This window comes from Cibotium barometz, chromosome 21, assembly GCF_041138505.1.
Source record: "Cibotium barometz isolate CiBa-2024 chromosome 21, ASM4113850v1, whole genome shotgun sequence".
Lineage (NCBI taxonomy): Eukaryota > Viridiplantae > Streptophyta > Polypodiopsida > Cyatheales > Cibotiaceae > Cibotium > Cibotium barometz.
The window spans coordinates 32,530,437-32,594,099 of NC_141066.1; the positions used below are offsets into that span (position 1 = coordinate 32,530,437).

The 63,663-nt window shown below is 41.5% G+C and overlaps 2 protein-coding genes across 3 annotated transcripts; both read right to left on the reverse strand.

Annotated features, from left to right (window-relative positions):
- Positions 1-235: 235 nt before the first annotated feature.
- LOC147627091 (putative hexosyltransferase MUCI70) lies at positions 236-16,384 on the reverse strand. The gene is made up of 9 exons (XM_086815662.1): positions 15,796-16,384; positions 15,389-15,664; positions 15,022-15,238; positions 14,809-14,918; positions 14,534-14,733; positions 4,481-4,584; positions 1,338-1,525; positions 1,016-1,215; positions 236-917 (listed from the first exon to the last, which is right to left on the reverse strand). Exons 1-9 carry the CDS (start codon positions 16,088-16,090, stop codon positions 699-701), a joined length of 1,809 nt encoding a protein of 602 aa, XP_086671788.1. The 5' UTR covers positions 16,091-16,384; the 3' UTR covers positions 236-698.
- A 32,131-nt stretch (positions 16,385-48,515) lies between these two features.
- Positions 48,516-52,942, reverse strand: LOC147627092 (uncharacterized). Of its 2 annotated transcripts, XM_086815664.1 has the most exons (7): positions 52,867-52,942; positions 52,339-52,463; positions 51,956-52,233; positions 51,564-51,851; positions 51,109-51,426; positions 49,984-50,116; positions 48,516-49,891 (listed from the first exon to the last, which is right to left on the reverse strand). In XM_086815664.1, the coding sequence occupies exons 3-7, from the start codon at positions 52,007-52,009 to the stop codon at positions 48,966-48,968; spliced, it is 1,719 nt and encodes a 572-aa protein (XP_086671790.1). In that variant the 5' UTR covers positions 52,010-52,233; positions 52,339-52,463; positions 52,867-52,942; the 3' UTR covers positions 48,516-48,965. The 2 variants fall into 2 exon arrangements, with proteins under 2 accessions (XP_086671790.1, XP_086671789.1); XM_086815663.1 differs by having other exon boundaries at positions 52,339-52,942.
- Between the last annotated feature and the right edge of the window lie 10,721 nt (positions 52,943-63,663).

A 63,663-nucleotide genomic window follows, 5' to 3' on the forward strand; every position in this document is an offset into this window, starting at 1 on the left:
TGACCTCTATAGGCTTAAGTTTTAACCTCCCTTCAACATGCCTAGCATATCTATTTGCATTCTTCTTTCATTTTGGCTACCTCAGCCAATGGCCTAGGCCTCTCAATTTCCTAATACACCTACCTAAAGGTCCTTAGGAATCCTGTGGGTACATTGGGTGACACAAGCCAGCACCTGCAATTCAAAGAAAGATATTGCATGCTCTCACTGAAAATTGAAATTGGAATCAATCAGATTGTGGTAAAACCAGTTTAGAAGTTAAAAGAATGAGACACATAAATCAATAACCTGAATCACAAGGGAGGAGGTAAAAAGAATACTGCACAATACACCAGATTCACCAGATTTAAGCTGGCCCTCACAGCTACTATACAGCCAATAGGCTCTCACATCTATGGCATGAGAAATCAATGCCTTATTTTGCTCCGTTGAGATGATAATGAATCAAAGCAACTCCTTCCACCCTGTCCATCACAAGCTTTACACAAATCTTCAGTGCTGGGATTGATAAAAAAGAACTATGCATCCTGCTCCTCGTTTCAAAGTTTCATCAAAATGTGCCATGGAGAGTAGCCGATCCGACTCTTGTTTACAGTCACTCCCGCACACTGAGCGTATCTTTGTTCAAGTGTGTCTGCTGACTGCTGTTGAACACTCGTCATCACAATTGTGTGAACTAGTACCAGAGCGTCTGATGTCTATTGTCCCAAATCCAATGACTGTGAGACGGTAGCTCCTCGCCTGTGCTTTCTAGGTCCTCCTTTCCTAGACAAAGGTATATGCCTGGTATGTTGCAAAGCTCTCTTATCCTTTGGAGAAGGGATCAGAACAGGAACATCCACATATGTCCCATTGGTCTGTCCAAGAAATGTATGTAGAAGAGATTTCTTCTGCTCCAATAACTCTTTATGATAAGCCTGTTCATATCAAAGGATACCTTAGTGTCTTTACAGAGGTGGACTCTAAACATGCGTAGTGTCAAACTTAAAGTGCTTCATTTTTCATCAACACTGACCTGTACCACAAAATTCCGTCGTTCACAATCGAGAAACATATTGAGTCTCCATGGTACCCTTTCTATCAATTTGTTGCGCACAATGGCAAAGCTCAGCTGATCCCTTGATGTGAACCGATCCACCTCATTAAACCAAAGGCATGTGAATAGATTTGTAATAGGAGTATGCTCTCGTATAATAACACAGCCCTCAGGGACATCTGATTGCAAGAACACAGCCAAAAAAGGCAGCACTTATACATAAGATTACATCATCAAAACAGGCAACAAAAGTGTACCAAAGGTAAAAGAAGTCACGATTAGAAGGGGTGATAGCACAAACCACTTCGAAATGGTGACTTCAACACATCATAATGTCCAATCCCTTCCTTCCGATAGAAATCCACTTGAGCATCAATTGAAGCGTTATCATACTTGCCAGCAGCCTTGTTTGCTTCTGCTTCTTCAAAAACATCTAAACGTTTATAATGTTGGGAGATTGCAAATGTTTGGTTCTGTCTCCAAAGAAACCTGCAGGAGAAGAACAATTAGCTTTCAGATCTATAATTGTACAGAGAGTAAAGAGTATGGAACTTTTCACCTCAACGTCAAGTTTGGTCTAGATAGTCAACCGATATACACAATCATTGTTGACTTTCCCTGGCCAGTTTCATCTCAAGTAGTGAAGTTGCATTGAGTTAATCGCAGAATATCGTAGAACTTACCTTTACACATCAGCTCTGCAAACATATCTCAACCCGGGTAGTCTTCCAAAAAACCCATATAATCTACAAACTGCCCCAAACAGCCCACGTAGTCTGAACAGAAAGACTAGAGGAAATGGAGCCTCTGCAGTAGTTATCCTGTACCCAGATATCTGTATCTTTGTAGAGCTTAAACAAATAGAGAAAAACCTTCACCTCATATCTATAAACACAGAAAGTCCGACTTTTCTCACCACTCTCAAAGTGATATACTGGAAAAGTCCCAGTTCTTGAAGATCTTGTAAGTTGTCTCTCTGTTTACCTTAGAAGCAAACATCGTTTGTCCACTCTTCGAAACCTCCTAGTACTCCATTTTGCTCAGGTGTATCTTGGTTGTCTATGCATACCATGCTCTCACAGAAATGCATCAAAATATACTCATCACCTCCATCTTATGTCAAGACCTTAATCTGCATGCTTCTTTGCTTCTCAACAAGTAGCTTGAACTCCAATTTTTGAAACACTTCAAACTTACCTTTCAAGAAGTAGACTTGGATCTTTCTATAGTCATCAATAAAAGACATAATAATGACATCCCCCAAGGATAATCCAGTAACCTTGAACTCGGGCACACCAGTAACAAGCTCATTCTTCAAGATAGATTTCAACCTTTTATAGTTGATATGTTCAGCCCTCTTATGCCAAATCTCTATAGCTTACACTTGATCTTGAGCATACATAGATGCATGTACCTCAGGGATCTGAGCATCCAACATGAACATCATTCCAACTCTAGTACCCTTTGCAATCAGGTTACCTGCATTACTTGAATCCTCAACAAAGCATCCAGCCTTGTTGAACTTTACCTGTAGTCCTTGTTCTAGTACCTTGCCAACTGGCAAGAGGTTCTTAGTGATTCCAGGGACATGCAACACTCCTCCCAACATTATAACTTGACATGAGGGCATCTTCACAAGTACTTAGCCTACACGTATGATATCATGTTGGATGTCATCTCCATTATAAACAGTAGTTAGTCCCTTTGTAGGCTCAAGTTAGAAAACCTTTCTTTATATAGGTACTCATATGGCTAGAGGCTCCTAAATCAATCCATCACCCATCTTCACACCATGGCATTGTACATCACATCGAGTGTGTAACAGCAAACAAACATTCAGTCTGGCCTTCTCCTTGCTGGGATGTGAAAAAATAATTTGATGCGGCAGCTTGCACTCCTCATTTCTACATTCCCTTGCCCAATAAACGCTGTACCTCACAGTCATTGCATTCCCCTTGTCTTTGTTCTGCCTTTGACCTCCACCTGTACCTCAGAATCCACTTTCTCAGACCACTTGATGTCCCTGCTTTTGACTAGGATGACCAGCATTTCAAGTTTGGAGCAGTTTTAACCTTGCTTGTATGTTGCTGTTTAATTCTACCAGCTCCTTTGCCTCCTTGGCTTCCTCTTCCTCTACCAAATCTCCCCTTGTTTGCCATGAATGCCTCCTCAAATGTCCTGTTGAAACTTGAATGAGGACCCATGACCCAACCTCATCTTTTCACGTAAAAGTAGAGAAATGAGTTCCTAAAATGCAGGATACGAATCCGTAATTGAGATAGATGCTTCAAAGCGCTTAGCCTGCCCAAACTTCCCAGACACTTTGTTCAGCCAGATTTAAATGATTTTTGACCTGGTTGACTGGTCAAACTTGACTACTGACCTGCACACTTCTGTCTGTGCATCCAAGTGCTATCCAGCAAATGTGGAGCTGAAAACAGTAAGCATTTATTAGGAAGTGCAAAAATTACCTAGCTGATAACTGCTGACAGTTTACTGCAGCAACATTTTAACTGGTCTGCAGATGGCCTTTTTGAAGTCCATATTGTCTTCTAGCTCCTCACAAAGTTTCATCCAATTTGGAGAAGGCTTGCTTGTCCAAACTGCTGCAGCCTGCCCTCAGGTGGTATAGCTAGTGAAGAGCAATGTCGACAAATGATTTGTTTCATTTGTTTTTTATATATGTGATAACAGGAGCAAGGAGAAGTGTGAAGGCTTTGATAAAATCAAGGAAGTGTAGGAGTTTGGATCCCTGAAGTGAAGATGACTACTGGTCCAACAAGATTTAAGCTTCCAATGCCATAGAGTAGTTAATTCAACTAGAATCTACCAAACACATGAGTTAGCATTTGAGATGAGCAAACAAGTAGTGAAGAGCAATAGAGAAGAAATTGCTCTTCTTCTTCGTCTTCTTCTTTTTCTTCTTCTTCTTCACTCCTCACACTTCTACAACAGAATAATGTTGTTTATTGTCCTATATACTCACTAATGCCTTACGTACTAGTCTGAATCCAATAACTCCATGGAGGGACCAAATAAGCTGTACGACCAAAGCCCGAACATGTTGTGTACAAACCAATACAACCTCCATGATGTGCTCTACTATCCTATATGCTTGGATCACTCAAATAAGCATGTATGCCCATGCTCATGCCTGTCTAAAAATGACATGCCAAAAATGGTCAATGCATGTCTAATATAGTGGCCATCTTTTGGTGAACTGTAGAATGCACAACCATGAGAGCTGACATCCCCTCATGTACCATGCTGATGCCAAAGTATAGTACTATCACCCTATCACAGTCAACCATGAGGCTCATGTCATCTGATCATGTGGAATGGTCCTCATTATCCATGCATACATCTTATCATCATGATAATTCAGCTCTCGTTTTAAAGCCCCCAATATAAAAGTATAGTATAATCTCAGACAATAACACGAACCTTTCCAGAACTTGATAAGGATCTACAACAAGTTTAAGCTTTCCGTCTATCCACAATGAGAACCTTGCATTTGGGAAGAGCCGATGAAGCAACAGCTTTGGAATCTATTTGTCAAAAAACAAAGACCACACTATAAGCACAGTGAAAAACCAAAAAAAAAACCCCAAAAAAAAAACAAAAACAAAAAACAAAAAAAACAAAACAAAAAAAACAAAACTGAAAATATTATTATTGATCTTAACCAGTCAGATCAGCACCAACATCAAACTAGTATATGCTTCAAACAAACTACTACGCCTTTGGCACGTAGTACATTGAATGAAATTATCCAAAGCTTACACTTGCCTATTGTAGCAAAATATACTTTCACTACCATGAACATAGTAGTATACTTCTAACCAATCGACAAACATGGAAGTACTTTTTTGAAAAGGAGAGTCTTTTCAAAAATATGACAGTTTACAGGGTATGATGTCTACAACACGAGTAAAGGTTAGATGTAGCCTTAATCATGCATAATTGTGTTAAATGTGCGAAGTTCAAACACACAAGAGAAGGAGGAGAGTGTCACGTGCATCCCGCACTTGGATGCCACGGAGACATATCTGTACAGAAGTTGCAGGACTTGGGATGGTGAACTGGTCCCATGTGAGCCCAGTCCGGGACGAGTCAGCCAGGGATCCATCTCAGTTGTCCGAGGTCAGGTGTGCATTGTCCTGCACAGGAGTCTAAGGTCAGGTGTGCACTGTCCTGCACATGGAACAGTGCCAGTCCGCGCTGTAAGTCTCCCTCTGGAATGATGTCAGTGATTCTGTGTATCTGGTATGGTACCGGATGCCAGATCACTGAGTAGTTAGCATTTAGAACAAGGGGCCAGCCCATAGGGCTACCCCAAGTCTTAGTGTGGGCATGGGATGGTGTGAAACCACCCCCATGAGGGCCAGGAAGGCCCTGGCTGAACCCACCAGCCATGGAGGGGCTGTAGGACAGCCCTAGGGGCAAGCTAAAGGAAGATTTCAGAAGATATAGCCTTTGTGTGGCTGTAGGGGCAGCCCATACAGGCTGCCCAGCCCTCAAGAGGTTTGCAAAACCATTGTCTAGCCAAACAGAAGCAGCCGCATGATGCCCAGCCAGTTAGGAAAAAAATGCAGCATTTTATGTGATTATTTTCAGCATTAAATGCTGGAAATTCAGTCGTGGGAGTATTTTATGCTGGCCGCCTAAATTAATGCTGGCCGACTGCTGTTGTAGGAGTAGTATAAAAGGGTGAGCCCACAATCCCATTAGTTCATCTCATTTCTCACCAAGAGCTCAAGCATAGAGAGGCTAGACAAGCCAAGAAGGCGCTACGCAAAGGGGTGAAGGACTGCAAGTCAAGGGCAGGGAATTTCCAGCCAAGAAAGGTCAAGGATTTCTGTATTTTCTTTCAGATTTACATCATTTTAATAAAGCAAATACACCATTCGTGGTGGGGGCCCTACAGAGGGTATTTGGGACCCAATACTCTCTCTCTCTCTCTCTCTCTCTCTCTCTCTCTCTCTCTATTTTCTGCACATCTTCATTCCATTTGTGCGTTAATTCCGTCACGAAAAGAGTGCTGATTTTTGAGCATTGAAGTTACCGATTCTTCTCCGAAGCTTCCGCATGTTACAGTGGTATCAGAGCCTACTTCAAGTGCAAAGATTCAGCAAAGAAACCAGAATTTTTTCTCGCTCATGTGGTTGGTTTTTAGACGCCGGTGGACTATCCCTTTCGGAGTGACTCCTCTCCCTCAAAGGACGGTTGGTTTTCAGCCTCCAGAGGTCTCCCACACACATAGTGGATGGTTAGATTGCGTTCCGGAAAGGAAGTGCATTTTCCTGCTATGGCGAGCTTTGACGACGAGAGAGACCAAGAACCATGGGACCAGAGTGCACCAACAGACAACCAAGTTGGATAAGCAGAAGGCGCAGATCTTGGCTCTGGAAGAGCGTACCCGTTCTCCAGCATCGCGTTTTCCATCTCTTCCTCCTCCTTCCGTATCCCAGATTCCAGATCCTCGACACAAGGACCCTTTTGCGGGGTCACATCCGCAGCCGAGCTCTTTGCTTGAGTTGCAGATGCGTGCATTGGAGATCCGACAACGAGAAGACGAAGCCATGCGACACGTGGAACACGAGCGTTACCTCAAAGCTTTGGATGCCAGATTGACACCAGCGGCGCCCTCGAATCATTTTCTCGAGAAAATGAACTTCAGTAAGTATAATGGTAAACTCGATCCCACAACTCTCTATTCATGGTTGCATCAGTTTGAAGCTTACTTTGCCCCAGTTAGAAAAACAGATACTGACAGAGTGATCGTAGCCAATTGGTACTTGGAAGGTGAGGCCATTCCTTGGTGGACTCAGTGGACTCATGCCCACACCAGAGTAGGTATGGCAGCTTATGTGTGGGACGAGTTTGTCCGCGACCTTAAGCAGCGGTTGTACCGCCCCACTACCTTGAGCAACTCGAAGACGAGTTCAGGGGAGCGCGTCAGAACGCGCAACCAGTCCTTCACTTTGCCAATAGAATTTCTACTTTATGTCTGCAATTAGGCTTATCTGATACGAACAAGAAAGGGCAGTTTTTGTATGGCCTTGACACGCAAATCCAATGGGAGGTGCGTATGTTTAGGCCAGCCACCTTTGAAGACACACTCTCGCTTGCGCAGAGTGCAGAAATGAAACATAATGGTGGCAAGCCCAAGACTTCCCAGCTGGCTTCTCCCAGGGCTACCGCCTCAGCAGGGGGGGGGGGGGGGGGGGGGGGGGGGGGGCAAAGGCCAGAACCAGACGGGATCTTCCCCAGGCCAAAACCAGACGGGATCTTCCCAAGACAGAGCCCAGGAGCCTCTGGCTCCAAGAACTCGAACAATGCGTCTAAGCTTACTCCAGACCAGAAAGCGGAGGCAGACAAGACAGGTGGCAAGTTGAGTGCTGAGGAGCTTTCTATCAAACACTCAATTGAATCCCAAACCCTACTAAAGGGTTTCTATCTTTCACTGTATTTGTTTAACAATGCAATTGAGATACGTACAATGCAGATCATTGTTCTTGACATATCTCCTTCCTTGCTTAAATGAACTTCATCTCCTTCCTTGGTTAAATGAGCTTCAGCATTGGAATTTGGGACCCATACTAAACAATAGTCAATCTCGCTCCTCTAAACAGGTCCTTGCCAAAATGACCTATCTACTAAGTGACTCTCAAAAACCTCGTTCTGCAATTGTTTGTAGCAAAACACTTGCCTTTGCTCCTCTGCTGAAGTGTAGTCCTACTATCTTGGACTTGATGACACCTGGATGCTCTTGTGATGCTTTGCTGACCTGTTCCTAGGCTGGGAACCAGATGAGGAATGAGCGAAGAGGAGGGGATTTATGTAAGTCGTACTCTGTCCCCCTCCGATGGTCAACCTGCTCGCCCAGCACACGACCCGCAAATTGTTGCTCGACCTGTCACCATTTGGCTCAAGCGTGATTAGGTGTGATGTAAGCACATCATTAATCTCCTTACTTGAAAACCCTAATTTTTTAGGGTTTCATAAGCTGAAATTTTATTTTTTGGGGATTTGGGCATTTAGCATCATCTCTGTAAGGGTAGACACTGGCTCATCATTAATAATGAGCTAAGACCCGTTGTTTCCATCATTATGGGTTCACATCTATTTATTGAAAAATTTGACGGGACAATTTTCACACCATGAAGTCCCTGGTGAACCTGTCAGAATACGCAGCGGAGATGATGACCAAATCTAGGAACACGAGCAAACACACTGCAGAAAAACAGCACAATAGAAGGAGAGAGAGAGAGGCGTGTAACTCTGCTCTATATACACAAGAAGATCCGCAAATACAAGATACTAAGTGGCAAGGGCTGTGGGGCCATTTTATACGGCCCCCAAACCGCAGTCGACCTGCTGTAGGACAGCCGACAGGGGTCCAATCTCCACGACCAGCATAATGCCCAGTCGGCCAGCCCTATATACTGTCGGCCAGCATCAAGAACGTGTCCAGGTGTCCACACACAGTCGGCCAGCACCAATAATCATTCAGATGTAGTCGGCCAAGAACTAGGACCTCCTACCACCTCAGGGCTGCCCCTCAAGCCACAGAAAAATGGAAAAAATAGGGGAAAAATACGGGGAGTGAGGAAAAATGACAAAACACCTACAATGGGCGGGCACACCCACAACAGAGGCCCGTTAAGGCCTCCAAACCTCCGCCCTGTGGAGGGTTCGAGAATCTTTCCTCCTGGTCCAAGACCATGGGCACAAGCTCCTCCCACGTGCTGAGCCTGCCACTGGTAATCAAGGACGAGTAAAATGCTAAGTACTGAGAGGGCACATGCGACAGCAACGTTATGGCCATGTCCTCCGATGATATCTCCTTCCTAGCCTGAAGAACTTCTTGCTGAAGCGCCTGCAGCTTGTTAATATGCTCCCGCATCGTCGACGACTTTGCAAGGTTCATAACCCGCATCTGTACTTCCAAGGAAATCCTCTTCATGGGTGATACCCTGTTATAAAGAGAAGCCAAATGCTGCCATATACCTTTGGCCAATGTCATATGCTTTACATGATTGATTACCTGCGGTGTGCAGTTGAGGAAGATAAATGAACAGACCTTGGCGTTGACACGATCCCACAACTGTGCATGTGCCTCCCGGTCCTTACGAATCGACGGTAACTCCCCTTCCTCTTCCTCCGGCTGTGGAACCCCAACAATGATGAAATCAACAAAGACTCCAGAACAGATTCCATCATAACCTTCCATATGCCGTAGTTGTTCCCGTCCAACTGACCGTCCACCGGGAACGTGGGGAGTGTAGGGATCTTCACATGCCTCTCAACCATCTCTAACAAATCTGCCATTGCGGGGATGTAATTGAAAAAGGGTGGGTGGGTGCGAACAGAGAAGAACTTAACCTACAAGTGGCTGTCCAGCAAATCAGCCCGCCTTCCTCTTGCTTCTCCTCTTCCCAAACAGTCCAAAACAGTCCACCAATCAACAACGCAACAGTCCCCCTCTTGCTCACACAACTCCCAAGAACTATCAAGAGCCCAGGGCTCTGTTACTTTGTCAGAATACGCAGCGGAGATGATGACCAAATCTGGGAGCAAACACAGTGCAGAAAAACAGCACAAGAGAAGGAGAGAGATAGAGGCGTGTAACTCTGCTCTATATACACAAGACGATCCGCAAATACAAGATACTAAGTGGCAAGGGCTGTGGGGTCATTTTATATGGCCCCCAAACAAGAGTTGGCCTGCTGTAGGACAATCGACAGGGGTCCAATCTCCACGACCAGCATAATGCCCAGTCGGCCAGCCCTATATACTGTCAACCAGCATCAAGAAGGTGTCCAGGTGTCCACACACAGTCGGCCAGCACCAATAATCACTCAAATGCAGTCGGCCAAGAACTAGGACCTCTTGCCACCTCAGGGCTGCCCCCCAAGCCACAAAAAAATGGGAAAAATGGGGGAAAAATATGGGGAGTGAGGAAAAATGAGAAAACACCTACAATGGGCGGGCACACCCACAACAGAGGCCCTGGTGTCTAGGTAAAGACAAGAGATGACTTCTAACAAAACCAGCTTGCAGCACTCAAAGCAAATAGGGAGAAAGATGTAGCCATAGCTGTACTTATCAAATCCATGCCAGATGACATCTACGGTAACACAAAGAAGAACAGAAGAAGCTCAAGAACAAGGCAGTAGGGGAGGACAGTTCCTTCTTCATCAAGAAGAACAATAAAGCAATAACGTATTTCCTTGTGTGGAAGGAACAACCATGCTGAGAAAGACTGTTACTCAAAAAAGCCGTGCAAACATTGTGGTAAAAACAACTACAATGGAAAGTATTGCTACCACAAAAAGGCAAATGCCAACATCATCGAGGACAAAGAACTTCTCACAGAGGAAGCAAATTACCATAATGATGAATGGGCTTTTTAAAGTCCCAGTGTGTGTGTGTGTGTTTGAGGTAAAAAATTGTGCGGAGACACAAATGGAGGACTATCTAGAGCTACCCAAGCCAACCTTGATGGTAACTTGCCTTACATGTCCTTGGACTAAAACCCACAAGGGGCACAATGCTCATCACTAACCCAAAACTGGCACCTAATTAGAGTTTGTATGTCCACACAACGCCCAAGTGCGGGTTGCACATGACGTCCCCTCCCATTTGACTTGTTGACAAGAATCAACCTTCTTTTGAGGACCATAAACAACTCTGGGCACTCTAGTCTCCATGGAAAAATACTCCACACCAAACTACTGCACACATGTTAAGGGCAAAACTGCATTATTTGCATCTTCTTGTAGAGGGTTAGCATCGGGTACATGCCATGCAACCTCTAGAATGCAACATAAAAGCATTCGCTTGCTTCTCACTGGTGCTGGAAAACTTCCTTTTCTTTGCACTGCACCTAACTGTGCAGAGCTTCATGCTACCCTTTGCTTTGAACTTTTGCTCCAAGAGATACGATTGCCACCACTGTTCCTTGTGGGCTTAATAGCTACCCTCAGCTCTGAGCTGCTTGGGAAGGAACCTTTGCTCTAATACCAATGTCAAATGTAGAAGCCTTAAACGTACATAGCCAAGTTAACTGCATTGCGCATGGAAACTCATTTTGTAACCTTTGAAACAATACGCAACCCTTTTTTTCAGGCTCAAGTTTTTGGATTTTTAAGGTCCTCAACAATGGGATTGAAAATAGCTTTGTCGATTGTTTATTTTGTAACTCATTTTTCTCTTCACTTTATGGGGTTGAAAATCGAGTCAATTGTATTCAAAAATTAATAATGATTGATCTATCTTGCAACAATGAAGCATGGTTAATGAATGTATTTAAGTTTTACTTGATACCTATCTATTCTCAAGGGAAAAAGGGCACATTTTAACATGTCCCATGGGCCATGGTGTCACTTGACTTTTTACCTGCTCTCAGTATAAAACTTTAATGAAACATTTCGTAAAGTTTTGAAACATGTTTGCAAAACTCCTAGCAACTATGGTTAACAATACAATTATTGTGGTGCAAACATTCACAGAAGAGAGGAGAGAGAGATACACTAGACACCCAATTGGGTCCCATAACCCACTGAAGGGCCCTCACCTTTTGGTATATCTGCTTTAATTCCATCCCTCACCTTTTGGTATATCTGCTTTAATTATGGAATTAAGATATGTACAATACAAATCCTTGTTCTTGACCTTAGAATATCTCCTTCCTTGATTAGATGAAATCTAGCTAGAATGATCAATGGCCAATCTTGCTGCTCCAAATGGCTCCTTGTCGGAACTGTTAGAAGTCATCTCCTGTCTTTATCAGACACCAGGGCCTCTATTGTGGGTGTGCCCGCCCTGTATAGGTGTTTTCTCATTTTTCCTCACTCCCCGTATTTTTTTCCCATTTTTCCATGGTGTGGGTGGCTGCCCTTTGCTGGCAGGATCATACTGAAGCTGGCTGACTGCACTCATAAGCATATGGAGCTGGCCGACCTGTTCTGTTGGGGTCATGGAGGTTTCTTTGGCTGGCCAACTGGAGGGACCCAATCGTGAGGCTGGCGGCGCACTTCTCCACTGGCCAACTGCATTTATGGGGCCATATAAAATGGCCCCATTGCCCCCACATCATTGTATCATCTTTTCATTGCGAGATCTTGTGTATAGAGAAGAGTTACACGCCTACCTCTCTCCTTCTCTTGTGCTGTCTATTTTCTGCACTCTACTTGCTCTTGTGATCTCAGATTTGGTTATCATCTCCACTGCGTATTTTGACATGGTATGAGAGCCCTAGGCTCTTGAAAGATCTTGGGAGTTTTCTGAGCAAGATGGGGATTGTTGCGTTGCTGATTGGTGGACTGTTAGGGACTGTTCGGGAAGAGAAGTAGCAAGAGGAAGGCGAGCTAAGTTGCTGGACAGCCACTTGCAGGTTTAAAGTTTTTTTTTCCCACCCACCCACCCTTTTCAGTTACATCCCTGCGATGGCAGATCTGTTAGAGCTGGCTGAGAAGCATGTGAAAATCCCAACCCTCCCCACATTCCCAGTGGACCGTCAGTTGGATGGAAACAATTACGGCATTTGGAGGGAATAGGGCAGGCCCCCTTCTAATGGTCGGCCTGCTCGACCAACCAACACCCTGCAAACTGCACCAGCCCAACCTGCCCATACTGTCCATATAAATTTTGGTGGTTCCCATGGGCTGCCTTTCTGTCCTAACTTGGGCTTCCTGCTTCCTACATGATCTAGACTAATGTCTAATGCCCGGGACTTGGCCTAATGAACTGCCAGACATCTATACAACCCTCAACTCGAAAATTGTGCAGGGTTCACGCACTGAGAACTACCTTGACCTATCCAAGCCTACCCTAATGGTGACTCGCTGGCATGCCCCTTGACTAGGGCTCACAAACGGGCACAATGCTCGTTAATAACTCAAAAACTGGCATACTTAGGGTTTGTATGTCCATGCAGAACCCAAGTGTGTGGCCACTAGAGTAGCCACTGAAAATTTAAGTAATTGTTTGCCTCTATATTCACCAAATAAGCTCACCTTTCAGTCCAAAAATGATTTATTAACTATAGTACCCCAATGGAAAGCTTAGGTTATTTCCCACAAACTTAACAAAAACCAAAGTGCAAGCTTGACTCCATGAGAGTCTACTCACAAAACTTCAAATCATCAACTCCACATCATCACAACATAGACTATGGGCTATATCATCCATCCCCACTCATGTTGTCAACACCCAAGAGTAGGTGCGTGTTCATGCATGAAGAGTAAATCTTCAGATAAACCATCACACTGGGTTTCTATCACTTCTCCAGAAATATCGGCCATGATAAAGGGTAGCACTAAACCTAGTTGAAAAAACGAACCTCTTTGCATAGAAAAGATTAATATAAACCATCTAACCGCAATTGGACAAAAGCTTCAAAAGCAATCTGCATGTTTGCTAGTACAGCACAAAAAGGAAAGTGCAGATTATTTCCCAAACTGAACAAAAACCAAAGTGTGATCTTGACTCCATGAGAGTCTACTCAAATCTCACAAAGGTTCAAAATCATGCATAGCATAGACTACATGCTATGGCATCCGTAGTCATGTCATTAATGCCCAATGGTAGGTGCAGGATCATGCATAAAGAAATAAACCATATCACTTCTACAGAGTTTCTTTAATTACCATAGTCTTTCATACACCCTAGCATCTCCTTATGTCCACCATTGGCACTAGATGTTTCCAAGGCAATTTCCAACAAGGCCAGTGATAACAGCACAGTTGAAGAATTGAGCAAGTCAAAACATTTATGTACTTGTGAACAAGTCTTCTTTATCTTCCTACACAAGCAAACAAGATCCCATTGACTAGTCACATCCAAAATGTCCATTCCCCGGGTATAGCAGATGCAACCTAGCACACCAGAATCGAATAGACCATATTGCATTCCAGCCGAAAGTATGGCATGATCACACCTTCCTTTTGTAAGTTATTCCTGGCACAAGCTAGTGCAGCAATAACAGTAGACTATTGTTCCATCAACAAATATCATTGCCCAAAGTTATCTTCAGCAAAATCCTTATTGATAGATGACTTTACATAGAGGTTTGAAGATGGACGAGACGGATGCCAAGAATGCATTTCACAAAGGAGACCTTCAGAAGTGAGTTTAAATGTACCTCTAAATCTTAACGGTGAGGAATATCATTGGAAGTTCTAGCTCATGTTATTCTGCAGGCACTTCTGGTGTCTAGATAGCTGCATTCTACCCCTCATTGGGATGCCTTTTTTTTTAATTTGAAAGAGGCCTAGATTGGCAGAATATGGAAGCTACCATGGATTCATTAACCTATTCTCCAACAATAATTGTGTATGGTTGAAAAGAAGCCCCTCTTTAGAATCTAAGAATCACCATAATACATTTGATACCGAAGTGCAACGCTATTAAGAAGCTCCCTTAAAATATAGTTAATGATTCCAATGAGCTAGGAAGTTCCTTCATCACAAGTAAACTCAAACATGTTACCTTCCCATTCCGACGAGCATCTGAATAGGGCATGTTATGTACGACCACCACTCTCCAGACACTCTTCTCCACGACATTTCTGTCAGAGTTGACCCTGGTCAAAGATTGTTGAGTTTCCTCATCCATAAACATGAAGAAACAAATGTTTTTCCTTGATTGTGGGCTGATGTTTATTGGTTGTTGCAACAAGTCGTAGTTACCTGCAAAGCACAATCAGCTCATATGGAAGAAAAAAGTCAGGGTACTCCACCCTCTATTCTAAAGTAGGCACCTACCAAAAATAGCTGATGCAACCACTATGCCTGTGCACTTATCCATGTCCACAAGGTCAGCTTCATTGATATCAAAACCTGTTCCAGTTCCTGGTTTCGTTCCTTTCACGAATCTGCCATTAGAAGAGGGGTCATCTCAAGAGGTGCAGCATTAAATGGTCTGTAGGAGCCAAAAAGAACTTCAACAACTCAAAAGAAAACTAGCGGCAAACCTACCCACAATGCACATTCATGTGCTCATGTATTTGGAAAGATTTGTTGCGTTCTTCTAAACTAGGATGGCCTCCAAAATCTGAGCCTTCAAACCCCTCACGTGAGAGAGAAGCAGGTAGCTCTACAACATAGGATAGATTTTTGATGATCAATGATGTGGAGCAGGTAGGAGGCATCTGCTCAATAGCTTCCTCAACCGGAATGTAGCAAACAGGGCATGCTGTAAACAATTCACTATAACATGAACATCAGCACTTGGCAAAAGAGCGCGACAAACAACATCTCATATGTCCTTGTCAGCTTCATAGAGTAGAAATGCAAAAGTAAAGCATTCATCACATTAGAAAATGAACTGGCGTTATGTACTCACGACGAGGCCCAGTTCGCTTCTTGTCAGCTGGGGGGGGAGGGAGGGTGAAGCCATGGCAAGGATGACCTGGCGGTAGTGGATGATCTGAGCTAAGCAGAGACCTCGGAAGATTGCTGTGGTCTTCAAAGCTTGGGGAGTGCATTTCAGGCATAGAACTGGCTTTTGATGCCAAACCTTCAGAAAGTAAACGTGCGGCCATGTTGGTCCCATGAATGCTTTTGACCTCAGAATCCAAACTTTGGATCGAGTTAATCACCTCCAATGCTGTTTCTTTATCTACGTGCAAAGTGATGTTCGTTAGCAGGCTTCACAAACTGCTGAGATTGAAGATCCAAAATCGACGCCAGCTCCCACCACACCCCCAAACATACACACACACACACACACACACAGAGAGTTGGGAGTACCTGCAGGAAATTTGAAGTGGACCGATACTCGACTTGCAATGTTGATGAGCATGACGAAGGAGAGGAGAGACATGAGCGCTGCCAAAAGCATCCCCACCCTCCTCCCGCTGACCGTTCGGGGGAGACGGGAGTAGCAGCCCAGCTCCGACGCCGTAGGGGCTTTGCCGTGCAGTTTCTTGAAGCCCGACGCTGATGGGGTTGGCTGCTGCCATTGCCCCGAGTGCCCATTCAAACCATTCAGGCCAGCAATGTTGCTGTTGCTGCTGGGGCGCGGAAGGAGGCCACCCGAGTTCATGGCCGCACTTCCCTCCGCAGGGGCAGGGGCAGGGGAGGCAATCGAGGTCAGGGATTGGAGGGGCGGGCACTACTTGCAGAATGCACAGAAGGAAGCGCTCTCAGCCAGATCCGCCAGCTACCTGGCGTGCAGCGAAGTGGTGGTGCGCCGTATTCCCGCTCTTCCACCAGCAATCTGGCGTGATGCAGAATGGCTCTCGCCGCCGCCAGCGCCACGGGAATCGGAACCAGGAAGACGTGATTTGTTTGGGTTGTGCGAGCCGAAAGCGCAAATGCAAGCGAGGAGCAAGAACATGTTGAAATTTGAGCGTACAAGGCCCCCCCATAAACTCTCTCAAGCAAAACATCATCATCATCATCATCATCATCATCATCATCATTCACACCAACCTTCCCATCAAAGACCTACATTGCTTTCTTACAATCAAGTCCCATATCATTAGTGACATATCATTAGTGACAATCAAATCCCATATCATTAGTGGCACACTGCCTTTTCCCACTTCCACCCATGGCGCAGAGCGCAGAACTGCGCCCAAAACGTGTCCGTCAACTATGCCATGGTGCGTCCCCACTCTGCCAAAATGGCCGCAGTTGGCAAACTGCTCACAAACCCTGCCTCGCCTAGCCGCATGGGAATGTGCTACTTTTTATTGCATTTAATACCAAACAATCATCCCTGGCCCACTTAACTGAGCCATGGAAAAATGGCACATAGAGATGCATTATACCACTATTGATCTTTCCACACATAGAGAAGATGGAACTACTTGATGGACAATGCGAAGAAAATGGAACTACTTGATGGCCATACATGGTAGGGTAAAGGGGCCAGTTTTCCAAAACTCTCTCATTTGTGGGCCAACAGAAGAATACTTTTTCAATATTAATTTGGGCATATTCCCATTATGTCAAGATTGAATTTGTTGATAATGGGCATTTTATCATAATTTGGAATATCTTGTGATAGCTAAAGATGTGAAAATGAGACAATAAATGCACTAGGTTGCCCGAAAGAATTTGTGAGTAAAAATTACGGTGCCACAATACTAGTCCCTTTACCCTATTGCATCTCCAACCCTGCAACTTTCTACCCATATCCCTCACACCAATAGCATGGGAATTTTGTATATGCATTGTGTAAACCCTATAAAGTCGTTTCATTAATGTTGTATTTTGCCTTCTAGTTTATTCAACAATAAACTAGGTTAAAAGTGGTTCTCCTTGAATTAAATCAAAATATATTCACTTAAGTGCTCTTGGCCTAAGCTTAAAGAAGCTGACATTTAATGTACTTTCCTTTAACAAAATTAAAATTTGATCTTTTTTTTATTTCAAGGGATTGATACGAGCCAATAGTCCCCTTTTGGTTATTTTTCAATTGATAAAACCAACTACTTTCAAGGATTATCTATATTTTATTTGGTTGGCAAAAATGTTATCAAGCACCACTTCTAATTTGCAAAGGATCGTCCATTTACTTCATCTTATGAGCATGTGGATTTGTGTTTCTTTCAAGCAAAGATAAGCATCTTAGTATAAAAGTGGCTCCAAATTTTGTGTGTAAGTAAAAAAGGTCTCCCTTAGCTATATTTCTTTACTTACATTTACGATGTTACTCACACCTATGAGGTGACAAATTCTTCAAAACATTTTAGTGACATTATCATATACACATCAATTTGCTTCATTTTGACAACTATACAACTTCACTCTCACATGGGAGAGCTAGGTATGTAAGTAGGTAGGTATGTATGTATGTCATTAAGTGCTTTTGATTGTACATAGCCATTTTTTGTTGTGTCCCTTTCATAAGAGTTTCTTCTTTTTATCTTTATCTCTTTAGAGTCCACATACAAAAGTAAAGAGAGGTTACTATTTACTCTTTCCATCATCCTACTTCTGTCAATGACTAGCTGAGGATGGGTTTGGTTTATCGTGTTGTGTAACCTTTCAAACATGCATGTGTACATAGTAACCTTTCAAACATGTATCTAAAATGTAAAAAAAGGTATATATGTGCAAATAGAAACCTTTTGAACAAGTATCTAAAAGTGATTGGTCTAAATGTAGATAATATAGTGAAAACATTAGACAAAAGGTGGAGTTGCATATGCAAACAAATTCTTTGTATGTACAAGCACATGGGATGTAATGGACTACAACATCACTCCCTCTTGCCACTTATTTCCCTTCTTTGAAGATACCTTAGCACCTTCATTTTTTAGTAGAAGGGCAAAGCAATCACTAGAAGGTAAAGCTTATGGCATCATTCTTTTTCCTTTATAACTTGTAAGGAATAGTTTAGAAGTCCAAATCCATTCTTTTAGCCTTATAATATGCCTTGTAGATTAAGTGCAACCACTACCACATAAAATTTTATTTTAGGCTTTCACCCAATGAGTAATTTATTGGGTCTTCTCCCATCCCTCTATCAATCACTCACTTCCTCTCACTTCTTAAATCAAAGGCCCAATTGCTATATAAACAAGTGAATCATAATGAATATAACTTTCTCAAGAGTTCATTGATGTATTATCATTTTTATCAAATCACAAATGGATGGGTTCTTCATAAAAAAAAAAAAGATTTTAAACTTGGTAAAATTTTATAAAAATTGCATGGAAGTGAATTATAAGAGATAAGGTCTAGGAAGCCACAACATGAACTCTATGCATTGCCTCTTACTCTAAGTGATTGGCCACTTTTTGGAACTTTTGCATAGTACACATGATCCGACTTCAATCTAACTAACATGTGCCTTGGTGATGGGAGTGGATGCACAATTTTGATGTCAAGTGTGAGAGAATGAACTTACACACCTTAAATGCACAATTTTGATGTCAAGGGTGAGAGAATGAACTTACACACCTTAAATGCTACTATGCAGCAATGATGTATGGATGGCCTTTTGTGATATGTGAGAGTACATGAAGTTGGAGGGAAACACTATCTATTAAGGCAAATGAATTGTATGAGGTACAAAAAAGCATGACTTAAATTGATTGGGAACTTAAATTCAAGGTGTTAAGTGATATAGTATTTCTTTCTATACCATCAATTTACTTAGCTTCAAGTTTTTGGATTAGTTATATGCAAAATTTGGAGCATAGTCTTTTTCTTTCTTCATAGTGTACACTTTGACACTGAATGAATGGGTGGTTCCAATAACCAAGACCTGCAAGATAGAATCACATGTGCATTTCTACGCAAGATCCAAGTCTTTGATGGTGATGGTGCACATATGTTCTCTTTTTCTCCCCAAATGCGCATATATATACAATTCAAAAGTTAATGGAGGAATATAAGAATGACTCCTCAAAAAATAATCATTTTTTATAGAATGTGGTAATGGTAAATATACTGCTAAAAGAGAAAAATAGGAAGGGGTTGTTGCCCTAGATACTTGTAAAAGCGTTTGGCTTTGTCTAACCTTTGTAGACCTAGACTTATGCCAAATTTTGTTCCAAATATAGAAGAAGGCGTCATCGATCTCATACAAAATGGTGGAAAGAGCATGTCTAAATGCCTCAATAGCCTTTTTACATCTAGCCCTCTATATCTACCATGTTGTCAAGCTCCCAAATAATCTCCCAAGTTGAAATTTTTGCCAAGTGATGTGCCTTCAATAATCTATACCAAGGTCATCGTACAAAATGTCACATAAATAGCACATCACACACAATATATTAGATTACCCTTGTAGAACATTTAGGATCATGAATTAGTGAGTCGTGTAACTACTCCCCAAGTAATAAAGTATGGTTGTCTCCTAATACGAGACATACTTATATTTGGACCAATATACATCCCCAAGTAATAAAGTATGGTTGTCTCCTAATACGAGACATACTTATATTTGGACCAATATACATCCCCCAAACACAGTGGTGAGTGGTCTCTAATGGTGTATTATGTCTAAGACAATTGGGGACTATACTCATCAATGATCTCTATTTGTTCACTTATCATCCACCACGAAATATCAACCAAAAGAAGTGTAGAACCTTATGGATTCTCCCAATAGTTCTACTTCAATATAAAGTAATATTTTGTTGCCCATCATGAAGGGCTAGACTACCTTTCCAAGCTCATGCTCATGTTTGTTGCTCGTTTGATACATGCATATGACCATTTGAAAAATTGGGCATTTCCCTACTTTTAATTTAGACTTTTTCATTTTTGGCATTTTAAAAGTAGATGCTCTATAAGAAAATTTATTTATCATCCGATATTAAAAACATCACTAGACTCACATAGTTTTTTGAAAGAAAACATTAGAGTGGAGAGTGGACATGGACAGCTTTTAGAGGAGTTTTAAGAGTGCAGAGTGGGCAGACAGCTTTTAGAGCGGAGCTTTAAGAGTAGATAGCTTTTAGAGTATGCATGTATTGATGCATGTTAATCCCATTTTGGATTAACAAATATGCTCCTTCATTTGAGGACATTAATAGGGTTATGCAAAGGCACTATAAAAGTTGTACATTATGAGATACTAGCTACCCAAGGCCTTAGTTAGTAAGTTTTGGGCGCCCAAGTGTGAATAAGAGCCAGTTGTATATAAGTCTCATAATGGAAAGACACAATCCCCCTTTGTGCTATAAGAGCTCTTGCTTTATCTTGTGTGTGTGTGTGTGTGTGTGTGTGAGAGAGAGAGAGAGAGAGAGAGAGAGAGAGAGAGAGTACTCTAGTGCATGTTCCTTTTCTATGCATGTATGTGTGGAAGAGTGAGAGGTGGTTGCCTTGCATACGTGGTGTAAGCAACTTCATGGGGTGACAGTGTGGGGGTGGTGTTCGGAGGAGTTGAGCTTTCAAAGTGAGCTTGGGGAGCCTCAAGGGACACGAGCTCGAAGCATTGGTAAGTACCCAACGATTGTTGTGTCTATTGCTTCTCCTATTGGTGTTTGTGTGGAGTTCCTTCGAGGGAGGTACGATAGCCCATAACATTTTTAGCGCCGCTACAAGGGAAACACCATTGTTTCTTCCATCCTCTCCCACTATGTAAGATTCATGATTGCCTTTGCATTTGGGAAGTGCATTGTGAAGAAAATGTATAGATAAGGTTTGAGTGGAAGAGAAGAATTGGGAGAAATCGTGTGTTTTGGAGTGTGTGTGAGTACTCGGTTTAGCTTAGAGGAAAGCTGCATTGTTTTTTTAAAAAAAATTGATGTTTTCATCACAAAACTTGCTACAATGAGTGAGCAGGTGTGATACTTTATTTTCTATTTTTTCTAAAAAATTCATAAAAATTACAAAAACAAGGAGCCAACAGTTGTGCTTATAACTTGTATTACATTCTTATCCATTAGCACAACCATTCTATAACATTTAGATAGGTAAATTACACTTCAAACTTCATTTTGTCGATGTAGAGACTTAACACGTGAAAGTGCAGAAAACGGTTCATGGTGTGAACCATTTCCTGTTGTTTCACGGCGTGAACTGCCTTCCGCCAATCAATGTCAAAAATTTTGGAATTACCTTGCCAAAATAGGGTACCTTATCCTCACACCTCTGACACAACGAATCTGGAGAAATCTTATCCATGAATTAGCAGTGAGATAATTCACGACATGAAACATTTCTTGTTTCACGATGTGAGAAACATTTCAGGTTTCACGGCGTGAACCATTCAGAACTTCACGACGTGAACCATTTCCTGTTTCACGGCGTGAACCCTTGCTTACTACTTCATGATGTGAATTGTCCTTTGCGGTTTCACGGCGTGAACTGTCAGTTATTACGGATCTAATTCACGAACTAAGGGCTGTCAAACTAAAGTTAGGGGAGTACCTTAATCGTACAATTGGAGTCTATCGGACTCAGATCAAGGCAACTTAGACCTGAAAATTTGAAGTGTCTACTTAACACGTGAAAGTGCAGTAAACAATTCACAACGTGAACGATTAACGCTTTCAACTAATTCACGATATGAACCATTTCAGGTTTCATGGCATGAACGACATACTACAGTTTCACGACCCAAAAACTCAGTTCGACAGAAACCTATGAAAATCTAATTTGAGTACTGATTTAGCCTGTCAAATCGCATTCTCATGCACTTGAGGTCCGGTAAACTCATTGGAGACGATCTTACTCCTGATGAGAGTGCATCCAATCACCTAGGATCTTCTTATCAAAAGAGTGTTGGTTCAAGCCACTCGGCAAGCACTCAATTTAGTGTTTTAACTCAGAGGAATTTGACCATCGTTGATACAAGTAGTGAAGAGTCCATGGAAGAAGGGCTACGACTCTCTGGTTTTAGAGAGGAATAAAAACCATATTCCCCTACAAGATCCAGTGGAATAAAAACCATATTCCCCTACAAGATCCAGTGGAATCTTTGATACATATAGGGGAATTTTTTGGTCTACACAACAGCACAGAAGACGACGTGTAATCTGTGGGCACGGGCCCTCGTCAACCAGCGTTGTCTAAGACCGGAACTACCAACCCAACCTTCGGGTTCTAGGTAGACTAACACTGTGAGGATCAGTGGAACAACCCAGGGTTAGAAGGGATAAGGAAAGTGTGGCTAGGATAGGTCAAGTCTTTTTCCCTACATCGGAGGAAATAGAAATAGACTTGAAGAGGGTTGATGCGGAGCGACAATTGCGATTATTGAGCTTAAGAAAATAAGAGCTCGATACTCGACAAACAAGGGTAGAACAAAGGGAAATGGAGAATGTAAATCCATTTCAATCATGTGGAAAGGAACCAGAAATGTCTAGAAATGCCATGGACAGCATGTGGATGGGCATGACTGAAGGAGCGATACCAACTCTAGAACCCATCAATGAAGAGTCAAGGGCCGACAATCATGTGGAAAGGAACCAGAAATGTCTAGAAATGCCATGGACAGCATGTGGATGGGCATGACTGAAGGAGCGATACCAACTCTAGAACCCATCAATGAAGAGTCAAGGGCCGAGGAAGGCCTTGATAGGCAAAATGATGAGGACAATTTACATAGGGAATCTGTAGAGGATGAGGATCGTCTTTATACAAGGGAAAACATACAAGAAATGATCAATGATCCCACATTCTTGCAGGGCATGGAGCTCTTAATCCAACAGAGGTAGGCTGAGGCCGCTAATAATGAGCTAGGCCACGAGGAGTTGGCAGGACCTAGCCATAGACCAAAACTGCCTAGAAGAATAAATGCAAAAAGAGGATAGGTCTAGGTAGCGGGGGAGTAGCTCCTCAAAGACCAATAGTGGATCCAAATGTAGATCTTAACATGGTCACAAGGGCGGATTTGCTAGGCATTGTTCTAGAATCCAAACCATCCCATATGAAGCCACATATTATTTCCAAGCTTGTACAAAAGTTATCGGGGGATGGAGACCTGATCCAACATATTGAGATCTTTGAGTCAACCTGCAAAACCACCTATGGGCCACTCGCTAACCCCAGAAGCAAAGGGTCATCAATGGTATAGAAGCAAAGGCTCATCAATGGTATAGAACCCTAAAGCTAGAGGATAAAGTCAACTTCACTAGGCTTAAGAATGTGTTCATACCAAGCTTTTGCTCGAAGTGGTGATAGATAGAGTCCTGTGGCTTAGTTCCATAACCTTAGAAGGAAAGGGTCATCAATGGTATAGAAGCAAAGGCTCATCAATGGTATAGAACCCTAAAGCTAGAGGATAAAGTCAACTTCACTAGGCTTAAGAATGTGTTCGTACCAAGCTTTTGCTCAAAGTGGTGATAGATAAAGTCCTGTGTCTTAGTTCCATAATATTAAGCAAAAAGAAAATGAGTCCATGCGAGATAATGTATCTCGACTCAAGCACTTGAATTCAAGATGCAAGTTACGAGAGAGGCTAACCGTAATTGCCATGCTTCCGGAGAGGAGTTCGAGATCATAAAATGCTTGATTATCTAGTATTAGCCCAACCACTACCTTAGATGCATGTTGTAAATTGGCAATAGAATATGAAGATAATATGCTTGAATTGCCCCACAACCTAAAAATGCCAAGGCAGCTTCATTAGCATCAACATCGTGACTCGAGTCACCAGGACACCGGAGCCCGAAGTAAGCAAGTTGGAAATATGATTGTGGATGAGCTTAGTAATGCCATACTGGATAAATTAAAAGTCAAGGATGGGAGAGAAGCATTAGGGCATACTCATCTCTACCCCCAGAGAGATCTGGTTTGGTGCTCCCTTTATAGAATGAATCACACCACTACTGAATGCCCTCAATTAAGAGTAAGGCAGTTACTCTATTGTGCTCATTGTACGAGATTAGGGAGCCATGACACTTCCATGTGTGTAGGTATTCGAGGATGCATCGTCTTTGCCGTCACGTGTTCTACCTCCACAGCCTCCACAGCCTAAAATCAACCAGGTATTGATTGAGGAACCCTTGGATGAGGGGGAAGTCATGTGTGAGGTAGAAATCAGTAATGATTACTATGAAGAAGCCATGGAGATTGCGTCGGAGTTTTATGTCTTACAGAATAACATGCCAGTGCCAGTGTTTCAAACCACGGTACAATGGAAAGGTAAAGACATAAACTCAACTATGAGAAGGGGGCTAGTACAATGTTTTGGTTGTGGTGGGCCTCATCGAATAGCAGACTGTCCTAATAAGAATGTGGTTCATGCACACCAAGTCAACCAATGGTAGCACAACCTAATGATATGCCAATACTTACTTGTGTTAAGTGGGTTGATCATTTGATCAAAGACTACCCATATCGCGCACCAGTGGTTCTGCTTCCACTTCTAACCATGCTACTATCAGAACCTTAAGTGAGCAACCTGGGAATATCACGCCACTAAATGTCTTGACACGAGCACAAGCAAAACAAGTGGACAAAGGGAAAAACCCTGCCGTTGTTACAACCTCTAAAGCGGGAGAAGGAGAAGAGTGAAAAAAATGGGTGAGGGTGACACCACGGTTACAATCCAAGATGGATCCAAAGAAGATACCATTAACACCGGATCCACCCACTTAAAGGAATGGAGCGACCAACCACCTAAACTAGATGAGCATACCTAAGAAACACAAAGAGAGAGACCAGCAACCCCTAAGGGGATTGGCGAATATCCCAATGCAGAAGAAGAGATAAGGAAGCTTGAAGAAGCTAAAGCCCTGGTTGAGGAGTGCCAACGAATTCACAAAGCCAAATTAAGGGCTAACAGGGTCAAGGATACAATGTATCCAAGACGAGCTAATAAAGGAAAGGAAATTGGATATGCCTACTCCAATTCCATAAGAGTTTGAGGAGGTCCTCACAGTGAAATCATGGCAAGATTGTTTGAGGAAGCAGAGCAAGACTTGTCCCCTCATTCATTCCCTAAGGGTGAATATGAGATAAACACATGGAAGGAGCCCTTATTTGCTAGGGAGCCAAGAGACATAGGCATTCTCACAGCCATATTGTCCACCACAGTTAAAATGCCATTAAGACCATTATTACACAATACTAGGCAGATAAAAAGGATTGGGTAGAGGGAAGATTCAACCTAATGTCCACTGCGGAGGAGACCCAATCACCTCTAGCAGAGAAAAACCTAGGGCATGCTGAGGTGAGAACTCCTAGATTTGTCAAAATACCTGTCAATCAACTAGACTGGTATTATGAGAGCGATGACACAAATGCCACAATCCCAATCCATCATAACGGGTATCAAGCATTGGCTATCCTGAATGGCGGAGCGAGATGAGCATCATTACAAAATGCTATTGGGAGAACTGGGGTAAACCTAATTTGGAAAGAGCGGATCTAATTGTTAAAATGGCAGACATAACATCTTCAAGACCTATGGGGCTAGTGAAAAACATAAAACTTAAGCATCATTACAAAATGCTATTGGGAGAACTGGGGTAAACCTAATTTGGAAAGAGCGGATCTAATTGTTAAAATGGCAGACATAACATCTTCAAGACCTATGGGGCTCTGGTGAAAAACATAAAACTTAAGCTCTTTACGTTTTGTTACCATCATACATTTGTTGTAATGGACTTTCTGCGCCAATCAGATTCATACGATGTCATCTTGGGCAGACCTTTCATGAGGGAGTCCAAACTGGTGCATGATTAGGCATTATATCACATGTATGTTTAAAAATATTTGTAAATTCGAAATATTGATCTACAAATGTGGAAGGCACACCCAATGGAAGGGAAATTGTTTGGAAACGATTCGGTCACCACTGAACGAATTGCATCCCTACAAGTCTGCCAACCAATGGTAGAGAATTCATGGAAAGATGAAGAGGCTACAATGTATGTGTTGCTTCCACCTCTAGATTTCAGTGAAAACTAGATGCATGTGCTTGCCACTATAGGTGTGTTGCAGCCCAGAGGAACCCAATATGTTGAATCAGGGAACGTTCCTACCACCTTAGTGTGCATGGTAAACGTGCAACCAAGAGAAGAGGATATAGAGGATACAGCCTCTAGCATGGAAGGGTCTAGATCATAAGACAGCACCAGTACCCAATGCCTCAGAAAATGGCAAAAACAGAAGAGGTATATCACTCAACGAAATGCCCTGTTATGAAGTAAACCCACGGACGCCTAGTGGTGGCTGAGATATCTCGAAGCCACTAAGGTGCACAAGGAGTTTTCTAAGAATTGGGGCGAAGATTTGAGTAAGATATCCTTGGAAGGAAAACGAGAGGAAGAAATTGCACCTCAAGAGTTAGAAATGTCAAAACTCATGAAAGCAGCTCGTCAAAAACAAAACAAAGCTTTGGCTGAAGTTGAATGCGAGGCTAAGAAGGTGATGGCTCAGATAAAAAAAAGAGGATGAAGATAAACCATACCTACTCTCAGTATCGGACCATTTCAAAACATACACAATTGACGAATGAAAGGTGGTCCGATTGACGGCGAAAAGAGTAAAGGAATATGGTCTATCCATATCATATAATGGTCTAGCCGAAGTTAAGGAAATTGATATTGCAGAGCCAAGGGAGGAAACCAAACTTGTCTTTATTGTTGCTGCTAAGGACTTAACTGTAACTAAGGAAGAAGACCTCATAGCTCTCCTCAAGGATTTCAAGGATTGCTTTACCTGGAAATACCCAGAGATGAAGGGTGTGCCGCCTCCTGAAGTGGTACAACACATGATTCTAATCATGGAAGGATTAAGACCATCTAGGCAGAAGTCATACTAGATGAATTCGAAATATGCAAACAATTGTAAAGGAGGAAATTGACAATGCCTCAGAAACCTTCCAACGGTGGATGTGCACATCCTTCAAGGACTAAAGGACTATTTGCAAAAGTGGTTGGATGTATTCATTGATGATATGTGTGCACACTCTTGCTGGATTGAACATTTGGCTTGTTTAAGAAAGGTATTTGAGTGATGTCGATTGTATCGTATATCCTTGAACCCTTTGAAGTGCCAATTCTGGGTCAAATACGGTGTAATCTTAGGGCAATTGTGTCTAAAATAGCAAGGCAAAACTGATCTTGGAATTAGCCCCATCCACCAACTACAAAGGTGTACAGAGGTTTATGGACCACATTGGGTATTATCGCCGCTTCATCATATTCTGTGTTGAAATCGCTAGACCATTGTATAGACTGCTCATTGTCTTTGAATGGACCGAGGAATGCCAAGAAGCATACGATAAGTTGAAGAAAGCACTAGCCAGTGCACCTATCCTAAGACCACCCAACTGGGATCTTATATTCCATGTGCACATCGATGCATCAAACTTCGTAATAGGTTGTGTATTGGCACAGCCTGGGGAATTCAAATCGGATTACCCAGTTTTCTTTGCCAGTCACCTAAATGATGCAGAGATAAATTACACCACCACGGAGCGTGAAGGGTTGGCCATGCTTTATGTTGTAAAGAAATATTGACATTACTTACTAGCCAAAAAATTTGTATTCTTTGTGGATCATCATGCCCTATTATACTTGGTGAACAAGTCTTTCACCACAGGGAGAATCACACGCTGGTTACTTTTACTCTTAGAATTCTACGTTATGGTCACAGTAGGAAAAGGGACGCAACATGTGTTGGCCGACATGTCTAGAATTTCGAATGGAGAACCTACAAAACTGGTGTTGATGATGACCTCCTAGATGCTTATCTCTTCAAACTGGACATGGTGCTTGAGTGGAGTGAGGAAATATCTAACTATCTAGCTCATGGTTTTCTGCAAGAATGACCCTTGAATAAGGACAAAATGTGTCGACTTATTAAGTTGGCCGCACCTTATTAATTGATTGCTGGAGAATTATATAAGCTAGGCAAGGATGATCTCCTTAGAAGATGTGTGCGAGAAGATGAATTTGTCACAATACTAGAGGAAGCACACTCAAGAATAGCTAGAGGACACTTCGCTCCTGGAGAAGTTACAACTCGCAAAGTGCTTCAAGCAGGACTATGGTGGCCTACGTTATTCGGGGATGTCATAGAGTTTGTGAAAAGATGCGAGGAGTGTCAAAGATTTGCTACTGATGCCACTCACCCCTGTGATTGTAAGAAAACCCTTTGAGAAGTAGGGAATTGACTTTGTTGGACCCATTCGTCTAGTAGCGCATCCATCTCCAAGCACGATATGTGATTGTGGCCACAGACTATTTCACAAAATGGGCAAAGGCAAGAGCCTCTAAGTGAGCTAATGCATGCACCATGGCCAAGTTCTTATACGAACAGATCATTTTGAGATTTGGCTGCCCGCTTTAACTACTCAGTGAGACCAGGGTTTGCATTTCATTAATGAGGTGATTGAACACTTACTTGCTAGATTCCTTGTAGTCCATCAAAAGTAATCACCTTATTATCCACAAGCAAATGGTCAAGCAGAGAGCACAAACAAGATTTTATGTGCCATCTTTACTAAAACATTAGAAGCCAGTCGCAGGGATTGGGAACATAAGCTAACTGCATCTCTATGGGCATATCGTACATCGTATAAGGTAGCGATGGGATATGCTCCCTTTCCGTCTAGCTTATGGCATTGATGTGGTAATGCCTATGGCGTACTTAGTTCCAAGCCTGCAAATTGCAGTACAGGAGAGTCTTACCGAAAATGCATTGGCCAAGAGATTGATTTAGAAAAACTTGATGAGACCCGGCTAATGCCGTACTTAGTTCTAAGCCTGCAAAAATTGCAGTACAGGAGAGTCTTACCGAAAATGCATTGGCCAAGAGATTGATTTAGAAAAACTTGATGAAACCCGACTAATTGCATCACATGGGATTATGGTCAAGAAATTGCAGAGAAAGCATTGGTTTAACCATAACCTAAAACAAAAGGAATTGGAAATGGGGACCTTGTCTCCTCATGTACGGTGTTGGAAGCATCGAGAAGAAGAAACTTAAATACAGAGGGTTAGGACCTTTTAGAGTGTTCGAAATCACCCCTCAAGTCAATCGGTATTGAAACCATCGATGAAATACAAATGGAAGCATACATCAATGGGAGCAAACTCAAGAAGTATTACGGACCACTGACCCCTCAAGTCGGTCGGTATTGAAACCATCGATGAAATACAAATGGAAGCATACATCAATGGGAGCAAACTCAAGAAGTATTACGGACCACTGACCCAAGAGGTGCTCACACATGAGCATTTGCTAAAACAAAAGAAAGAGCTTGCCAAAGAAAAAATCAAACAAGCTTAAGAAGAAGCCAAGGCAAGGGAAGCCAATGCCAAACAGAGACTCTAGGAGAGAATATTGCATGTGAACATGGCTTCACTCCACTTCTTGATGAGGATGACCTAGACATTGAGCCAACACGTCTCAGTGTAAAAGTCTTTATGAAAGAGAGTCACGTCAAGAGCATTGCATTAATTGATATGGGATTAAGTCATAACTTGATCTCTTATGAAACATGGGTAGCTCTAGACAAACCTCACCTCGAAGCCACAAATGCACAAGTCCAAAGTGTGCATTTATCAACTACAAAAGCCGTGGGATTTTTAAACGTTGATATTTCAATAAGAAATAATCCCTTTGGGTGGTGGGAAAGGTGTTTGTCATGCCTGCAGGATCCATGGAAGAAGAGATGATTCTTGGACGATCCTGGATTTGCATCATCCAACCAATGGAAAGAAAGAGCAGCACAAATGAATGATGGCAAGGAACCATTACTGTGCCATTATGGAGCCCCTTAAACAAAAGACAAGCAATGACAGCAGGTGACATGGAACCACCAACGCCACAAAAAGCAGAGGTCATACCAGAGAAGGCATCCACATCACAACCTCACCCCCATATGAGAAAACCATAGAAACAACAACAAAAGTATCCAGTCTGTCAACAATGGGTTCCCAAAGCCCAACTTCAAGCACACTGATACTATGATACAAATAAGGTCTCATGGGAATCAAAGAAAAAAATCAAACTACAGGCATGGACCATGTAAGCTAACAAAAGACAAAAAGCAGTATTCCAATCAGAACCACCATCCTCAAAGTATTCAAAAGCAATCGAAGGGATTTACTAGCTGCATAAAATTATTATCAAGGGAATACAACAGTATGGATACCCAAGTTTAACCCAAGATCCAATACTGCATATACCTTCAGAAGAGTCGGGAAGAACCATCGATACAAACAAAACCAATTCCCAGTTAAATCAAGTGATAAAAAGACATAAAAGTTGGTTTGGAAACAACAGAAGCCCGCTCAACCAAGTGAATAGAAGAGTGCGACATTGCCAACTTCATCGACCAAGGAGGACATGCTAAACAAAGTTGTGGAGAAAGGAAAGGAAGGCATGCACTCACATGCACAAGAAACAAAATAGGCTCCACAGGATTCAGTGGATGCACTCTTCAATTGGATGGAGGGAAAAATCAAAAGCTCCCACAAGTTCCAAAGTACCACATTGGTTTCTGAATTGAAGCGGTTGAAACAACAAATTCCCATTCTGACATAACAGGTCCTACAAAATTTTAATCCGTGAACTAGCATTTCACGACGTGAAACACTATATAGTTCACGACATGAACAATTTAGATCTCACGACGTGAACAATTCTTTGACATCTCACGGCATGAACCAATTAGATCTCACGACGTGAACGGCATAGCTTTTCACGGTATGAACTGTTACCATTTCACGACGTGAACTATTATTTACAGTTTCATGGCATAACCAAATTTAGTTCACGAACCTAGTATTGTCAGATTAAAGTTAGGGAAGTGCCTTAATTGAGCACATTTAGACCAGTAAAATTAGATCAAGGTAACGTTGACTTGTAAATTTGAAGTAATCTTTGAGCACGTGAGAGTGCATGAACTAGTTCACGACGTGAACTACTTACCATTTCATGACGTGAAAGATTTAGATCTCACGACGTGAACGATTCTCTGACATCTCACGACGTGAATTATTATCTGCAGTCTCACGCCCATAGAAAAAAAAATCAGATCGATATTAAAATTCATTTGGGGGTAGTAAATTAGCTTATCAACTCACATTCACATGCACTTGAGGTCTAAAAAACTCACATTCACATGCACTTGAGGTCTAGAAAACTCATCAGAGATGACCTCATTCTCGACGATAGTGCATCAAACCACCCAGGATCTTCCTATCAAAAGAGTGTTGGTTCAGGCCACTAAGCGAGCACTCAATTGAGTGTCTTAAGGAATCTAACCACCGTCGATACAAGTAGTGAAGAAACCATGAAAGAAGGGCTACGATTCTCTGGGTTTGGAGAAGAAGAGAAACCACCCTCCCCTACAAGATCTAGTGGTATCATTGATATAGCCGGGGGATTTTTTGGTCTCCAACAAACCAGCAATGATGAAGAAGCACAATTTGCTGGCACAGGCCCATCAACCAGTGCTGGACTAGGTCCAAGGCAAGAATTACCAACCCAACCTTCAAGTTCTAGGCTGCCTAACATTGGCACCCCCAGAATGAGAAGAGACTTGGAAAGCGTGGCTAGGACAGGTCAGTATTCTTTCCAACTTTTTAGAGGAAGTGGAATTAGATTTGAAAAGGGTTAAAGCGTGGCCAGGACAGGTCAGTATTCTTCCCAACTTTAGAGGAAGTGGAATTAGATTTGAAAAGGGTTAAAGTAGAACAGAAACTACGAGAATTGAGCTTAAGGAAACAAGAGCTCGATACTCGAAGGGCTAGGGCTGAACAAAAGGAAATGGGAAATGTGAATCCATTTCAATCACGTGGCAAGGAACCAGAAATAGTCATGGTGGGCAGGATTGAGGGAGACATCCAAAATTTAGAGCCCATTAATGAAGAGGTAAGAGTGGAGGAAGGGTTTGATACCCAGAATGAAGGAGATAACCTACTGAGGGAAACTGTGGGAGTAGAGAGGAACACCTGTACACCAAGAAGGACATAGATCAAATGATCAATCATCCCATGTTCTACAAGATATGGAGCTCTTAATTCTACAAAGATAGACAGAGGCTGCTAATAATGAGCCAGGCCAGAATGAGGTGGCTGGATCTACCCATAGACCAAAAATGCATGGAAGAGCTAATGTCGGAAGAGGATGAGGACTAGGTAGGGGGGAGTAGTGCCTCAAGACCAAGGGCAGATCCAAATGTAGATCTTAATGCAGCCACAAGAACAGATTTGTTGAATGTTGTGGAAATGGGCCGAGGAATGATTAAGGAACTAGGCACTGCTCTAGAATCTAGACCATCCCAAAGCTAATGAAGCCACACATCATTTCAAAGCTCGTACAAAAATTCTCAGGGGATGGGGAGCTGATCCAACAAGTGGAGATCTTTGAGTCCACATGCAAAACCTGCGGGCTAGTAAGTGATGTAACCATGATTCATGCCTTCTCACTGACCCTAGAAGGAAAATCTCATCAATGGTTTCAAACCCTCAAGCCAGAAGATAAGATCAATTTCACTCGGCTCAAGAATGTGTTTGTGCCAAGCTTTGCCCGAAGTCCTGTGGCACAACTGCATAATATCAAATAGAAAGAAAATGAGTCTATGCAAGAGACTATGTATCCCGGCTAAAGCACTTGAATTCAAGATGTAAACTACGGGAGAGTCTCACTGATGTGATCAGTTATTGCCCTGCTTTTGGAGAGGAGTCTGAGATGACAAAATGCATGATTATCTAGTATTAGCCCGACCGGCTACTCTGGATGTAGCATGATTATCTAGTATTAGCCCCCGACCGGCTACTCTGGATGTAGCATGTTGTAAGTTGGCAATCGAATATGAAGACAATATGCTTGAATTGCCACAACCTGAAGATGTCAAGGCATCTTCAGCAAAAGCCAATGACTTTGCTAGTTTTGAGTCACCAAGAAATAGGAACTCGGAGCAAGCAAGTTGGGAACATGATTGTGGATGAACTCAGTAATGCCATACTAGATAAATTGAAGGTAAAGGATGGAAGAGAAGCATCAGGGCATGGGCGTACCCATCTTTACACTCGTAGAGATCTGGTATGGTATTCTATGTGCAGAATGAATCACACTACCACTGAATGACCACAGTTGAGAGTAACCCCATTACCCTATTGTGCTCATTGTGTAAAATTAGGGAACCATGACACTTCCATGTGCAGGTATTTGAGATTCCAAACCGTAGCACAATTGCTAGCACCCAGAGCACCACTAGCTTTACCAGCACCACCTGTGCAAATCATTGCGGTTGTAGGATAGCCAAATCCATCCTATTTACCTAGGGGGATGTTTCGAGTACAGGACATGTTATATGTGCCACCACTTGTTCTACCGCCACAACCACCACAGACTAAAATCAACCAAGTGCTGATTGAGGAGCCATCAGAGAAAGTTGAAATGGTGCATGAGGTAGAAGTCAATGGTGAGTACTATGAGGAAGTTACGGAGATTGCACCAAAATTTTATGTCTTACAAAATAACACGCCTAGTGTTCCAAACTACGGTACAATGGAAAAGTAAGGATATAAACGCAAATATGAGGAGGGGGCCACTACAATGTTTTAATTGCGGTGGATATCATCAAATAACAGAATGTCCTAACAAGAATGTGGTTCATATGTATTAGACTCAGCAAATAACTGCACCACCTAATGACATGCTAATGCTAACTGCACCACCTAATGACATGCTAATGCTAACTTGTACTAAATGTGGGGTTGATCATTTGATCAAAGACTTCCCATACCACACAAGTGGTTCTACTTCCACTTCTAACCAGGCCACTATCAGGACCATAAGTGTGTAGCCTGGAAACATCATGCCACTAAATGTCCTGACACAAGCCCAAGCCCCACTAGGGGAAAAAGGGAAGAACCGAGTAGAGGCCACCACTTCTAGAATTGACAGGAGAAGGAGGCTGAAAAAAGTGGGTAAAGGTGACACCAGGGTCACAATTCAGGATGGATCTGAAGAAGATACTATCGACACCGGATCCACTCAATCTCAAGAGAAGAGAGCGATCAGGTGCCAAAATCAGATGAGCTTGACCAGGAGGCACAAAGAGAAAAACCAACAACCCCTAAGGGAATTGGTGAATACCCAAATGTTGAAGAAGAGATAAGAAAGCTTGAAGAAGCTAGGGCCCTAGTAGAAGAGTGTCAACAACTTCACAAAGCCAAATTACGGGCTAACCGGGCACCAGAGATACAATGTATCCAGGAAACGACCGATAAGGGAATTTGAATTAGACATGCCTACTCTAATTTTAGAAGAGTCTGAAGAAGGATCTCAAGGAAACCTTATGTCAAGGATGTTTGAGGGGGTTGAGCAGGATGTGTCCATTCATTCATTTGCTAGGGATGGATATGAGATGCACACATGGAAGGAACCCTCACTTGCTAGAGAGCCCATAGACATAGGCAATCTCGTAGCTGTACTGTCCACTTCTGTACAAATTCCATTAGGACAACTGCTACGCGGTTCACCAACATTATGGACATACATAAAAGAATGGGTAGAGGGCGGATTAAAGCCAACAGCCACTGCAGAGGAGATCCAGTTGCCTCTAGTAGAAAGAAACTTAAAACATGCAGGGGAAAGAACACCTAGATTCATCAAGATACTGGTTAATCAATTGGGATGGTATTACGAAAGTGACGACACTAATGCTACAATTCCAATTCATCATAATGGATACCAAGAATTGGCAATCCTGGATGGTGGGGCGGGAGTCAGCATCATCACAAAACGATGTTGGGAAAATTGGGAAAAACCTGATTTGAAAAGAGCGGATCTCATTGTTAAAATGGTAGACCGAACATCTTCAAGACCCATGGAGCTTTTGGAGAATGTGCAACTTAAGCTCTTCATGTTCTGCTACCATTATAAATTTGTGGTAATGGACTTTCTATGCCAACCAGACTCATATGACATAATCTTGAGGAGACCCTTCATGACTTATGGTTTTCTGCAAGAATGACTCTTGAACAAAGATAAAATATGTCGGCTTATTAAGCTGGCTGCATCTTATCAATTGATTGTGCTAGTGAACTATACAAGCTAGGTAAAGACAATGTCTTAAGAAGATGTGTGTGGCAAGACGAATTTGTCACAATATTAGATGAAGCACACTCAGGAATAGCTTGAGGACACTTCATTGGCAAAATTATAGCTTGCAAGTGCTTCCAGAAGCGGGACTATGATGGCCAACGGAATGCCATGGAGTTTGAAAAAGATGCAAAGAGTGTTAATGATTTGCTATTCCGCAACAAAGAGACAGGATGCCACTTACCCTTGTTATTATAAGACAACCTTTAGAGAAATGGAGAATTGATTTTGTTAGACCTATTAGTCTAGCTGCGCATCCATCACACAAGCTCGATACGTGATCATGGCCACAGACTATTTCACGAAATGGGCAGAGGCCAGAGCCTCTAAGCGAGCTGATGCATGAGCAATGGCTAAGTTCTTATATGAACAAATCATTTCGAGATTCAGCTGCCCATTGGAATTAGTCAGTGATTGTGGTTCACACTTCATTAAAATGAGGTCATTGATCACTTACTTGTTGGATTCGTTGTAGTCCACCGGAAGTCATCCCCTTATTATCCATAGGTAAATGGTCAAGTGGAGAGTACAAATAAGATTTTGTGTACTATCTTGACAAAAACATTAGAAGCAAGCTGCACGGATTGGGAACATAAGCTAACTGCAGCTCTATGGGTATATCGAACATCGTATAAGGTAGCGACGAGATATACTCCCTTCTATCTAGCTTATGGCATTGAGGCGGTATTGCCTATGGAGTACTTAGTTCCAAGCTTGTGAATTGCAGTGCAAGAACGATTAACTGAGAATGCATTAGCCGAAAGGTTGGTTGACTTAGAGAAACTTGATGAAACCTAACTAATTGCATCACATGGTCTTATGGTCAAAAAATTACGAAGGAAGCATTGGTTCGACAATAACTCGAAACATAAAGAACTAAAAATAGGGGACCTCGTCCTCATGTACGGTGTTAGAAGCACCAGAAAAAAGAAACTCAAGTACAAAGGATTAGGACCTTTTCGATGTCCGAAATCACACCTCAAGGGTATGTAAGAATTGAAACAATTGAAGGGCGTACAAATGGAGGGTTACATCAACTGGAAGCAAGCTTAAAAAATATTACGGACCACTGACCCAAGAGATGCTAAGAGATGCTTGTGCAAGAGCATCTATTAAAACAACGGAAAGAGCTAGCCAAGGAAAAAATTAAGCAAGCTCAAAAAGAAGCCAAGGCCAAACAGATACTCCAGAAGAGAGTATTGCATGTGAACATGGCTTCACTAACCCTCCTTGATGAGGATGACCTGGACATTGAGCTAGCACGACTTAGGGTGAAAGTCTCTACGACTAAAAGTCATGCAATGAGCATTACACTAATAGATACGAGATCAAGTCATAATCTCATCTCTTGAGAGACATGGGAAGCTCTAGACAAACCACACCTTGAGGCCACCAATGCACAAGTATGAAGTATGCACTGTCAACTACCAAAGCTATGGGATTTCTAAGTGTTAATATTTCCATTAGAAATAATCCCTTGGTTGGAAAGGTGTTTGTTATTCCTACAGGATCTATGGAGGAAGAAATGATCCTTGGACGATCTTGGATTTGCACCAGTAATTGTAATATCCAGTGGGAAAAGAGGGCGACACAACTGGATGAGGGCAACAACGTCATTACCGTGTCCTTATGGAGCTCAATAAACAAGGGGAAGTAGGCTATGATTGATGGTATGGAAAGACCAATGGCGATAAAAGCAGCTCACGTACTAGAGAAAGCATCCATCCCACAGTCCCTATGCAAAAAACAGCCAAAATCACTAGTAATTCAGCAGTGGGTGCCTAAGAATCAACTCTGAGCCCATATATACTGTGATGCAAAAGAAGTAATTGAGGAATCAGGACAAAAAGTTCAAGCTACAAACAAGGGAAAGAGATGGCCTTTGAGCTACAGACAAGGGAAAGAGATGGCCTTCAAATGTTAGCCAACAATTTTCCAAATGAAGCCACCATCCACAAGGCACTCAAAAGCAATGGATTCGAAGGGATTTGCTAGCTACACAAGGCTATTACCAGGTTAAATACAACAATATGGGTGCCAAAATCTCACCCAAAGTTCATTACTGTGAATACCTTCAGAAACACATGCAAGAAATATTCAAAGATCACTTCAATGATTTTGTCCTTGTCTTATTTGACATTTGGGTATATTCCAAAAGTCCTAGAAATCTTAAGGAAACACCAACTTGTTAAACCGTCTGGTGGTTAACATGGGGTCTAAGGGCTTTTCTCAATACATTTTTGACTCATTTTAGTCCTAACTCCACTCATAAATGCAATATGAATGTATTGGTTGCCTCTCTCGATAATAGTCAAGCACTTGTTTGTTGATGGCTACTTTGTAAATTTTTTTTATTGTTTGTAAGCAGAGCTAGATCTATAAGGCTTCCTGCTATGTGCTTCATTGTTTAAGGAGGAGAGTTCCTAAAGTGTAGATCTTGAAAAATTTTTGGGCACTCTAGGGTGGACACACTTACTCTCATCGACACACCAAATTTATATATAAGCCGATTTCCACTCATAATACAACACACCAAATTTATATATAAGTATATTAAGCTCTTGCGTTTCTTATGCTTATTCTAAACCCTCTTATTATGTGCTTCTACACATGCTTGCTTACTTGCTTAAGTGAGGGATGTAGGCTAATAATGGCCCATTTAGCATCGATTTAGCATCATGAATTTATGCATAAGAAAGTAAAGAAGTGATTCTTTAGCTTTCTTTACATATATAAACATAGGATAAAAGTGCTTAATTTATTTGCTTTGAATGGTTTTTTGACTACATTAGTGTTAGCAATAGATTTAAGCACCTTAATTCAAAGAACATAAAAAAAACTATTAAAATATGCTTAAATATTACTGAATTCACCAAGTGGACTGGTTTTTTATATTAGAAAAGTGATTAGTGAGAAGAAAGTGATTAGAAAAGTGATAGTAAGAAGAAAGTGACAAAAAAGAAACATAAATTGAGCTTTTTGTAGGTTAGTTGGATGCATTGAATGTTATTTGATTAATTTGTGATTAAAGAAAGTGATACGAGGCATCATTTGCATTCATTAAATGTTTTTAAATTTCATGGATTTGAGCTTCTTTTAGCTGAATCCCATGTTGTAAAAGGATCATAATTATAAATGTAATTAATCTTAAAATTTAGATTAACTCTATCACTAATGGGGCTATAAATGACGATGTTAATTCCATGAGGAATTTAATGGTGTATTCAATTATGTAAGATAATCTACCACTTGAGATTAGTGATGTAATAATTTATATGGCAGAGTGATGTGTGGACGTTGGCTAATAATGGGCCGGGGCACTTTTTCCCTCTTTAAGAGGTTTTTGTACATTCCAAACATGATGCACTACCAATGCAATAATGCACTTGATCGTACTCATATGAGATGCGGGTGTAAAGGTCTCATCATAATCTATGCCTTTTTCTTGAGCATGACCCTTCGCAACCAGCCTTGCCTTGTGGTGTAAAAAACTACTATCCGCTTACACTTAAGCTCATAAACCCACTTTGTACCAATGGCCTTCTTACCATAAGGCAAATCTGCTAAATACCAAGTGTCATTTTTGAGGATTGAGTCATACTCATCGTGCATAGTCTAAATCACAATGATCATTTTCATGTGCTTCCTCAAAGGAAACAGGTTTCTCTTTATTGCATATACTAGCAATGAGAGCATGATACACAAAAGAATAAGATGCATGATGAGAACCTACACGTGTCCTCCTAGGTAAGGGAGTAGCCAATTTGTTGTCTCATAATGTCTGCACAAGCCATTTTGGCATACTCTTGGATGCGTGTATGGTTTCCCTTTCTCATCCAATGCATCATCCACAATTACCTCATCAATAGGCTGATCTGTGGGCTGGAATTCAAGAAGCTGATCTTCAACTAGGATTGGTTGTGATTTATAGCACCTTTTTTAGCATTCATTTTCTCCACTTATAGTTGCCTAGCATTGTACAAATGTAGGAGTGTATCAAAGATGTCATGTGAGCATTCATTTTGCCATTTTTTACATAAAAACATGGGTTGAACTAAATTCTCAACAAAGATAACATCTCTACCAAAATCCGCTTTGTGGCTAGATGGTAGAGTCTATATCCTCCGCTTTGTGGTTGGATGGTAGAGTCTATATCCTTTGCTTTCTGAGCTGTATCCCACGAAAATACATTTTACCGCCTTATCATCTAGCTTATTGCATTGTTGCAATTAGGCACAAAATCATAAGCAAGACAACCCAAAACATGCAAATGAGCCATAGAGGGATTTTTTCCATTCCAAGCTTCATAAAAGATAGTGTCTATAAGGCCTTGGTTGGGCATCTATTTAGCACATAAGTGGCACACATAACTGCCTCTCTAACCAAAAAACATGAGGCGAATTCTAACCTTTAACCATGCAATGTGCCATCTCCATGAGAGATTTGTTCTTTCTCTTGGCCACACCATTTTGCTGAGGTGCTGAGGTGTATAAGGTACTGCACATTGATGCTTTATGACTCTTTCAGCCATATATACATGAAACTCCTTTGATATATACTCCCCCCTTGATATGTATAAAGAGTGCCAACTTTACATGTAGAAACATTTCAGCCAAAGAAACAAAGTGTCTAAAGCATGTAGAAACCTCTAAGACTTTACCTTCAATGGATACATCCATGTGTGTCTGGAGTAGTCATCAATAAAAGTCACAAAGCATAGATATCCCCCAATTGATGGTGTCCTTATCAGACCATAGACATCACTATGTATAAGCTACATTTTTTGGATAGCCTTAATTGATCCATCTTTTGGGAGTGATACTTGTTGCATCTTACCTAAAATGCACCCTTCACATACATGTGTGACAAGGGCCTCAAGCTTTGGCAAGTGTTACACCATCTCTTTCCTATTAAGGCACAACAAATTTCAAGTGACTAAAGAGGGCATGCTAGAGCTTCATGTCACTCATAGCACATGTGGTAGTAATTGAATAAGAATTATGTGCCAATCTCTCATACCTCTTGTATAGCTGAACTGAATGCCAAACTAAAGAAATTGAACAAATTGAATGGATTGTATTGATTGCCTTCAAGAGTAGGGAAAACCCTTTTTATATAAAAAGCTCATAGGCATTACAACTCATGTGGGATAGCTCATACACCTCGTGCTTTCTCATGTGCCTACTACCACGGGCAACCTACCCGTGTACAGGTACCACGGGTGTTAAGAGTTCATCGTCTCAGTGAACAAGTAGAAAAAACAAGTACATGTGTATGACCACCAAACTACCACAAATATAATACAAAAGATAACCATCATTAACCACTAAGACGTGAGAAGGTGGGGTCAGGCTTGCATCACCACACAGACCAAGCCGTCCCCCCTACTGCACCAAGGGTGGGTCGAACGAGCCCTCTTGGCTCTTACTCTAATGCACCACGCCACATGTGGCTCCTACGACTAAACCCATCCACATAACCTCAAACCTCAAAAATAGGAATGAAAAGCTACATAAATGAATACATGAAATCGCACCCAAGAAGCCATTGAAAGCCTGATGTCCTTGTTCAAGAGAAGGTGTCGTTGAGTCACTCCATTGCGGGGCAACCAACTCTTCCTTGGTACTAGCAACCTCCTCCCCAACCTGCCTTTGGCTTGCCTTACTAATTCTTCTCCTTTTTGGGCTTGTGTGCAGTAGAATTGGTTCACTTCACCTCAAAATCTGTTGAATTACTGAGTGGCGGTCTTTACAAATCCCTATAATTAAGAAGTTGTGTAGGGTGGAATCCTAGCTGTTAACGTGCCCCCACCCGGTGAGCAAAACATTGTCCAGCGATCCTCGCTTGTGGCTACCTCGGGGGGAACTCAACTAGCAAAGGACCGCCGTGCACTTGTTTAACCACCTCATCTCTCTCCACTTTGGATAATCTATATGGCGGCTTGTTAATGGGCCTAGCATTAGGCTTAATCTCTATCCCATGATCGATGTCTCTTTTCGGTGGTAAACATTTAGGCATGTTGAATATATCCTTATATTCATCCAGCAACTTTTGCATGCCCTTGTGCACTTCCTTCTTGATGGCATCATTGCTCTCATCCTTGCCAAGATGTAATGCATATACGTAACCCATCTTCTTAAGCTCTCTCTTAAGTTGAGATGCATTGATCAAAGTAAGATTTGATGCATTCACTCCCATGAATGTAATGCTCCATTCACCATGCATAAACTGCATAAATCTTTGCTTCAAATTCATAGTGAAAGAACCAAGACTTGAGGGCCAATCACACCCAAGAACCATGTCGATGGCCCCTATATCAAGAACAAGCAAATCAACTTTGCATGCCCTTGTGCACTTCCTTCTTGATGGCATCATTGCTCTCATCCCTTGCCAAGATGTAATGCATATACATAACCCATCTTCTTAAGCTCTCTCTTAAGTTGAGAGGCATTGATCAAAGTAAGATTTGATGCATTCACTCCCATGAATGTAATGCTCCGTTCACCATGCATAAACTGCATAAATATTTGCTTCAAATTCATAATGAAAGAACCAAGACTTGAGGGCCAATCACACCCAAGAACCATGTCGATGGCCCCTATATCAAGAACAAGCAAATTAACTTTGTATGCATGCTCCTTTGAGAGTTCCAAGCTTACGTCTTGACACATCATTGTGCAATCTATTTTAGCCCCATTTGTCACTTGAACTTCATGAAAAGTTGCCAAAGGTATGGGCTATAATTTGAGACCACACAATGACTTCTTTTTCACAAAGCTATGTGTACTTCCACTATCCACCAAAACATGAGCCACTCTACCATTGACTTTGTTCTTAAACCTGACTTCTTTTTCACAAAGCTATGTGTACTTCCACTCCACCAAAACATGAGCCACTCTACCATTGACTTTGTTCTTAAACCTCAAAGTTCTTGCACCCTTGCATCTCGCATAAGAATCATGTGACAAGGTACACAAAGTTGGATTTACGCTTGCATCCCCAAAAGTACACATAGGCAATCCATCATGATACTCTTGCAAAGTGCCACTGAGATCAAAAGGAAATCCCCCCTCAAGCACATAATCATCATCACTTTCCAAGCATTCATTGCAATGTTGACAGTGATATTTTTGTCTTTGCAAGTTTTGAAATGCTCCTTGTTCCACTTTTCACCACATTTGTAGCAAAGCCCCTTATTCCTCAACTCATTAATATGGTCCTCCTTCATAAACTTACTTTTGTTGACACCAACATTGGGTGGTTTTCCATCCCCACTTGAAGCCTTAGAAGGATTTAACCCAAATCTGAAATTCATCTTAGCACCACCACCATAGACCATTGGATATCTAGGAACAGTGGGAGTTGAAGAAGCATCTCTTGCAAACTTCCCAAAAGTTGGGGCATTCAAATCAGGCCTACCACCACTTCTTGTCGGCCCTCTATATGTATATCTGTCTTCATAAATATCGGCATACATAATAGCTTCTTGGAAGTTATTAGGCCTTTGTGCTCTTACATCCGTCCCAATAGTTGGTTTGGACCCTTGATGTATTTAAGCATCTTATACTTATCACTAGATCCATCCGCATGAAGAATAAGCCTCAAGAACTTTTGTCTGTAGTCCTTGACTTTGCCAAAGTCTTGCTCCAAGCCGTCCCATTCACCAATCAGCTTGTCATTCCTCAACTTGAAAGTAAAGGCATTTTGCATGGCATCCTTAAAAGCACCCCATGTGGTAATCTCATAACCATTGGCATCCTTAAAAGCACCCCATGTGGTAATCTCATAACCATTGGCATGCAAGTGTCGCCACCAAGTGTGTGCATACCCTTCCATATGGAGTGAAGCAAAGTACACCTTAGCACAATCACTTCTTGGGTTTATCTCATAATAAATATCAACTTATCAACCCATTCATCATATTCCTCATCATTGCTTGATCCTTCTCCTTTGAATTTTGAGAAGATAACCTTATCCTTGATGCCTTTTTGAACTCATCATCATCTTCTTAGACATCACGTATGTGTGGCCTCATGGGTGGGTCATCATGATCCCAAGATTCATCCACATGTGTAAAATTGAAAGCCACATGCTTCTCTTTTACATCATCACGTGATGTAGACGGAATGTGTGAAGGCAAACTCCCAAAAGATAATGATTTTGGTGGCAAATTTTCTTTATTTCCCAGTTGCACACGCTCATTGCTACCCAAGTTCTTGTGTTGATTGAAGAAGACTCCTAGTTGTTGTTGTGAAGGATTCAAGCCTTGTAGGTAATTCTTCCACCATAGCTCTTTGCTTGTGGATGGAATCCCCCTTGAAAGCTTCAAGCAATGACATGTGATTCCACTTCATACTTTCAATCAAAGTGGCTTAGTTCTTGTTCATATTCTCAACCAAGATCCCAAATGCATTAGCTTGTTGGGGTTGATTTCGGTCAATTGATTGAAGCATCATACACATCATTTCAAGCATTGTTTGTGTATTATTGCTTGTTGGTGTCGTGTGCACACTTAGGCTAGCATGCCCACTTGCATTCACATGAGCTTTGGTGATCGGCTCATCATAGTTATTCTCCAATCCCTCATCTCAATTTCCATGCCCTCTTCATGTGCAAGCACATTACCCATATTTGCAATCTCTTCCATTTCTTCAAGTGACACCTCTTTGGTCTTTCAAGGTGTACTTGGCACCATAGCTGAAAATGGAAAATTGGGTGTAGGAGGCTCAAAAGTTGTCAAAAATTAGAGATCTTGAGCTCTATTAGCCCTAGATGCATACTACCCAACTATGCCAAAACAGTAGAATTCCTATATGCCCTAATATTCTCTATTTTAGGGTTTCTATCACAATGTTGAAAATGAAGAATCGACCCTAAAACCTTGAATATAGGTCAGAATCTTGATTGGATAGGCTAGATGGATTGCTAATGGCTAGTACTATCCACCCCCGAACCACTTTACTTTAGTCAAAGGCTAGGCATTCTCTTTTTTGACTTTTAGGTCAAAGTCAACTATGTTGGTGACCTAGCAAACAACTTCCAAATCAAGCGATTTTTGGTTTGTTAGGAAGCTCATGATATATACTAACCACCCATATGCTCAAACGTCAAAATTGATTTGATCTTGATGAGATTGGAGCCAAGTTTTGACCTAGCAGACTCTTGCCGATTGGGAATGTAATCGGTGTCGGAATCGGGCACTTGAATCCTCCAAATGTAGCTCTTGGATAGTACTTTCAAGCTATGTAAATCACTTTAAAACAGTTTTGGATTGAATTTGTGTTTTGTGCTACTAAAAAATTTACAAAAAATTATCAAAATTTTGGCATAACCTCCTTTGTATTTGTTGCCAAATCTCAATGAATCAAAGCATCAAATCACATAGCCAAAAGCATAGCGTCATAGACTATCCAATGCCCATGGTAAATGCGTCCAACCATTGTCACAAATTTTCTCAATCTTAGTGATTTCTCACAGCAAAACCATGCATGTGTCCATTGCTAATCCTTGCATTTGCATTTGCCAATGGAAGTATTACCACTTGGTGATGATCAATTTGATGCAACACATTCATGCGCACCTATCCTGGCCAAGCACTTCTCACCCCCTTACCAAGTTTCAATCCGAGAGGCAAGGGTTGAGGCCATGTCTTCACCACCTTGTACCTAGATCCCTTTCTCTACTGCTTTCCCACACGGCACTCATGGCATGGAACGTTCATGACACACTCCCCCTTGGCCTCTCCTTCAATGCCAAGGATACTCTCACACACATCTAGATTCTACAAATGAATGTGTAGGAACAATGTGTGTGAGATGTGAATGTTTCAAATGAAAGATTGTTAAGCTTGCTTACATGTGGCACTTATAATTGCATGCCCAATCAAAAGATCTAATACAAGAGTTTAATGTTATTGAGAGGTTCAATAGGTTTCCACATCTATCTTGCATGGCTCCAACTCCGTTGCTTTGTTGATCTCTTCAATTGGCTTCTTCAAGGATAATGTCCATGCATTTATTTATGCATAAAGATGCCCAAAATCAATAGAAATTGACCTCAATGATCATAGCTTCATGCATGAGATTCCCAAGACATCAAGCAATATATGGAAAGATTAAGGAGATTAAGAGGAATGAGATTATGCATTGGCTTCAATGAAATCCCCAAAAGAAACCCTAATCTTGAAGATGTCCCAAAAAATCCCATTCTTGTTAAGAAACCCTAATTTCTTTCCCATTATTGTGCACTAAGGATATGGATGAGTAAATGAAATCCATATGTACTAGTCTAATGCCCTAGATGCCCAAAAGTATAAGTACAAACCTTAATTTTCCAAAAAAACCCTAATTTCCAAGAAGATGCCAAAATTCATGCAATATAAGTGTAACAAAGCATTGAGAAGATGAATCTTGAAGTGAATTTCCCAACATGTGAATTAAAACCCTAATTTTCATGGAAAACCCTAATGCCAAGAAACATGAGAAATTGAAGCATTGAAGTGAAGTATGACTTGCTTACACCTTGGAGAGTAATTGCCAAGCATTGGAGTGGGCAACATTGTGAATCAAGAGCTCCAAATCATGAAACGATGCATATCCATGGCAACCTGATGAGCGCAGATCACGATCATAACGACCTCCATGTGAGCTCAAAATGAAGCTCTTACTTGTCCCATTCATAATCCTAAGCTTTGGCAAGCTTAAAGCATAGGATTGGAGCACCACAACCCTCACAAGACCAAGCAAGAAGAGGGAGAAGAGAAAAAACGTGAGCCTATGAAAATTTTCCTAATTCTTCTCCTAATTGTGGTCCTATGTATCCTAAATTTTGCTCAAATTTGGTCCAAATTTTGACCAAGATCTACTAAAAGTTGACCAAAATCTACCAAAATGGACTCAATCCAAGGTCTCCATCACTCTCCCATGTCAAGAAAAATTTTCTAGCCATGAAATAGTTTAAAAAAATCAAGAAAATGCTAGAAATGGATCGAAGGCATGGCTCTAATACCAATGAAAGAAGGATAAGAAGAGAGAGACTTGTTAACGTGAAGTCGGGACCATAAGACATCGTTTACATGGAGTCCATACATGGATGAAGGTCACCACGAAAGCTTACATGAGCAAGGCTTGACTGATATTGAGTAAAAGTGATAAAAAGTGATTATTTACAACTTGGGCTTATAGTTGTCTTATAGACCTTTGGCCTCTTTTCACACGTATTAATACCTTGGCCTCCACATTGGGCCATGCCCAAGACCCATAGTCCTTTAACAATTCAGGGAAGGCCTCACAGCCTTTCACAACCAAGCACCATGGGGCCTCACAGCCTTCCGCAACCAAGCACCATGGGACCCAAATCTCTGTCACCCTGCACTACATTGAGTCCTACCACCCTACATAAAATTCAGGGAAGGTTGAGATGTAGGATGGGTCACATCACCAGATTCCTCTCACCGAGAATCTTGTAAGAAGAGCCCTACATCTCTTGGCCACCACATCCAAATTCCATAGTGGGAAGGGAGAGCCATGGCCAAGATTCAGCACTTGATCACCAAAAGTGGTCTCAATTCTAATGGGACTAAATTTGAGGACATTATATAGTCCTCCAATGGATGCCACCAAATTGTGTGCTCACTTTTCTCACTCACCGACTAGGTATCCTTTGCCATCCTAGCCAAGTTGCTTTCCAGCCAATCAATAAAGCAAGCCAAAACCTTTATTGAACTCTAAAGCTCATGCAAGAACCCACCAAGCGAGGTACATTGCATCCAGCTATTGACAAAGAGTGCCCCCACCCCATCCAGTCCATTCTCTACCTATGATAACCCCAAGTCCTAAAGAGATACAAAAGGTAAACATTCCACAACCCATCCGTTTCTTCACCAAGGCCAACCATAGAGAATACTTCAACCACCACTACATTTCTCAACCGCAATCACAACCTCCCGCATCCACAACCCCTATTTCCCAATGCACTCAAGAAGAAGCCCCTCTTGGCTCAAGTGATATGTTTGAGCCCCAAGACTTCTTTGCACACTGGACCCACATCCAAATGAGGTGCATGGAGTCCAAGCCAAAGATGCCCATCAAAAGAGTCACCAAGTGAGCCATGACTAAGCTCTTCCCACCCTCCCCAAATCCATCACCCACTCCTACATCATCCTAACCTCCACCACATCCACTTTGGTCAACCTTCCAACCTTGAATTTCAAATACGTAAGACAAGCTCTTTCCATCTGTGTTCAATCTTCAACTTACTCAAGAAAGGAATCTTTTAACTCATGCACTTAGGGTAAGGGGAATTTTCAATTTGAACAAGGACAAGTCTCAATGGAGATAACAAATGAGAGAATCATACAAGAAAAACTTCCAATGAACAAGTCTCAATGGATATCAACACTCAACTACATGTACGGGTAAGTGTATATAAATGGTGAGAATACTCAATGATCTTGTAAATAACACTCCTCATGTCTTCATTTACATAATCTTTTAATTGTTATAGGACACACAAATTGCAATGTGACACATGTTTGTTAGTAATGGATATATTTATAATATAGCACAAAAAGAATGAGTTGTATATACCTATAAAAACTTATGCCAATCACGAGACTTTAGGACACACAACTTATTGATTCGAGTATATGAGCAATTTGTGCTTCGATTTTACATATTGTGAATACCTTTATGGAGGTGTAGCACATGTGCATTCAATGCCATTTTTCTATAGTAATGCATATGGCTATATCAATACATTTTACTTAAGCACCACACACGCACGCACACACACACACACACACACAATGGCTCATATATGACTTTAAGAATAAAAGGGAATACTATCCAAGGTTTCAACGAGCAAGGCATAATCAATGTCAAATTGTTCATTAATGCATATTCACACTTGTCACTCTAAGTGATGCAATTGGGACAGTAAGATTTGTAAACTACTCAGTGAATCTTTGATAAATGGGCACAGCCTTAACCAAAAAATAGCTTATTATTGCCCTAAAAAACAGAAACCTAGTCTTGCTTTTTGATTTTCGCTAAAATACAGTTTGCAAAGTTCAAATAAAGCAGGAAAGAAATAACAGCACATAACATCAGACAGAAGACAACCCGACATAGAGCTGCTAACAGACAAGTGAAAGATTTCAAAGTTTTGTGGATGCCCTGAATGCCCTTCATGTGGATCCTAAGTGAAATTGAAATGTTCACTAGAACCTCAGCATGGTTTGACGGCAAACTGACAAGGCCTACCAAACTTGTCCACTAGTAACTGCTAAGCTGCATAACCCAAAGAAACCAATCTACAATTCAGCAAACATAAGACAGCCATCCCATTCATTGTAACCTCTGTCAGTTGCACAAGGTCTGTGAGGCTCCAGTACAAAACAGGAAAGGCCAGTCTCCTTGTTAAGTTTTATTCGCCTACGATAGTATATACCTGTACACACCTCCCAACAGTTTCCAGGCACCTGCAGCTATCAGCACCCAGAAAAAGGCCCAGATTACACCAAAAAAAGCTAATGTGAAAAATCCCATGCTTGATCCCTCCGTAGTCCTCCTTTGACCGCTAAAAGACAAAGATCTAACAAATGTTCCCTTCTTCTCAACCTCTGATAAGGAGCAGCTCATACAAGATGGAGGCAAGCCATCTCCTGGGCATGTGCATGTAACAGAGACCTCATCTACACCCCTGGCCATAACACATATTGAGCCGACTGGTGAAACAGCTTTTGGAGACAAGTCTGCAGCTGATGCTGGCAAAGTTGGAAGAGAGTCCAAACAGCTCAAAAAGATACCTAAAGGATTTGAAGTATGCTTCCCTTCCCCCTTAGCAACACTCTCAGCTTGTGCATGCACTTCCAGTGGGCTTTGACTGGTTGAATTCCCTGTATTGGTTATCCTGCTCACAGGCGGACTATCCTGAAGGGTCACTAAAACATCTCCATCCTCTTTGCCTGTTAATGCAACTTGCACAGGTTTCAGTTTGGCGTCCCCCTCATTGAAACTGACACAATTTTCAATTTTAAAAGGTGTCATATGGTTGTTCTCAGTGCAGTTCACGTCTGTGTTTTTAGTATCCCCATCTGTACCAAGATTATCTGTAAAAGATAGCACTGCGTCATAGTATTGCCCATCTTGCATAACTAAGCCAGTGTCGTCCTCCTTGAAACCTTCAAATTGGAACAGTCCTCTTTGTATGTTTTCAGCCAAAAAGTCCACATCGAAAAACTCATTTTCACTGGCACTAAAAGCATTCAATTGCTCAAAGAACTCTAAAACATCACTATATTCTGGTTCTTCAATTGTGTTGGTCTGGCAAGCTGCACCTAACTCTTCATTGTATAAATCTGCATTCATATTAACACAGCAAATTATTCCAGCTTCCCTGTTTCAGATGGAAAGAGCATACAATGTAGAGAAATCATAAGCGAGTATATACCAGCATTTGACATTAAACTTTCTAGCAAGTTTTCCCTGACAGCTTGGCACTCGGAATTAAGATTGTTAGTAGTCACAGATGATTGCATCGGCATATAAAGCCCAGCCCCTGTAGAAGCCTCCACTGAGCCCACCTGAAAAGAATTGTGAGGGTTAAGAATTGCTGTCAACTTTTCATCTCATAAGTCAGAACAGCACTTCATTTCTTCAGCTTCAATATGAAAATGGTGCCTGCATAGATAAAACCAAATGCAGCAAAGGGTTCATGCATAAAGATATTTCACCTTAGTAGACAAATCTTCATAGAAAACCATTTAACTGAGTTTCTATGACTTCTCCAGAGGTGAAGAAAACTCAGCCATGCTGAAGGCGCTAGCACACGCGCGCGCGCACACACACACACACACACTAGCTGATGGGCAAATTGCATCGCTTTGGATAGAAAGAATTAATAACAACCAGCTGGCTGCAACTTGGAGGAAGACTTCAAGAGAAATCTGTATGTCTGCTAATACCTGAGTAGACAAATCTTCATAGAAAACTATTTAACTGAGTTTCTATCACTTCTCCAGAGGTGAAGAGCAAACACAGCCGTAATAAAGCACACACACTAGCTGATGGGCAAATTGCATTGCTTTGGATAGAAAGAATTAATATCAACCAGCTGACTGCAACTTAGAGGAAGACTTCAAGAGAAATATATATGTCTGCTAATATGGCAGGAAGATATACCTAAGTTGAAATTTTCTCAAACTTAACAAATGGTAGATTAAACAAAATGCACTCCCAGAAAAAGGAATCTCATTCAATGCACCCAAAACTTAACTTGTCTAATGATACCATATGCTAATTTCTTATGCCCGGTGTTTTTCTTCTTGCTAAACCTCAGCTTGTGAAACTACATTTCTTAGAACTCATACTTTGTATGTGCTGCAGAAGAATATGATATTACACTAACAGAAAATAAAGAGGTATAGTTTTTTTGTATCATTTCTGCCCTTTTTGTGGGGTTTTTTTGGGTGGGTTTAGATCTTTTCTCACAAAGCTGTGTCTTCATGATTGGCACATAGCAACGTAACAGAAAAGAAGGCTGCATAAGAACAGGTGAGTGATTATCAACACTAACCTCTGGCACAACTTGTTGCTTTTCATGCATTGCATCTCCAGATGGCAAATCTTGGCATTGAGGATGATGTCCAATGACATTAGACACATACACTTCTTGCTGCTGTTTCATCAGCAGGTCATCCAACTCCAAAAAATCTCCATCCCTAGAAGTTTGGTGAAACCTGGAATCCACACCTGCATTGGAATTGTGGTTACCACCTGTGGACTCTATCTGGTCAGCACCCACACCTCGGGCCACAAGGTCATACATCTCTTGCAGGATTTTGTCCTCCCCTTGCAGCATTTCTGACACCATTTCTTCAGGTGAATCTGCAGACTGCAGAATGCAAAAGGCCATATAAAGCCTAAAACATAGGGAGAGTACTTTTCTGTATTAACAAACCCCAACTCACAAATCAACTGCCAGCATCTGCTCCAGCAATTATACAAGTAGATAAGAACACCTTAATTTACCTCAAAATTGCCAGGCTGGATCTCTGAAAATGATGGTCTCCTTTCCATCATGTTCACTCCACCAGACACTATCTGATTTCCACAAATGTCAACAGGACTTCCAACAAATTGAAGAGTTCGGGTACTAGGCCCTGCTTCGAACGGATCAGGTTTGGAATAACTGCATCCATCCCCTTCCACTGCAGGTAAGGTCTCCCAGTCCTCATCTTCAACAGGCGCTCCATATTGCTCTCCATTTTTGGGGCCAGGCCCACTCTTTTGATATATTCGACAGAGCACAAAGCCATTCTGCAGGCAAAGAAGTATACATTGAATATAAGATAAATAGAAGAATCATAATCAATGAGGCATGCAATCCCATTTCTGAAAAAGCCACTTGAAATGGTAATCACCTGTAAAGCATGTACTCTCTCACATTCCACATCATCGAGCCGGTATTCATGCATGACCCAATTGGTCCTCTCCCCTTTGGGTGCCCGACCAATGTAATAAACCAGGGTTTTCTTCAACCCCACTTTTCTTGAGACCGAGGATACTGACCTGTCTTTTCCAGTGGCCTTCCAGTAACCTTTCTCTGTTGCCCTGTTAGTGCGAGAACCATTTGGATACTTCCTATCCCTAGGATTAAAAAAGTACCATTCCAGGTCTCTAGTCTGGAGTATAGACTTGTCTGTAACCAGCCAAATTTTAAGAAAAGATGAGTAATAATTTGTTTCCTCCTTTTTCTCTTTAAACTTAATTTCAAGGACAAACCAGAAACAGAGACATAGCATACCTGGAAGATCCCACGGGTCGTACTTGTACAGATCTATCTCTCCTATGGCGTCAAAATCGATTCTTCGGCCGCAAACTTTCCGCTTCAGGTAATGGCTTACAAGCTCCTCATCAGTAGGATGAAACCTGAAGCCAGGTGGAAGGAGGAATTTCCCCATGAGTGAATACCTGTGAATCTCTGGACAACAAACAAATTTCACAATTGCCGCCTATAAATGGTCGGTATTACAGTAAAAACCCTTCCTTTTTAGGGCTAGGGTTTTGCTTTCCAACTGCTGTGCCAAATGCTAACATACAATCTGCGGCAGTCAATCTGTTTTGCAATTGAAAACCAGAGCAGAGAAAACTTTTTACTGATGGTTTTCCTTTCCAGATGCAGTGCCAGAACCCTAGCAGAAGGCTTCTGCTGGGTTATTTGTCTTTCTACTATCTGATCAATGCTGTGCAACCCATTTGTGTGCTTTTGGAAGGCCAAAGCTGTTGTTCTGACGTATACAAATACACTATATGGTTGTCAACTCCCACTTACAATCTGATGAGACCCTTGCCGGCAAGCAAAACTCAGAAAATAAAGTTCCTCCGTCAGGATAGCCGCTGCCTACGTTTCTGTCCTTCGCTAGCATTTGCAGAGCAAGAGGGAAAACTCTCCCCCTCGCTCAAAGACCTGTAAACAGTTTATAAAACAAAACATGTCGGAACTGAAAATCCACAAAGACATCAACGTATTAAAGAAACAGGATTGAGGGGGAGGGGCGAAAAGGAAAATTTAACTTTCTAAACCCTAACCTGGTGTTAGAAACTCTAATTACTGGTTCTCGAAACCCTAACTAATGGTTTTCGAAAACCTCACCTGCTGGATTTCGGGACTCTACATACAGACTTACCGAAACCCTAGTCAGAGCCTGGCTATGGCGGAAAGGAGACCCTAAGTAATAGTTTTCGAAACCCAAATCAAAATCTGATTTCAAAACCCTAAGTGCGAAATGCGTTACAGAACTGAAGAAACCATAGATACAGAGCTGATGAAACCCTAATTGCTGAGCTTCGACATCTCTGTGCCAGAAGCAAAGCGACATAAGAGAAGAAATCCAAAGAGAACAAAACTTACCAGGAAGCTGAGAAGAAGAAGCAGGGGGGATTCTTCTTGTATTGGCTTTCTGTGTTGCTTTTTCAGCTGTCATCAAATCAAAGACTATGTCATATGCACACATACATACGTAAAGTGAAAGTCAGTAAATGTTGATACTAAATTATGGATATTACTAAATCTTCATACTAAATTGTGTATATTACTAAATTATGGATATTACTAAATCTTCATACTAAATTGTGTATATTACTAAATTGTAAAAGTCAGTAATTTTATGTGGTTTTTTGAATTAAAAGTTAGCATCTTGGCCATCTCCAATTGACTTGTCTCGATTGTAAAACCCACATTGTGGACTCTCTCAACATAGTGCCCACCATTCAAACGTTTACATCCCCAGCATAGAGAATTATAGCTACTCAAGTAGCAACGTGCGAAAAAAAAAAACGATAGTCCACGAAGTAAGTTCTCTTATCTCCATCTTTACAAAGGCCACACAAATAAATAGAGATACTTCTTTTCGCCAATGAATGCACAGTAGTGTGGTTGTGGGCCACTTGGTTACCCCACCTGGTTTGGGAGGACGAGGTTGCGACTCGCGAATTGGAATTCACTTTTCACATTGTTCGTTTGTGATCGGGCTGGATAGAAGCTGTGCGTGAGCTGGGCAACCGGGTGGGCCTTCCTCTCAAACATGTTCTAGATTGTGGGATGGCAATTGTGGGAAGGCATCATACAAGGGAGATTGAGTGACCTTTTGGCACATGAATGTTAAGTTTCGGCAATAAGCAAATGCATGTGAAGCCCTCTTGGCCATTCGCATCCATCATATGTTGAGCTCTACATCACCAAAATGTTGACCATGTGATGGAAAGCTCAACATCCATGACATGTTGAGCTCTACATCACCAAAAAGTGTGAATAATGGGCCATTTTCTTTTGATCTAAGCAATTTCCCCATTCTCCATTTTTACACTTGTTGATGCCTAGAGTTATGTACATTGTGCATTGGCAGCTTATCCATAAAGTTAAATGAGTGGCCCAGAGGCAAGGTCGGTTGGTCAGTGTAAAGTGTTCTACATACATGTTTGTGTCTACAACACATGCACACGCACATAGAACACACACATGCACATAAAATACACATCCACATTGCATATACATACACACACATGTTCGCACACATACATAGACACATGCATGTACACATTCATGCACGACGGGTGAGTGCATGCGTACATGCCATTTTTTGAGGTCTTACACATGCATGTGAAGAGTTGCCACATTATAAATGCATCAAATGTTTAATGCTACATTAGACAAAAACTTGCATCCATCATATACAAAATAACATACTTAAGATTCTTAAAAGCATATTAAATACCACATGTTTGGGATAGAAATTGCTTAGTAATTCTCTTGAGCCATTTGTGCATAAGCACATCAATGTGCACAATCCATAAAATCTTTGTTTCTACCAAAAAATTAGTTAACAATAGCACTTTCGTAATCTAGTGCAATTCACATGTAACACATCCTATTGTACACACACACACACACACACACACACACACTCTTACGCACGCGCACACACACATCCCCAATTTACACATTATGCTAGCACATAATATAAACTTTGAAAACAAACACAAATTAGTGCTTGCATAATGTGTAATGTGTAATGTGTGTGTGCACGTGTGCATGTGTGTGTGTGTGTGTGTGTGTGTGTGTGTGATGAAGTGCCAAAGCTAGAACACTATCACTTGGCCAAAGGGGACCATGGGCAAGATTATGTAAAGGGGCCAAGGGCCAAAAGGGGACCATGGGCATGGCCAACTACTCATGGAGAAGCCAATGAAGATGATGTGAAGGACCCAAGGGTGTCCTTGCTTCACATACCCGCCCATTGTGCAGGATCTCACATTCAAGGGTAACTTCCATAATCACCTGGATACACCTTTCGACATGGCCAAAATCCATCTAGTGAATCAACACATGGATCACCTATTTACTTAGTGACCCGCGGCACACCAAAGGAGGCTAGCACTTTATCCCAAGGACTACCCAGCCATGTAGGCCACATAGGAGTCCAACCCGAGTGCCTATCTCCATAGTGATCACAAAATGTGGTGGGAACATATGGTCATACCCAGAGAAGTCTACATTGATCCCAAGTACATGCCAATTAAAAGAAGGTGGTCATAGCACAAGTTCCTACACATGGAAGGAAAAGGGCCCCTCTACAACTTCCCATACATTGATGGCCCCAAATCACTTGCCACCATAGAGAGGTAGCTCCAAATGAAGAACTTTAACGACCTCTACTACTACACCAAGGTTTCGGACCCCCGCCATAGTAGCCATATACCGGTTCTTCTAGCTCATCATCCTCATCCTTGGATGTATGTATGTATGTATGTATATATATATACACATACATACATACATGTGTGTGTGTGTGTGTGTGTGTGTGTGTGTGTACACACACACATATATATAGCTAGGATATATATATATATATATATATATATATATATATGTATGTATATATCAATTGGTGTGTGTGTGTTCTATACACTGTTTATGTAGAATAAATGTATGTAAATCTAGTACTAGGAAAATAAATGAGAAAATATGAAGAACACATGATACTGTAAATTACACCATTGAATTGTATTTGACTAGAATGATATATATATATATATATATATATATATATATGATTATAAATTAGTGTTTGTTTTTCTAGCACCCGTATAAGTGTTGACTGCTTGGATAGGGTAGAGCACTTAGATTCCAAGAGTGCACAAGTTCAGGTTTAGGAAAAGTGATTTGGGTTCTCTTCATTACACATTGGGGTATATTGTGCCCCACCAAACCCTTACATCATTGTGCAAGGTTGGTGTAATGGTCTACGATACACCAAAAAGTTGGCGTGTGAGGTTAAGTGATATGGTTCATGTTTGTAGATGGATTGTATTGGTGATAAGGTTTAGATAGCCCTAGGGATAGGTAGCTTATCGAGGTTGCATGGAAGGTATAGGTGATGTATAAGTTCTTCATGCCAGGCCTACTTGCTTATCGAGGTGTCATGGGCCCTTCAAATTCAGGCAATTAGTAGAAGCATCCTACACCCTGTGATTGGCAGAATGAGCACCAAAACCACCAAGAAATGATGATTTGCATGGGTAGATTGTGTTATGGGCCTTCATGGCATGAGATGATATTATGCCCCGATCTCACAGTGATCATGATGCCTATAGTAGAGATTTCTTTGACTCTTAATTTTGCTTTCTTCAACTGTTTGTTCATGTAGTAGCTTGTGAAGCGGCACCCTGGGACAAGGATTTTGTACTGACTTGGACCCATAAAGGATTTGAAAAGTAATAGATAGGACTCGGCATGGGGTGAGACTTACCAACCTGCATTGGTTCTAACCATTGGTCCTCGTGATGAAGGGCTTCCTGGAAAGCTATTGAGACCGGATGATCGGTGCATGATCTCAAGAGCATCCAAAACCAAGTATTTGGCATGTCTTTAAAGGTGATCAATGTGTGGCTACGGAAGGATCTATTTGCTGGCGAAAGTTGAACCTTCATTGAGGTCAAAGACCAATAGCTTTTCGCGTGTCCAAGGATGAGGATGATGAGCTAGAAGAACTGGTATATGGCTACTATGGCGGGGGTCCGGGACCTTGGTGTAGTAGTAGAGGTCGTTAAAGTTCTTCATTTGGAGCTACCTCTCTATGGTGGCGAGTGATTTGGGGCCATCAATGTATGGGAAGTTGTGGAGGGGCCCTTTTCCTTCCATGTATAGGAACTTGTGCTATGACCACCTTCTTTTAATTGGCATGTACTTGGGATCAATGTAGACTTCTCTAGGTATGACCACATGTTCCCACCACATTTTGTGATCACTATGGAGATAGGCACTCGGGTTGGACTCCTATGTGGCCTACATGGCTGGGTAGTCCTTGGGATAAAGTGCTAGCCTCCTTTGGTGTGCCGCGGGTCACTAAGTAAATAGGTGATCCATGTGCTGATTCACCAGATGGATTTTGGCCATGTTGAAAGGTGTATCCAGGTGATTATGGAAGTTACCCTTGAATGTGAGATCCTGCACAATGGGCGGGTATGTGAAGCAAGGACACCCTTGGGTCCTTCGCATCATCTTCATTGGCTTCTCCATGAATAGTTGGCGGGTGGTGCTTCATTGAGTTTTGGCCCGCAAGGAATGATTCGAGGATGAAGGGGTTATGGATGTGGCTGATGAGGTGGTTGAGTTGGGGGAGAATCTCTAGGCTTTGGGGATGAACTGTGGAGGAAGTAGGGGTTCTCATGGACAATGGTGCAGATAGATTGACAAGAGGGTTATGAATGGGGTGTAGAGTTGGACCAATTGGAGAGCAGTGGTTAGGCTAGCTTCGGATGGCGGGGTCGATAGATTGACAAGAGGGTTATGGGTGGGGTGTAGAGTTGAACCAATTCGAGAGCAGTGGTTAGGCTAGCTTAAGAAGCGGTCCTTGTGGTAGGGGTTGGGTTTGCCTCTTGGGTCTTTGATTTATAACCCAAACTATCAAAAGAGTAAGCCTGATTGGCTTCTAGGGCTTCTTCCTAGCACTTGACTCTTGCTCTTGCCGGAGTATGTGGTGCTTGGAAGTCTTGGCCACATGGCCAATAAGCTCAACCCACTGATTTTAAAGTACTAAAAAGTCATGGGTTGGGTCCAATGGAATGAGAGCCATGAGAGACCACTCTCTAGCATCCTCGGAGGTGGGTATGATAGAGAGTTTGATTTCTTCTTTGCCATTGTATTGAGGAGTTCAGTTTTTTGAGATTCGGTTGAGTTGCTCTTTGGATTGTCCATGTGTGGGTGCAAAATTAAATTACATTATTGGAGAATCGAGATTAAGGGTTTATGTTATGGAATTAGGTTGTTAATTGTATTTCAACCATTGGGATGGTGATAGCTTCTAATGGGTGTTGCCAGGTTGAACATGAACAAATACATGATAAAGCAATGATCCCTCTACAAGTGTTATTACACAAGCTTTCTCTTAAGAGTTTTCCACATCAGGGTTTAGCTCATGTCTTATTGTCACCCTTATTTTAAGACTAACCTCGAGCACCCTCGAGAGAGTTGCACAAATCTTGTGTTAATCTATTGTGATCTTTTTTATGCTACAATAGCATTAAGGTAATGTGGAAAAGAAATCAATTTCATTTCACTAAGAGAGAGTTTCCATACCACTAACATCTACAAACAGGTAAATGCTAGAGCCTTGGTAGAGGTAGGGTACTATAGCCACACACATACCAATAGCACCTAAAGACATATAGAACTTGATGCACTACTTACATACATAAGAGACTTAAGTGATTGCTTCAATTTTTTTTAAATTGTGCTAATGAGCATTTGTGGCTAATTATAGGACCTTTGCAAAGATACTTTTTGCATATAAGTTAAGGAGCAATTATTATTTGTGAACGTAGAAACATTTGCAACTTGCAATAACAAGAAGAATCATATGCTACAACGCTTGGAGACAAGGTTGGTGTTGTAGATGTTCATCAGACTAAGGTTAATTGAAGATTATTAACGCTCGAACAAACACAAAGATTGACTGGGCTTGCCCACAGCACGCGCACGCGCGTGCGTGCGTGTGTACACTGTAACAGCCGTGGTCTGCCGCTGACTAAATATCGCACGTGTGTATGAGAGAGAGAGATTTCGGTCTTCAGTATTCGAAAATTTCAGAAACCCTACACCGACCCTTATCCTAACCCTTGAGTCATAATTCACATATGTATATGTACATGTACATTATGTATATATATATATATGTGTGTGTATGTATGCATGTATGCATGCATGTATATATCACATATATATATATATATATACACACACACATGTATGCATGTACATATGTATATGTTTATATGTACACACATATATGTATATATTTATGTAGCTATGTAAACACATCATATATATATACACACACACATGTATGCATGTACATATGTATATGTTCATGTTTGCATATGTGCATCCTATATTGTATGTATGTATGTAAACACATCACATATACACGTGATTTTTATTTATGTTGAATAAACTACAAAATGTTGACCAATGACCACCAACGTGAGACTAACTCTAGCAAGAGCGCATTTTTGAAGATTTGATGCAATCTTTTGCTGCAAGCACAAGTCTTTGTGACGAAGCCTTGGTGGACTCAAATACTCTTGTGCAAATGGTTATATATGTCTTTTCTCCTAGGAGATTTCTTTCAAGAAAATTCAAAGGCTTATAAAGAATTGCTTTTGATACCATGGAAGTTTTGACAGCTATTACATCACACACATTCAAACTATAATTAAAGTGAAGAAGATGACCTCATCGATGAGATAAAGCAAGTACAAAGAGTCTCTAGCTTGCACATGAAGACTCTAGTTTTGATTAGAGAGGATAGCTATTACATCACACAGATTCAAATTGCAATTAAGATGAAGAAGATGATCTCATTGATATGATAAAGCAAGTGCAAAGGGTCTAGCTTGCACGTGAAGACTCTAGCTCACACACAACTAGAATTGCAAAAACGACACAAAATAATCATCATAAAGCTCTCTCTCTCTCAGGTCATGAGGCTTAATGTATGTGATTAAAATAGTGGTGCCTATGTATGTATTAAATGTAGAGTCCATGTGGATATTCGTGCATGGGCATGGGGTGAAAGCTCCTTCCAGTGAAAACTCCAACAGAGAGATTTTTTCGACTCTTTTAATTTCGCTTTCTTTAACTCTTTGTTCATGTAGTAGCTTGTGAAGCAGCACCCTGGGACAAGGATTTTGTATTGACTTGGACCCATAAAGGATTTGAAAAGTAATAGATAGGGCTCGGCATGGGGTGAGACTTACCAACCTGCATTGGTTTCTAACCATTGGTCCTCGTGATGAAGGGCTTCCTGGAAAGCTATTGAGACCGGATGATCGCTGCATGATCTCAAGAGCATCCAATACCAAGTATTTGACATGTCTTTAAAGGTGATCAATGTGTGGCTATGGAAGGATCTATTTGCCGGTGAAAGTTGAACCTTCATTGAGGTCAAAGACCAATAGCTTTTCGCTTGTCCAAGGATGAGGATGATGAGCTAGAAGAACCCGTATATATGGCTACTATGGCGGGGGTCCGGGACCTTGGTGTAGTAGTAGAGGTCGTTAAAGTTCTTCATCTGGAGCTACCTCTCTATGGTGGCGAGTGATTTGGGGCCATCAATGTATGGGAAGTTGTAGAGGGGCCCTTTTCCTTCCATGTGTAGGAACTTGTGCTATGACCACCTTCTTTTAATTGGTATGTACTTGGATCAATGTAGTTCTCTAGGTATGACCATATGTTCCCACCACATTTTGTGATCACTATGGAGATAGGCACTCGGGTTGGACTCCTATGTGGCCTACACAACTGGGTAGTCCTTGGGATAAAATGCTAGCCTCCTTTGGTGTGCCGCGGGTCACTAAGCAAATAGGTGATCCATGTGTTGATTCACTAGATGGATTTCGGCCATGTCGAAAGGTGTATCCAGGTGATTATGAAAGTTACCCTTGAATGTGAGATCCTGCACAATGGGTGGGTATGTGAAGGAAGGACACCCTTGGGTCCTTCGCATCATCTTCATTGGCTTCTCCATGAGTAGTTGGCTGGTGGTGCTTCATTGAGTTTTGGCCTTGCAAGGAATGATTCGAGGATGAAGGGGTTTGGATGTGGCTGATGAGGTGGTTGAGTTGGCGGAGAATCTCTAGGCTTTGGGGATGAACTGTGGAGGAAGTAGGGGCTCTCATGGACAATGGTGCAGATAGATTGACAAGAGGGTTATGGATGGGGTGTAGAGTTGGACCAATTGGAGAGCAGTGGTTAGGCTAGCTTCGAAAGCGGTCCTGGTGGCGGGGTGGATAGATTGACAAGAGGGTTATGGGTGGGGTGTAGAGTTGAACCAATTCGAGAGCAGTGGTTAGGCTAGCTTAAGAAGTGGTCCTGGTGGCAGGGGTTGGGTTTGCCTCTTGGGTCTTTGATTTATCACCCAATCTATCAAAAGAGTAAGCCTGATTGGCTTCTAGGCTAGCACTTGACTCTTGCTCTTGCCAGAGTATGTGGTGCTTGGAAGTCTTGGCCTAAAAGCTCAACCCACTGATTTTAAAGTGCTAAAAAGTCGTGGGTGGGTCCGATGGAATGAGAGGGTCCATGAGAGACCACTCTCTAGCATCCTCGGAGGTGGGTATGATAGAGAGTTTGATTTCTTCTTTGCCATTGTATTGAGAAGTTCAGTTTTTTGAGATTCGGTTGAGTTGCTCTTTGGATTGTCCATGTGTGGGTGCAAAATTAGATTACATTATTGGAGAATCGAGATTAAGGGTTTATGCTATGGAATTAGGTTGTTGATTGTATTTCAACCATTGGCATGGTGATAGCTTCTAATGGGTGTCACCAGGTTGAACATCAACAAATACATGATAAAGCAATGATCCCTCTACAAGTGTTATTACACAAGCTTTCTCTTAAGAGTTTTCCACATCGGGGTTTAGCTCATGTCTTATTGTCACCTTTATTCTAAGACTAACCTTGAGCACCCTCGAGAGAGTTGCACAAATCTTGTGTTAATCTATCGTGATCTTTTTTATGCTAAAATAGCATTAAAGTAATGTGGAAAAGAAATCAATTTCATTGCACTAAGAGAGAGTTTCCATACCACTAACATCTACAAACAAGTAAATGCTAGAGCCTTCGTAGAGGTAGGGTACTGTAGCCACACACATACCAATAGCACCTATAGACATATAGAACTTGATGCACCCGCACACACGCGCGCGCGCGCGTGTGTGTGTGAGAGAGAGAGAGAGAGAGAGGGGGGGATTGATTGTAACAGCCGTGGTCTGCTCTGCTGACTAAATATCGCACGTCTGTATGAGAGAGAGAGATTTCGGTCTTCAGTATTTGAAATTTTAGAAACCCTACACCGACCCTTATCCTAACCCTTGAGTCATAATTCACATATGTATATGTACATGTACATTATGTATATATATATGTGTGTGTGTGTATGTATGCATGTATGCATGCATGTATATATGTATGTAGCTATGTAAACACATCACATATATATATATATACACACACACACACACACACACACACACACACACACACAAGTATGCATGTACATATGTATATGTTTATATGTACACACACTTATATGTATATATGTATGTAGCTATGTAAACACATCATATATATATACACACACACACACACACACACACACACACACACACACACACACACACACACATGTATGCATGTACATATATATATGTTTATGTTTGCATATGTGCATCCTATATTGTATGTATGTACGTAAACACATCACATATACACGTGTATTTTTATTTATGTTGAATAAACTACAAAATGTTGACCAATGACCACCAACATGAGACTAACTCTAGCAAGAGCGCTAAAGATTTGATGTAGTCTTTTGCAAGCACAAGTCTTTGTGACGAAGCCTTGGTGGACTCAAATACTCATGTGCAAATGGTTATATATGTCTTTTCTCCTAGGAGATTTCTTTCAAGAAAATTCAAAGGCTTATAAAGAATTGCTTTTGATACCATGGAAGTTTTGACAGCTATTACATCACACACATTCAAACTATAATTAAAGTGAAGAAGATGACCTCATCGATGAGATAAAGCAAGTACAAAGAGTCTCTAGCTTGCACATGAAGACTCTAGTTTTGATTAGAGAGGATATATTACATAACACAGATTCAAATTGCAATTAAGATGAAGAAGATGATCTCATTGATATGATAAAGCAAGTGCAACGGGTCTAGCTTGCACGTGAAGACTCTAGCTCACACACAACTAGAATTGCAAAAACAACACAAAATAATCATAAAGCTCTCTCTCTCAGGTCATGAGGCTTAATGTATGTGATTAAAATAGTGGTGCCTATGTATGTATTAAATGTAAAGTCCATGTGGATATTCGTGCTTGCATGGGCATGGGGTGAAAGCTCCTTCCAGTGAAAACTCCAACATAGAGATTTCTTGGACTCTTTTAATTTTGCTTTCTTCAACTCTTTGTTCATGTAGTAGCTTGTGAAGCGGCACCCTGGGACAAGGATTTTGTACTGACTTGGACCCATAAAGGATTTGAAAAGTAATAGATAGGGCTC

Bases quoted from the DNA above. Each gene is read 5' to 3' on its own strand.
- LOC147627091 (XM_086815662.1), bottom strand. From the start codon at position 16,090: ATGAACTCGGGTGGCCTCCTTCCGCGCCCCAGCAGCAACAGCAACATT. The intron at 14,734-14,808 runs GTAGGTGCCTAC...TGTGCTTTGCAG, and splicing joins GGTTGCATCAGCTATTTTTG to GTAACTACGACTTGTTGCAA. The intron at 1,526-4,480 runs GTTCGTGTTATT...CTTCTCCTGCAG, and splicing joins CCTTATCAAGTTCTGGAAAG to GTTTCTTTGGAGACAGAACC.
- LOC147627092 (XM_086815663.1), bottom strand. From the start codon at position 52,495: ATGGGGAAATTCCTCCTTCCACCTGGCTTCAGGTTTCATCCTACTGAT. The intron at 52,234-52,338 runs GTATGCTATGTC...GGCTGGTTACAG, and splicing joins CGACCCGTGGGATCTTCCAG to ACAAGTCTATACTCCAGACT. The intron at 49,892-49,983 runs GTATATACTCGC...ATATGAATGCAG, and splicing joins AAGTTTAATGTCAAATGCTG to ATTTATACAATGAAGAGTTA.